The sequence below is a fragment of the Carya illinoinensis genome, chromosome 11, assembly GCF_018687715.1.
Source record: "Carya illinoinensis cultivar Pawnee chromosome 11, C.illinoinensisPawnee_v1, whole genome shotgun sequence".
NCBI lineage: Eukaryota > Viridiplantae > Streptophyta > Magnoliopsida > Fagales > Juglandaceae > Carya > Carya illinoinensis.
In genome coordinates this window covers 21484737-21556825 of record NC_056762.1, presented here as the reverse complement: position 1 = coordinate 21556825, position 72089 = coordinate 21484737, and the positions used below count along the sequence as shown (strand labels likewise).

Below are 72089 nucleotides of genomic sequence, written 5' to 3'. Positions count from 1 at the left end.
TCACTTGATAAAGCTTCAGGGCTGAGAAAATTGCAGATCAATGAATTGGATGAAGCTCGTCGGAATGCTTATGACAACGTGCAAATGGCAAAGGAGCGCATGAAAATTCTGCATGATCAGAAAATTCATCCAAAGCATTTCACACTTGGCCAGGAAGTTCTTCTTTACAACTCTCACTTGCATATTTTTCCTAGAAAGTTGAAATCCCGATGGAGTGGGCCGTACATTGTAAAGACCGTTCATCCTCATGGCGCGGTAGACATTGTCAATCCGAAGAATGGTAATAGCTTCACTGTCAACGGACAACGTCTAAAGTCATTTCTGAAGGTCTTTGATCCACATGATGAGATCTTGCTTGTGCAAGACCCCAGGGAAGTGTTTTAAGTTGTTTCTCCTTCTTTATAGTTTTCTTTACTTGCTTTGTTTTTATTTGTTCTTTTGCTTTGATTTTATATTTCATGTTGATTGTTTATTTTGCTTGCTTAGTTCTGTACACTTTGTTTTCTTTCGTTTGATTCATTGAGAACTATGTCTCTCACTAGTTGGGGGGTGTGGACTGAAGAAAACGGTGCGTTAGTAGACACTGTAGATAGTTAAAAAAATAGTTGGATCCGTCCGTGACCTGACAAGAGTGGCTGGAGATTTGAAAAAAATTGCCTGATGTTGTTGACAAACGAGATTGAAGGCTCCGAGTTTCTAAGAAATGTCATTTCACCGAAATCACATTACTCTTTGACTTGGATGATAGCTCGTCTGGTTCTTTGTGCTATCTCTATAAAATCAGTCCTGAATTTCATCAAATCTGCATCAAGTTTTCTTCTCATCTCTATAAACTCATCTGCATTCTTTCAACATTCTCGTTTTAAACCTTCTATTCTTTTGTCAATGGCTCATTCCTCTAGCATTTCTCTAGATCAATCCATGAGACATTCTGCATCTCAACCTCCTGTCCTTTCTGCAGCTACCATTAGTGCCATGTTGCAACAAGAGAATAATAGTATGGCTAATAGGTCAGACTCCGATGCTATCTACGACTTGGTGAGTCTTGGGACTCGCTACTCATCCTCCATTGTTGCTTTTTCCCAGCAGGTACAAGCCAAAAACATGAGGTTGAAAGACTTAAAGAACAAATTGTTGTACTTCAACGAATTGTTCAAGAGTCTCACATAAGGGAAGGAATCATTCGGTAGAAGAATAAACAGTTGAAATCTCTTTTAAATTCTTCATTTCGCTTGCTAGTTCCCATGGATAAGGATGACCTGATGTTGTATGAAGAGCATGAGCGTCTCAAACATGAGGCTAAAAACCTCAAGTTTATGTAAAAGTAAAAAAATAAAAAAATAAAAATAAAAATAAAGAAAAAATTTCTTTTACTTTCTTGCTTGTTTTGCATTGTTTGTTTTGTTTTTCTTTCTTTTGCTTTTTGTATTTTTAACTTTGACAGAAATCTACTCCTTGTGTACGCTCGAATATCTCAGGTGAATTTTTCCTCTCTGTTTAATCATTTTCGTCTCAATATATGTTCTACAGTGTTTATCTTGCTCCAATTCATGTCTGTATAACATACATCATCGAATATTCAATTGCTGAACATTGAGGACAATGTCACATTTAGTTGGGGAGAGTGTTTTCTGTTAAAAATGTGTTAAAATTCTGTTAAAAATGTGTTAAAAAAAATAAATAAATAAAAATAAAAAATATATATAAAAAATAAATAAATAAATAAAATTTGTGAGGTGCATTGAAACATAAACGATTAACACACACTTCTGGCATGTTTGTTAGATTTGTGTATCTTGGTGGAATAGTTGAGCGGAATTATTTTGTGAAGATTTATTTTCAACCTTAAGCATAGAACATGACTTATGATGCCTCATATCTTGTTGAGGAGTGACTTGAAACACCGGGATGCGATATTTACAAAAATGAGAATTAGTATGATTTATATAGAATGAAGGGCAAGTTTTGAAAGAACATTTTGCACATGCTTACACTTGTAGTGTTCCTCATTAATGTTCATTGATTTAAAACAAGAGAAGTAAACTGCAGGACTACCGAGCCTTATATTAAAAAAAAAAAAAAAAAAAAAAAAAAAAAAAAAAAAGAAAAGAAAAGAAAAGAAAAGAAAAAGATCGTGTAAGTTTTCCTAAATAAAGGGATAGAAACAGTTACCCAAAACTTTGGGGATTGAATGATAAACCTTTAAACAGAGTTGGCGTGAAAACTGCTAGTTCCTTAGGCTTTGAGGTAGTTAGAATCAATAATGATTAATCTTAAGGTCGAAAAATCCTATGATAAATCATGTTTATTAGTGAGGAACATACAAAGGTTTAGCCACACACACATATCTGAGTTCTATGACATTTGTCCCAATTCTATGTGAACAATTACTGAGACTTTCCTTATGGATACAACTCATGGTGTTGAGTAGTCACGAATCAATTTTTTGTGAGAATTCAGAATTATGTTTGATTCTTTTTGTTTGAATTTCGAGCTTTATACAATATTCATCTCAATTAATTTTCACTATTTTGCTCAAGGATTAGCAAAATGCTAGTTGGGGGGTGTGATTGAGCTGAAATATTGCACATTTTAGCTATTTAAAACCAATGTATTTTAAATTCATCATGACATTATTATTGGTTTTAAATAGAAAAATGGTTAAAATGAATAAATCAAAGTTGTGATTTTAATTGATTGAAAGCATGAATTTCTGCTTGAATTCTACCAACTATTGATTACTGTGCATTTTGATCTGTTCCTCTAGAATTGAGAAACAAAATAAACTGAACTAGGTCGATATTGGAATGGCTTCACATGTCTTCATTTTCGTGATCACAGTTCATTGGACACATATCTTTGCTCTTTGTGCATGAGTTATGAGTTCACATACTTCAAATATATGTATATTTTGTTTATCTTGCATGTTTGGTTATGTCTTTCTCTTCTATTGATTCTCTACTTTTCATTTCCATTTGTTCATGCAATGCCTATTCCAGGCCTTTGTTCTACAACAAAAAAAGGTGATTTAATGAAGATATCATGGATCCAAGCATATATGGTGATGAATATAGGCTTAGAGCTTCAAGAGACCAAGTTTAATCAAATCCAACAAGAAGTTTTTGTGTCCACCGAAACTATATGAAGAAGAAGGCAGCTGCTGTCCACCAATTGGTCTCCACCGAAATGAGGAACATGTGATGAATTGGTGCAATAAAAAGAGCTGCTGTAACCAACCGAAATGAAGGAAGAAAAATTCAGCTTTGTTCACCGAAATGAGAAGAAAAAAATAGAGAAACATGTGCTGATTTTTCTGGGGTTGAAAGCTGGAATAATTTAATTGGATAGGATTTGTTTTGGTTGATTGAAAAGGGAAGAAGTCGGCTGCTTGAGTTTGCAATCAAAGGAAGAAGCCGTGCTTGAGTTTGCAATCAAAGGAAGGAGCCGTGTGGGTGAGTGAAGGAACATGTGCTGGAATGAATTGTGAGGGAATTTGGACCGGTCAAAGCAGTAGGTGAATTAAGGAACATGTGCTGAAATTGAATAACAAATTGAAGAAACAAATTGAGGAAGTCGGCAATGAAGAAACCGAACAAGGAGTTAGGCAAGAGTTAGGCAAGAAGTTAGGCATGTTGGACTTGGTTGTTTGGTTTGAATTACTAAACCAATTGAATAAAATAATTGAAGAGGAAAACAATGGAAGACACGGCAAAAGAAATAGGAATGCAATGCAAGACACAAAATAAAGAAAGAAGAATGCAAGTGGCCAAAAATGAGTGTGAAAGCAAGATTGAAGACTTGGTTGTTGGGTGTGAATGCAAAACCAATTGAATGAGAGATGAAGTAGCCAAGATTTTTGGCTATAAAAGGAGGTGCACACCGAAGCTTAAGGGAGAACATTTTAGAGTACAATTGAGTACAAGGGAGGACAACTCAATCTTAGAAAAACACTTGTCAACACACACAATTTTCTGCTATGTACTTGAAAGAATTAGCTCCTTTTTGTTTTAAGAAATTTTGTTTCTCCTTTTAGTTTCAAAGCTTTGTTGTTTTAGCATTTTTTTAGTGTATTAATATTTGTTCTAGAATTGTATTTCATTAAGTGTAATACCTTAATTTCCATTAAGTTACTAGTTTGTTTCATTACTAGTTTGTTTTATTACTAGTTTGTTTCATACAATAAAAGAAATTGTTTTAGAAGTTTTTAATCAAGTGTGCTATTTTGTTTCATAAAGAATTGCTTTAGAAGTTCTCATTAATTGTGTAATCTTAATTTATTGCAAGAAAGGTTTGGTTTTAAGCTTTTGTTTTTGTTTTTAATTTTTCTGAAACATCATATATGAGAAATTGTTCCTTTTCGTTTCGAATTTCAATTGAATCGTGAAAGGACGTTTTCGTTTAGACTTTTCGTTCCCTATTTTATTTAACTTCAGTTTAAAGTTTATAGAATACTTTTGAGTTTCTGTTTACTTATTTCATGTTATTTATTTTTCTTACTTCTTTAAGTTTTCATTTAATAGTGATTACAACTGTTATGTGTTATTTTGAGAATTCGTGATTTAATTACAAAGATGAATTCTAGAATCTTGGTTTTGGCATTTTAAATTTTCCGTTCATGTTTTATCAATTACTTTCTAATTTAGTTTAATGCTTAATTTAGTTTTATTAATTTCTGAGTTTAATTTATTAGTCTTTTACATTCCAATCCAACAAACAAAAAATTCAAAAGACATGAATCTAGTCCATGACTAGTACCCTTTTTCATCCATTGCATATACCATCATATTATTTTCTCTTTGTGAAGTTTTTCATATTTTTTTAACGAGTTTAAATTTAAGCAACTTTCCCTGAGGAGACGATCTAGGAATTTATTCCTAATTATTACACGACATCCTCCTGCACTTGGGATAGCATTAGTGCTACTCATTTTTGAGTGAGTCAATCAGAAGGGGCATGTCTATGATAAGTGCTCTGCAGGATGCTAGTCAGGGAGAGCATGCTGAGCTAGTTAAAGAGTTACAGAAGAATGTGGAGCATAAGTTAGAAGCAGAAAATATTAAATGGAGACAAAGAGTTAAGCAGCATTGGTTGAAGATGGGGGATAGGAATACAAAATTCTTTCACATGCAAGCCACTCAAAGGAGAAAGACTAATGCCATCAAAAGCATTAGGGACCTGGAAGGCAATGAGGTTTCAAATCAGCAGCAGATTGGAGAGACTTTTACCAAGTATTTCTCTTCCCTATTTACCACTTCTAACCCTTCACAATTTGATAATTGTTTGTCTGGCTTATATACAAAGGTCTCTCCTATTATGAATGAGTATCTTTTGGCCAAGTTTACTGAGGAACATGTGAAGCAGGCAGCTTTTCAAATGAACCCATTGGGCTCGCCAGGACCTTATGGGTTTCCAACACATTTCTATCAAAGCCATTGGGAGACAATGGGGAATGATATTACCAGGTTTGCTCTTCGGTTTCTGAACCATGGCGGGAAGATTGATGGGATTAATGATACATATATATATATATATATATCCCTCATAGCAAAAATAAAAAATCCCCAAAGAGTGATAGACTTTAGACCAATTAGCCTATGCAATATGGTGTACAAGATTATTTCTAAGACATTAGCTAATAGGCTTAAAGAAATCCTTTTAGAAGTTATTTCTATGAACCAAAGTGCATTTGTAATTGGCAGGCTTATTAGTGATAATCTCCTAGTGGCTTATGAAGCTCTCCATTTCATGAACTCTAGGATGAAGGGAAAAATTGGATTTATGACACTCAAACTAGATATGAGCAAGGCTTATGATGAAGTTGAGTGGTCATTCCTTGAAGCTATTATGCTCAAACTTGGGTTCTCTCAAAGATGGTGCTCTATGGTTTTGGATTGTATAACTTCTATTTCCTATTCCATCTTGGTTAATGGTAAGGCACAAGCCGGTTTCTCTCCTTCAAGGGGCTTGAGGAAGGGTGATCCCCTTTCACCTTGCTTGTTTATTTTGTGTGTTGAAGCCTTATCTTCTTTATTATTCAAAGCTAAGCAACATGGAGATATAACTTGTATTCCTATTGGGAAAGGTCCAATTAGAATCAATCACATGTTCTTTGTTGATGACAACCTTCTTTTTTGCAAGGCCAATGTGGTTGAATGGTGTAAAATCTCATAGATTCTTGATATTTATGAAAAGGCCTAGGGTCAAGTCCTTAACAAGGATAAGACCTCAATTTTTTTAGTAAAAATACTCCAAAACCTACTCAAAGATCCATTTTGAGTATGCTTGGAATTAAGTCTACTAGCTCTTTTGAGAAATATATTGGCCTGCTGTGATTGGAAGATCAAAGAATGCTGCTTTTCACTCACTCATTGATAAGACTTGGAAAAGGATTTTGAATTGGAAGACAAAGATGCTATCTACTGCTGGGAAAGAAGTTCTAATTAAGGCAGTCCTTCAAGTCATCCCAACTTATGCCATGGGTATTTTTCTGCTGCCTCAAACAATTACTCAAAAGCTAAATAGACTCTTGAAAAAATTCTAGTGGGTTTACAATGAAGATCAATCCAAGATCCAATGGGTGAGATGGGACAAGGTTAGCCAATCAAAGGATAAAGGAGGGTTGGGTTTTCGAGATTTTAGAAGCTTCAATGTAGCTATGCTAGGTAAACAAAGTTGGAGAATGCTTCAAGATCCGTAATCTCTTCTGACCCAAGTGTATAAGTAGAAATATTTTAAGCATGGCAACCTGTTGGAGGCAAAGTTGGATTTTAACCCACCCTATGCATGAAGAAGCTTGTATTCTGGTTTAAGGTTGCTTAAAAAGAGTTTAATCTGGAGAATTGGGGATGGAAAGAAGGTGAAGATCAAGGGTGACTAGTGGATACCAAGGGATTATGCTCCTATCTCCAAAGGCGTTACCTGAAAGTTATGGTTGTGTTGCAGATTTGATAGATCCTCATATGATGAATTGGAATGTTAACTCTTTGAATGCTCTCTTTGACTCACATGAGGCTACTTTAATTCAAACTATTCCTAATAGTAAGGGGGTAAGGAAGATAGTTGGTTTGGTTGCCCACGACAAATGGCATCTTCTTAGTGAGGAGTGCTTACCACCTGCACAAAGAGCTTGAAAATAATTATGTTGGTGAGACCTCTTGTGGAGGAGAGCAACTTGAAGATTGGAAAGCTATATGGAAGTTGAAGATCCAGAATGAGGTTAAAGTTTTCATATGGAGAGCATGCAAGGAAGCCATTCCTACATTATTCAATCTAATGAAGAGGCATGTTGTGGAAGTGGATGCATGCCAAGTGTGTGGTTTAGCTGCTAGAACAATAGGTCATGTGCTATGGGGATGTCCAACTGCTAGGGATGTATGGAGTTGAGCTACAAAAAGATCCAGAAGATGACAATTCAAAGTGATCAATTTAGAGACACATGGAAGAAGTTAACTAAATGTCTGCAACATGAAGAACTAGAGGAAGCTACTATTATAGCAAGACTGCTATGGTCCAGAAGGAATGAAGTCATCCATGGAAAGGGATTTAGACACCCGATGGCTCTATCTCAAGCTGCCAAAGATGAATTTCAGGCTTATAGGAATGCTAACTACCAGGTCACTTCAGCACTAAACAAAATTGTTCAACCCCATGTACAAAGGACATGGCAGAAACCAAATGAGGGAGTTTCTAAGATAAATTGGGATGCCGCAACAAAATTTTCGAAAGGAAGGATTGGCATTGGAGTGATTGCTAAAGACTTTTAAGGGTAGGTGATTGGCACATTACAAGCTCCTAGACCAATGAGCTATGTCATTCACTGCTAAACCTATGGTTTTCTATTACCTTCACTTTTTTGCAAAGGGATGGGATTGTCAAAGGTTATATTTGAAGGGGATACTATGCAAGTTGTACTCATGGCAAACAAGGTTGAAACAGATTTGAGCTTAGGTAGTTTAATAATTGCATATGCCAAAGGTGTATTAATAGCTCTGACCATGGTATGTTGTTCATACAAATAGAGAGGCTAATATGGCAGCACATATATTGGCAAGAGTTAGGCTTAACCTTGATGAAGACAAGTATACATTGGAAGAAATTCCTTCATGTATTCAATCCACTGTATTGAGTAATTTGATGCAATGTATTATATTATCAATGAAATTCAGTTTCATTTAAAAAAATATATATATATATATGTGTGTGTGTGTGTGTGCCCAATCACAAATTATCACATATTGGCATTAATTTCTTCAAAAAAAATTCAAAATTCTTTAAAAGGGATAAAAATATTTTTTTTATAATAAAAAACTGTTTTTATAATGAAAATCAAAATTAAAAAAAGCGAAGCACAATAATGTCACCCACCCACCAGTTGCATCAAGTCACGATCAATGACCAAGTTCTGGCCACCACATGTAGGATAGTGGCCACTTCCATAGGGCCAACTACCTATAGAGGCATCCAAGCTCTACCTGGCCTCCAAGAGTTGGCATGAATACGGCCACCCACATGGTCGAGGGTGGCCACAACATGGCCATCAATGGTGGCTAAGGCGCCACCCCAAAACAATGGCTTCCTTTATTTTTTGCAATTTTTATTATAACTTTTTTATTATTATTTCTTTTAAAGACTTTTGCTTTACATTTTAAAAAATTACGATTGATACTTGACAACTTGTATTAGGCCACGTATTTTGGAAGAAAAAAATTGACATCAGACCTTATTCCTAAAATACTGCACAAAAACCAATTGCAGAGGAAGTGTATGACTCATTATTTGGTTACACAGTTCAGATGAGATGAAATAAGAAATTTTGTTAAAAGTTGAATAAAATATTATTATAATATAATTTTTTAATATTAATTTTATTTTGAGATTTAAAAAAATTAAATTATTTATTATATTTAGTATGAAAATTTTGAAAAATTGTAATGATTAGAAAAATTATAATGATTATATAAGATAAGATAAAATAATTTGACCAAACCAGCCTTAAATTTTACCTTAAATAAAATAGCCAAAAGGCAATATAAATATTAACATGGGATCAATAGGGTAAAACTTCTCAGCTTCTCTATCCCAAACCAACGAAAAAAAAAAAAAAAAAGGGTCTAGTCTAGACTGTCTAGTAGCCATAATACGTAGGAGCTGCTATATAAGATTCTTTTACAGATGCTATATTACAACTAGCAGCAGTCAGGGACATTCTGATTGTGAAAACAGGACATGCCAAAGGAAAGATAGACGCGCAAGCTAGGGAGGCAGCTATGTCAATAGCTGCAAAATACATCTACCGCACAAATCAAGGATCATGGATGGCATTGCTGTTGCATGCGTAACTTAAACTCCTGCTTCTCAACTGCGAAAAAATTAGCACATTAAAAACCAATTTAATTAATCACCACCAAACACTTATCAAGACAAATTCCAATCAAGCTTTATTTTCTTTCCCTTTTTTTTTTTTTTTTTTTGGTTTAATTTTTCCCTATTGTTTTGGTCTTTCATGGATAGGGGTGGGAGGGCGGGGGAAGAGGTTGAAGTAGAGATATAGATATTGCACCTTCTCTAAGGCATCTGCCATGCCCGAGACATCTTGCATTCCTTGCCTGAGGTGTTCAACACGAGCACGGATAAGGCTGTTCCGTTTCTCAGCCTAGTGAACGAAGTAGGGTAAGTTTCCATGCCACGACTTGATAATATAAACAATAAAAGAACAAAAAGAAGGAGGCATTAACATTCCAATGAGGCGAACAAAATCAGTTCCACTGAGGCTCATCATACAGCAAAATTAACTCATGATCTTTAAGGAAAAATCTAATTCATGATAGCCAAAAACAAAAGCCAACTAGGAACTCAACTAATATTTCTGGTCAGGGAGTATCAATTTCACTACTGACCCATTTTTCAGTTTTCCAAAGGACACTATAAAATTATACTGCACAGTAACTACCTTAACTTCCCTTTTCAGCTAGAGGAAAACTGAAAAAGGCTAAAAACAAAAGAAACAAAAAATACGTCAACAGAAACAAAGACTATAAGGATCAAGCAATAACAATATTATATATAAATTATAAAATCTAATCTCTCGCCCCCATTTTTTTATACCATTGAAAACCAATTCCAGTGAGCAAAGAAACATTTTGAAACAAAATAATGTCCAAACAGAAACAAGAAAAGTAAGTGAGCAAATGTACCTGGACCACTAAATGACCCAGCTGGTCACTGGGTCAGAAATCACTTGTCATCAGATCAACCGAAGTTGACTGGTGACATGAATTCGTAATGTTTATTCATAAACTAACTTAAATAACAATTATATGATGTCAAATAATGTATCCATAGTGCATATTTAAACATTTTAGTGCTCGAGTGTTTATGATCTTCTGTCATGAGTAGAAACTCCACTTGTTGCACCAGTTGTTTAATGGGCAAAATCAATAAATTTAAAAAGAGAATCCCCAACCTAGCTTTTTGTTTTGAGGAACACAAATAATTATCTTGGATGCATTCCATTGGATTTTATAGCAGGCCAGGACCCCAAACTGCAATGTAACATGTGATCCATTTTTGCACCCTAGGAGAGTTAGAGGAATAAAAAGGTGGAACAAGGAAAGGATCAATCCTATAGGTGAGAGAAACCTAATTTTAGAGAGAAATTTCCTTCAGATAGGAGCGAAACGGTCTTTCTAATAACAACTTTCTCTCATTTAACATGGAATGTTTTAATTCTGCAATATGCATGATCTAGTGGTTTGATGACATGAAACCCCGGATGCCATGCAAATGCATGTGTATGACTCGCTTAAACCCCAATTTCATGTAACACCCACATCACACAGATCAGGTAATTATCACCTTTCCACCCATTAGAGGTGGCCCTTAGATATTGTTTGCTTCCAAGGGTTCGAACCTTAGACTTGAGGAGAGAATACCCCCAAGACCAAGGCTCTTACCACTAGACCAAACCCCTAGACTTGAGCCAACCCCTGGGAGTTAGTCTAGTGGTCAATTATATGGATATCATTTGCACATATCAAATTTATGGCCTTAAGCACCATCCTTTCTGGGGTAAGATTTTATACCAAGAGATCTACAGGCTCATCCTGATCTGAAAGGGGAAGAACAGGAGATGAATAAAAAGGTTTTAAACAAAGTCATCGAGCTAGAGTCTCTTCATCCAATGAAGATATACCCGACTCTATTGTCAACGGACAGCTTTGCTGTCCACACTTCTTTCCTTCTTTTAGCCCACAATTGTTTCCTTATTTCTCCATTTATTATTCTGTACAGTTAGCATACATTATTTGACAGATTATAGTTTACATGTATAGGGCTAGAATCATGGGGAACTTATTTGCTTTCCACGTTTAGCATCCTTGTAAAGTCTATATATCTAATATACAGAACTCAAGGCCAATTCATTTCCGTTATTTCACACTATTTTGACAGGGTATCAAGAGCCTGGTAATTTTTTTTTCTTCCCTCGAATTTTTTTCTCTTCTCGGTTTCAGAGCTTCTGTGTTTCCGTCAAGTCTGGGTGCACCCGTGTTTTTTTTTCTCGATTATCTTTCTGGTGGTTCTGTTCTGTGCCTCTCGGCACTTCTGTGGCTTGGTGGTTGTCAGCGCAGCCTTCCCTTGGTGGTTCTGGTCTCTTGCTGGCTTGGTTGTTCTCGGCACAGTGATCTGTCCTTCTCGGCACCATCATCTCGGAACAGGTCTCTCGAAACAGTGTTCTGCAGGTTGTCTTGGTGTTTCGGGCAGCCTCTGTTTGGTTTTTTGGTGTTCTTCTCGGCAATTTCTGAGTAGAGGTGCAGTTGTCCTTCTCACGTGGTGCAGCCAACATGCATTTTTCCTCTTGCGTGGTGACCCGATCCTTTGGTTTGTTTTATTTTTCGGCTTCTCTATTTTTTTCAGCACGTGGGTCTTCCATTTTTTTGCTCTTGGCTCTTTTATTTTGCTCAGTACAGCACAGTAGCTTTTTGGTCCATTTTTGTCTCAGGTTCTATTTATTTTTTCTATGGATTCTGCACCTGTGTGTCAAGTTTACGGGCACAAATTATTCCATCTGGGCATTTCAGTTTGAACTTTTCTTCAAGGGCAAAGACCTTTGGGGTCATATTGATGGTACAGATGTTGCCAAACCATCCGCTTCTGAAAAATCTCAGGATGTCGGGTCTTCTCCATCATGGGCTGTGCTTGATGCACGCATCATGTCTTGGCTTCTTGGTTAAGTGGAGCCCTATATTGTCGCCAACTTGCGGCCCCATCGCTCTGCTCAATTTATGTGGGCTTACTTGAAAAAGGTTTATCATCAAGATAATGATGCTCATCGCTTTCAGTTAGAACATGCGATTGCCATGTTTCAACAGGGTAGTCTTTTCATCCAGGACTACTACTTGACCTTTCTGACTCTTTGGCATGAATATGCTAATTTGGTTACAGCGGATGTTCCTATTGCCGCTCTTTCAACTATTCAGACTCTTCACGCGACTAGCCGACGTGATCAGTTTCTTATGAAACTACGTCTGGAATATGAATATGTTCGCTCCTCTTTACTAAATAGATCTCCTGTTCCCTCTCTTAATGTTTATTTTGGTGAGTTACTTCGCGAAGAACATCTTAGTTCTCAAGCTATCCTAGAGTAATCTCATGGCAGTTATAGGATGACAATTGTAGCTTATGCTGCCCACGGACGAGGACCAGCTATAATTTCTAAAAACTTGCAATCTTTCTGCTGCAAGAAATATGGGCATATCGCAACCAATTGTCCTAAGAAATTCTGCTCTTATTGCAAGAAGAAGGGTCACATTATCAAAGAGTGTCATACTCGCCCTCAGCATCGTCAGGCCCAAGCATTTCAAACTTCGGTTACTGTTCCTCCCGCAGCAACTTCTGCAGCATATGGCTCTCCTTCCGATGCATCCTCTGTTCCTGCACCTCCTGTAACGAATTACTGCACCCCAGACATGGTGCAACAAATGCTCATTTCGGCATTATCAACAATGGGATTCCAAGATAACAATTCTACTAAACTCTAGTACGTGGACTCTGGGTCTCTAATCACTTGACTAATAATCCCACTGCTTTATGCCATGTCTGGCCCTATGTTGGTCAATCTGCTATTCAGACTGCCAATGGCAACTCTTTGCCCATAAATGTTGTCGAAGATGCATCTTCTAAGTTCACTAATGTGTTTCTTGCTCCTTAGCTTTTCATGAATCTTATTTCTGTTTGCCAATTAGTTAATAATTGTGTTGTTGATTTTTCTGGTGTTGGTTGTGTTGTGCAGGACCAGGTAACGGGGGAGCAGATCGTGAAGGGACCTAAAGTGTGGCGCTTGTTTCCACTGTTTTTGCATGTTCCCGTTTTTTCTCCGACTTCTTCTATTAAGTCTTTTGCTTGTAATAATGTTTCAAATCTTAGTATGGTATGGCATCGTCGTTTAAGCCATCCCAATACTCAAATCTTATCTCATATATTGAACTCTGATTTACTTGGTAATAAAGACCGTTCTTCTTTATCTCTTGAATGTGCTTCTTGCAAACTTGGTAAAAGCAAAACTCTTCCCTTCCCTTTGCATGCTAGTAGAGCATCTCACTGCTTTGATCTTATCCGTGGTGATGTTTGGGGACCTTCTCCGCTTAGTTCACATGAAAAGTTTAAATAATATGTGACTTTCATTGATGATCATAGCAAATTTACTTGGGATTTAGAGTCTTTCATACGTTTACTAAATTTTTACCGTATGTTAGCAATCAATTTTCTACTTCTATTAAGACATTGAGCATAGATTTCAGTGGTGAATATTTGTCTATTGAGTTTTAGGCATTCTTGGCTTTTAAGGATATTATTCATCAACGTTCATGTCCCTCTACTCCTCAACAAAATGGAGTAGCTGAACGCAAAAATCGTCATCTCCTATATGCAGTACGTACTCTCTTGTTAGAATCTTTTGTTCCATCCATGTTTTGGGTCGAGGCTCTGAAAACAGCTACTCATTTGATTAATCGTTTGCCTTCTCAAGTCCTAAATATGGAGTCTCCCTATTTCCGCTTATTTGTTAAGCAACCTAGTTATGATAACCTTCATACCTTTGGTTGTGTATGTTTTGTTCGTTTACCTCCTCATAAGCAACATAAATTATCTACTCAATATGTCTGATATGCTTTCTTGGGATATAATGTGTCAACAGGTGTTTGTGTGCTATGATCCTACATTACATCATACACGCAATTCTAGGAATGTTATTTTCTTTGAAAATAAATATTTCTTTCCTATGTCCTCTGTGTCATCCTCTTCTACTGTGGTTCTCCCCTCCTTTGAGTAGTCGTTCTCAGATGGTCATCCAGTCCATTCTCGCTTTAAACCAGGTTTTGTGTATACGAGATACTCCTACCCACAGTCTCTTCCAGTGGCTCAACCGATATCTGATCGTACCATGCTCCAAATTCAGTCAGTTGCAGCACCTCCAACGCCTTTGGTACGTCGCTCTCCTCGAGTGTCCATACCCCCGGATAGGTATGGATTTCCTTCTTCCAGTTCTGACAATTCTATTTCAGCTCTTACTACTACATTGTCCAATTTTAATATTCCCACATACTACTCACACGCTGCCAAGCATGATTGTTGGCGACAAGCTATGCAAGAAAAAATTGCCGCTCTAGAGGCCAATCACACTTAGGACATTGAGCCATGTCCTCCCACTATGGTTCCTCTAGGTTGCAAATGGGTTTACTCCATCAAGTTCCAATCTGATAGCAGTTTGGATCATTACAAAGCTCGGCTTGTTGCACTTGGGAATAATCAGGATATGGTGTCAATTATGAAGAGACCTTTGCTCCTGTGGCTAAAATGACTACTGTTCGTACGATTCTAGCTCTTACTGCTTCTAGCGATTGGCCACTCTATCTAATGGATGTCAAAAATGTTTTTCTTCATTGGGATATTAAAGAGTGTATTTATATGAAGCCAACTCCAGGATTGTTTCCCTCTCCGACTACACGTGTGTAAGCTTCATCGCTCTCTTTTTGGTATCAAACAAGCTCCGAGGGACTGGTTTGATAAATTTTGCACCACTTTATTATAATTTTCATTCAAACAAAGCAAGTATGATACTTTCTTGTTTCATCAGATACAGACATGGGTATTGTTGTTCTTTTGGTTTATGTTGATGGAATTGTGATCACTGGTTCCGTCTGCTTTACTTGGCCAGCTCAAAACTCATCTCTCAGAGTCCTTTCATATAAAAGATTTTGGGTTTCTCACATATTTTATTGGACTTGAGGTGCATCATAGTCTCTCTAGTATTTCCCTCAATTAACATAAGTACGCTGGTGACTTGGAGGCTACAACTGGCCTACAAGAGGCTAATTCTGTTGATAATCCCATGGAATTAAACGTCAAGCTTTGCAAAGAGGAGGGTGACTTGCTTGCTGATCCCAGTTTATACCGGAAGTTGGTGGGTAGCCTTTTTTACCTAACCATTACTAGACTGGACATTTCTTTTGTTGTACAGCAAGTTAGCCAGTTTCTTCAAACTCCTCATCATCTTCATTTGGCTGCTGTCCGTAGATCATCCGCTATGTTCAAGGCACTTCTGCCTGTGGGTTATTCTTCCCTGCAAGCAATTATACTCGCCTTGCTGCTTATAGTGATGCTGATTGGGCTGGTTGTGCGGATACTCGTTGCTCCATCACTAGTTGGTGTGTGTTCTTAGGTGATGCGTTGATCTCCTGGAAAATTAAGAAGCAAGACATAGTCTCTAAGTCATCTACGAAATCTGAGCACTGGGAGATGTCTCTTGCTTGTTCTGAAACCATTTGGCTTCAAGGTTTGCTGGCTGAGTTAGATTTTTCTGATATCAATCCTACACCTCTACATGCCGATAATACAAGTGTCATTCAGATCACGACCAATCCTATATATCATGAGCGCACAAAGCATATTGAAGTGGACTGTCACTCTATTCGTGAAGCCTTTGAAGTTTGTGTTATCACTCTTTCACATATTTCCACTGAACAACAAATTGCTGATATCTTCACCAAGGCTCTCACTCGTCATCAACATTGCTTCCTAAGTAGCAAATTGATGCTTGTTGATCAACCTACATCAATTTGAGGGGGGCTGTCAACGGACAGCTTTGCTGTCCACACTTCTTTCCTCATTTTAGCCCACAATTGTTTCCTTATTTCTCCATTCATTATTCTGTACAATTAGCATACATTATTTGACAGATTATAGTTTACATGTATAGGACTAGAATCATGCAGGAACTTATTTGCTTTCCACGTATAGCATCCTTGTAAAGTCTATATATCTAATTTACAGAACTCAAGGCCAATTCATTTCGGCCATTTCACACTATTTTGACATCTATCACATCCACAATAGAAACAAGCGTGCCATAAGTAAAATTATCTATGAATAATGATAGCCAAAATGGAGAAATTGAGCACTTTTTAAATCTTACATACCATATCCAGCATACCCGTCAATAATTGGATCTCGTTCTTCTTTTCTATTGAAAGATTTCCAGCAACATCCATTACATTGGTCCTGCATTTGAGTCATTAGTCCCTTGAAATAAGATGATCACCTTGTCAGGCACCCTAAAATTGTAACAAATAAATATTGTAATGCAAATAGATCAAAGAAAAAATTTCATGCCATTCTAACCAGTATAACATATTGCTGATGCATAGTCCTCATCAAATCTTTTGAGAGCATTGTTGTGACTAAACTATAAAGTGCATGCCACCAATGACAGAACCTTCTCCTAAAGTTTTAAATAACTTCTGGTCAATGTTTGCAAAGTGGGTCCAAAGTGCCATATACAGAATATGATTATGTTGGAATGCTTTGAAAGCTTAGAAGGTTTGCTGACTTTCCACAACGGTTTTAGAGTTATTAAAAAGAAGCTTCTTGCGTGGGTTATGGTAGCAAATAAAACTATCTACAGATATTCATAATTCCTCGAATAAATTTTAACCAATAACAATACTGACATCAATCTAGCTGTTCTTGGCAATATGGCCAGCCAACCAACCATATATATATATATATATAAATTATATAAGTTCCAACCAACCATATATTTGAATGCACATTAATCACAAATTAAAGATACCTACTTATTCAAAAACAATGAGTCCAGACTCTGTTCTTCAACAAGTTGCTCTACGGAATCTAGAGTGGCTCCCACCTGCATGTAGATGTAAATTTGGCATGACAAAACTAACAGGGCTGCAATTAGAAAAAAGAAAGGAACATGCTAGCAACAACCATATGGGCTACCATGAAGAGAAATTCAGTTAGTACGCCATGATATGTGCCCTAAGGCATATGAAAAATCAAATGATTCTGAAGTGTTGTGCCAATAATATAACATTTCTGGCTGAAAGTCGTATGATACATCTAAGATGGTAATACCTTCTACATTGCAGTGTCACCTGAACATTATACATGGCCATTGTCCAAAATTAAGGAGACTTGCAATCCTCTTTATATAGACAGGTAAACCTCATAAAATGCATAATTACATGCTGCTTACTAATCTTCAATTGCAAGTGCAAGATTACTCCTTTCAAATCAATTTCATAGAAACATTACGCTCACATTTTGATATCTTCTGAGAGAGAGAGAGAGAGAGAGAGAGAGAGAGAGAGAAGAAAAAGCGTAAGTTAATATAGATCCTTATTTACTTCTCTCCTCATCTTCATCCTAATCATCAACCACCAACTACACCTATTATTCTCATCTATTAATAAGAAAGACTAAGACTTATACCTTCCTGATATTAGAAGTGACTCAAACTTTGACGACTCACATTTATGCCATGAAATTATCTTCACTTAAAGTTACACTGTTAATATGTAAAAGAGGAGCTGTTTCCTAACCAGTCCCCTCTGCATCCAACCCAATAGACTTGTATGGCCAAAGTTACAACTTTTATTCTAGGTTTCTATAAATAGTTCTAATATGTGAATGCACGAGGTACTGTCAACATTTACTTCATACATTCTTTTGGGAGAAAGAGACATTTGAGGAATCCACCAAGAGCCTGTTGTATAAATATTGAGATACCAGATCAGCTCTTGGATAGCATGAGTGAAAATTCACGACAGCCAAGTGAACAATTTCAGCCTACCTAAAGCCATGGTAACTGTGCACTTCAGCAAAACATGTATAAAATGTGGAAGTTAAGCAAATATGAGACTGATATACCACATTAGGCAGAGTAAGGAGTATTTATTCGATCAAAATGGCACTAAGGGCTCGTTTGGACGCTTAGAATATCTCAGAATATCTATGAATCATAGTGAAATGGTTTGTGTTAAGATGTTTTATTGGGTTTTGGGAAAGGAGAGAAAAAAGTTTGAGTAAAAATATGATAAAGTTAAAAAATTGTTTGAATATTATTTTTTAATATTATTTTTGTTTTGAAATTTGAAAAAGTTGTATTGTTTTTTGTGTTTTGTTTGGGAGTTTGGGAAAGTTGAATTATTAGGCAATGATTTGATGAAAAAGTTGAAGATTTGAAATTGAAAAGTGTTTTGTATTTGACTAATGTTTGGGAAGGAAAAATCTGATAATATTTGAGAATAGCTGAGGACACTTGTGTTTCCAAACTAGCCCTAAGACTCTTGATCACATCCAAAACACCTGCTTAATTAACTAAAAAAAATTAATAATTATAATTATAACTGCTAACTAGACCTTACACAAACTTAAAAACTCCAAGCAAAAGTATGGCTCTTAAATCAAGGGCAGGGGATCTTGATTTACTTTACTAAGTTGCCACTCTGCCCAGTCACAACCGGGCAAGCAACCATGAAGTAAAATATGTAATGAACATCACTGTAATCATAACAACCTATAAATTCTATGTTTTAGAAATCACCAAGTGCCAAACTCTCCATGGCTAATTTTTTACAACATGGCATTCAAATCATAACTCAATGGTTACAATCACAAACTAGCCTGCAGTATAATATATCCTAATTCAATGTTCATTTTTTAGTGCATATCTCAAGTCAAAATGTTACATAAGAGGTTTTGGGTATATAATCTGCACATAAACAATATAGACTACCTATGCTTTCTAGTTTTTAATTGTTCACGAAGTTGTCATGGTGCTTGCATAATATGGCTGTAAATGAACAAGGCTACTCGACAGGCAGCTCGAACTCGACTCGATTAATATTGAATTTGACTCAATTTGATTATTAAATGGGTTGTTCGCAAACAAAGAATTAGACTCGATTATTAAATGATGCAAGCTCATATAAAGATCAACTCATATATGTTTATACATATATACACAACTATATATACATTATATTATATATGTATTAGTTCACTACATATACTATATGCACATATATCATACATAAGTTATGATGAATACATATGTTATGTATTTATGCTATGTGTATACAATATTAGCTATAACTTATCAAATGCCATACAAGAATTTATGATTACATATAGACATAGGGCTGGTTTGGATCCTAAGATGAGATGAGATGGTCTTAGATAAAAGATAAAAGTTAAATAAAATATTATTAGAATTGTTTTGGGATTTGAAAAAGTTGAATTGTTTATTATATTTTTTATGGGAATTTGATAAAGTTATAATGATGAGATGAAATGAAACACCTTCCGAATCCAAATGAGGCCATAGCAATATAATAGTATTTATGCTTACCTATAGTTATCACTTATCGCGTGTTATTAGTAGTATCTTATATAAGTAATATGCATATTTAGTATTCATATGCATTATTAATAATTAATAAGCTCATGCTAGGAAAATTGCAATTAAAAAAACCAACATCTCAAGCCGAGTCGAGCTGAACTCAAGCCGAGCTTGGTCTCATTTTTCATTTAAACAAGCCGAGCTCAGCTAGAATTTGGGGCTCGGCTCCAAACCCAAGCCCATTAACTTACTAGACAAGCCGACCTTGGGAAGCTTAAGCTCACCCGAGCCCGGCTCAAATACAGCACTATCCATAAACACGAATGGCACAAATGTGGTGCAGTTACCAAATTGGCCCTAAAAAGAGTAACCAGAAAGAAATACATGGACTATCTAAATAATATCAGGTCATAGGACCTGAGATGGTCAAAATGGCCTCCATCAATAATGATTTTTTTCCTACTAAATTAAGCAAAACTCATGTAGGAGTGATGGAGACAAACCTACTTCATTTCTATGACAGATAAGGCACAACTTGTGAAAATTTTATGCAGATAGCCGTGTAGGGAAATGCAGAAGGGGAAAAAAGGGGATGACATCAGAGATGATAATAAAATCATTACCTGCGTTTCAAGACACAGAGACTCAAACTCATCCTGCAAAACTCAAATAGATTAGTGTCAAAATTTAGAGGTGGAAATAATATTAAAATAGGAAATTGTCACGAGTCACAAAATTAAGAACCTTATGCATTCTGCATAAAGTTAATAAGAGAGGTATTTAGGAAACAGTGATCTAATGCGTTACTTAGTATAGCATAAAACAACTACCAGGAAAACCCATACAAAGAATTATGTTTTAGCTAAATTCATTAAGGAACACAAATGGAATAACAAGAACCAAACATGAGGTTAATTTTAAATCATGTGCCTTATTGCTTTCTTTATTCATTCATTTGATGCCTGTTGGTGATCCAAGACAGAACACATTCAACAACACATTATCTAATTGATTGGTGGCCGGCAGAAATCGTTTAGTGACTGCAGCACAATTCATGCTTTGGCACATGAGGTTATATCTTCTGGACAACAGGGCAAGACCACCTCCTCCAATGTCAAACAAACTAGTTAATCTCACTACTCTTCCCCCTATACGTAGCTAGAAGGGATAGAATATCTGGAGAAGGGTAAGTACTCTTTGGTACCACATCCAACAAGCAACTGTATTTACTTGCAGCTGTTTCATATGAACCATGTGAAGGATTCAAGTTAGGCTATGAAGCCATGAAGCCAAAAATCCAAGCACATACACGGAGTGACTTTATTAGTATCTGTGCGATGGAGACGTGTTATACATGTCTGGGTTTAATCGGGTTAAAGACATATTGCATTTGCATGGTCTCCAGGATTTTTCGTCATAAAAAATTAGTGCGACTCCAGATACTGATATCAGTCAATGGCCGAACTATATATATATAAGAAAAAAATAGTTAAACAGCTTCAGCACATTAGCAGGCCAATGAAAGAACACATTTACCGGTTGTTCGATTATTGCCTAAATCACCAATGCCAAAATTCTTCAGAAGTCAAATATTGTTTATTTTAATCAATGCCCATTGCCTAGAAACCCTAGCAACTCAAAAAGAATCTCATTGTCCTCCACCCAATATTAAAATATCATTTTAAACCTGAAACTCACGATCAAATGTGAAAGGAAAAAGTACACAGAGCCTTCATTAGCTTTCCTTATCTGAGTTTGGAAGTCACTAGGTCTTTAAGAATTTATACGACCTCAACAATGCATAAAAGCAAACAATTTGACAAATGGCTTTAGTGGCCTACGCGTTCCTTAAATGAGCTTGAAAGATCACTTGGTCTTTAAGTATCAACACAAACTCAGCTACGCACAAAAGCAAACAATTTGACAAATGGCTTTAGTGGCTACGTAGGCATACATCTTCTGAAGAATGCACTGCTATATAACATCACTATTCAATATGTTTACCAAAAGCCAACAAACACAAATAAATTAGGGTAGGATTCATAAGAAAAAGGGTAATCTGATTACTAAGGAAGTGTTACCTCAATATTTTCATGCAAGGAAGTAACGACCTGAAAAATGTTTTGATACAACAATAACAACAAAAACCACGGCAAAGAGAAGATTATTAGTTTTACAAATAAGAGTAAGCCCTAATCGATTGCATCAAAGTATGTAAATATAATACCTGAATGAATAGGCGGTGGAGAGGTTGTTGCTCCGCAGCAGTAAACCTTGGGAATGCGTTGCAGAATTCCTAAAAGTTCGATCATAAACAAATGAGCGTAAGCAAAATTAATTAATCTTTTTTTGAAGCAAGGAAAAAATGTGGAAAATAGAAAATTAAAATGTGAAATGAGTTGAATAAAGTTACTTGGTTGGAACAGGCAGTGAGAAGAGAGCGAAGGGCGAGCTTAAACGATTTCTTCAAATCTGAATGCCTCGTTCCTATCGGAAGAGTAGAGGATGGACCTTCTTCTACTTCACCGTTTTTCTCCATTTTTTTAACATTACCCACGAAGCGCGCCCCAGAGAGAGATCAAGATTCAAAACCAAAGGGAAACTCACTCAAAAATTCAAAATGAGGCATGCGGTGCGTGAGTCCCATAAGAGCGGTGCGCGAGGATGTGGCGCGAGCTCGGTCCCGAGAAAAGAGCAAATTTTTTTACTTATTATTAATTTTTTTCATTCATTATTTTTATATTCTTAATTTTTTTTTTTTTTTAAATTACAACATCATTAAAACATATTTCTTTAATTACTAAATAAAAAAAAAGTAATTTGGACACACTATTAGGAACCATTCTCAGTGGGTTTAGGATTTCTCTTATAATAAAAAGGCAGTTCGATTAAAAAAAAAAAGCAGTTACTCACCAACAACTCATTCATAATTGATAAATAATTTTAATATAATAATATTTTTCTTATATTTAAATACATTAAATCAAAAGTAAAATATATATATTTAAAATAATATTATTTTATTAAATAATTGAATATTATTCTATCTAATATATCACATCAACATCAAATCACGTCAATTTATAAATTTATTTTTATAATATTTAGCCTAGGTTTTAAGTTTAATATAGTTATAAATATATATATATATAGATTTTAATGGTAACAAATAAATTCAAATATAAATGAGTTTCAAGTTCAAGTTATTTATATAATGGAGTTAAACACATCAACGAACTAAGCTAAATAAGAAAGGGAATAAACTTACAAATCAAGCTCTTAGAGTAAATTTGTACATCTCTTAAAAAATTTAAAATTAGATTAAGACTTAAAATTAATATTTTCACATAAAGTATCAAATTGCATTTTTTCACATCTGCATGATATTTTTAAAAATAAAAAATTTGAATTATTGAAAGATGATTGATTGTCATCTTTCATATGTGTATGACATGTTTAAGAGTTTGAATTTTAAAAATTTGAAAAATAATTGATTGTTATTTTTCACATGTGCATGTTTTGTTTGAAAATTTTGAAAGTGATTTATGTTCTTTTTGACATAAGTAAAAGGTAGTTGATTTTATTTGAAAATTTTAAAAAGTAAATAATGCTCCTTTTATCATATGTGAAATGTAAAAAATTAGATTTGAAAATTTTGAAAAATAAATGATGTTATCTTTAACAATTGAAAAAATGAAAAACTTTTACATATTACCACAATCTTCTCTTTCGAGTTGTCTCCAAATGTCACGTGTCTTTCTTCTTTAGATATAAGGTTAATGAATTTAGTTTTGTCTTCCATCATATGTCTTGAACATCCACTATTTAAAAATATTTACTTTTACTTATGAAAGAATTTCGCAAGTCAATGAATCAAAAATTTATATTTTTACTCATGAATATAAAATGTTTAAAATGAATGATGATGAGTCTATTTCTTCTATGTAAACTCATTTTACTAACATTATAAATAACTTGATAACTCTCAGCAAGGTTTATTCCAACTTGGAGATAGTAAGAAAAAGTCTTAACTCACTGCCAAAACGCTGGAAATCAAAAGTGAAGGCGATTCTTGAAGTTATAAACCTTAAGAAACTCGAGGTAAATGAACACATTGAGTCACTTACTATCTACAAGTACACATTAAAAAGAGAAGAAGAAGAAAATCCAAATGAAAGCTTAGCACTTAAAGTTATTCCTCTTGAAAGTGAAAGTGATGAAGATGAAGAAACTGATGACAAAGATGAAGAAGTTGCGATGATAATAAGAAAAATTAAAATATTCTTAAAGAGAAATAAAACTTCTTCATCCTTCAAAATTTTTTTCAAAAAAGATACAAGTAAAAATAACTCTTTAACTTGTTACAAATGTAATAAGCACAGACATACAAAGGTGGATTGTCTTCTGTTAAAGAAAAATCGAAACAATGGCAAAAAAAGTAATGGAAACTATATGGAATGATGATTCAAGTAGCTTAGACAACAAAATAAGTAATGGAGAATTGACAAATCTTTATATTATGGTTAATGATGACATTGAGGAAACAAATCTTAATAATATTAAAAATCATTCATATGAGAAATTGTAAAATATTTTGGAAGAGACATATGAAGAACTTGAAAAATTGGGTATCAAATATACTGCTTTGAAAAAAAATTTAACAAACGAAATTGATGTTTTAGAAAAAGAAAACATCGTTTCGAAATATGAAAATCATGAGTTGAACAAGAAAGTGACTAATTTAGAAAATATTGTTGAAAACTTTACACACGGAAAAAGAAATTTTGAAAAATTTCTTGGTAGTCAAATACGCGTTTTTGACAATGCAGGATTGGAATACATGTCAAAACAAAAATACAAATCTTATAAAAACTTTTTTGATAATCCTTCTAAATCAAAGTACAGTATTCAAAATTTTTTTCATAAAAATAACTTTTTCAAAGAAAGATATTATTACAATCACTCAATATATTCATATATGCCACATTTTATTTACAATTTTTATAATAGAAATAGTCATAATTATCATACATGTCTTATTAGAAAAAAACATACAATGACTATTTGGATCATATGGATACCTAAAAATCTTTTTTCTTCTAATACTAATAAATGAAAGACCCAAAGAACTTGGATATCAAGAAGAATCATTTTAATTGTTTTTGTAGGTAAGCATGAAGTCTTGCATAAGCAAAACTAAATGATTTTTAGATAATGATATTCAAAACACATGACATGAGACAAGATTAAGTTCATTGACCTTATATATAAAGAAAAATGATACATGACATTTGGAGATAAATCGAAAGGAAAGATAATGGGAATAAGTCAAATTGGTAATGAGTCTTCTCTTATAATTAAAGATGTTCTACTTGTTGAAAATCTAAAACATAATTTTTTGAACATAAGTCAATTATATTATAAATGATTTACAGTTACTTTCAAAAGGGATAAGTACATTATTTTGAATGATCATGATTGCAATGTTTGTTTTATTATTTTTAGAAGAAACAATATTTATACAATCGAGTTTGAAGAAATTGCCTCATAAGATATTATTTATTTTTCATCACATAATGAAACTATTTGTCTATATTATAGAAGATTAGGTTATACCAAAATGAAACTTATTTCCAAAATTTTAAAAAATGACACTGTGAGAGGTTTACCAAAGATAAATTTTCTTGAAGACAAAATTTATGGTGCATATTAGTTTTGTAAACAAATAAAAATTTCTTTTACAACCAAAAAACATATTTCCACTATTATACTACTGCAACTTATACACATAGATCATTTTGGACCAAATAGAGTTGCAAGTCTAGGAAGAAAATATTATGCATTTATTATTATTAATGATTTCCCTAAATATACTTGGGTCATATTTCTTACTCATAAAAATAATGCACATAATATCTTTATCAAGTTAGGCAAGAGAATTCAAAATGAAAATGGTTATACTTTTTTGAGCATTTGAAGTGATAGGAGGAAAGAGTTTGTTAATAAAGATATTAAAATTTTTTTGTGATGAAAATGATTTTATGTATAATTTATTTACTTCTTGAACCCTTCAACAAAATGAGATAGTAGAAAGAAAGAACAGATTACTTCAAGAGATGACAATAATATTGTTCAATAAGAATAACTTTTCTAGTTATTTTTTAGCCAAAGTGGTAAGCATCACATGTTATGTTATAAATAGAGTTATGTTAATATTTAAGTTAAATAAAACCTCATATGAGCTTTGAAATGAGAAAGAACCTAACATTAGTTACTTTCATGTATTTGGATGCAAATGTTTCATTTTAAATAGTAAAGATAATTTAGGCAAATTTGATGCAAAATCTTATGAATGTATCTATTTCGAGTATTCTATCAATAGTAAAACTTATAAAGTATTCAATAAAAATATTTTGACTATATAAGAATCTATGCATGTAGTATTTAATGAATCTAATCATCTACTTAACAAGAAATCTATTGACGAAGAAACAAAAACTAGAAATAACATGGAAAGCCCCAGACTCAATAAAGAGAACACAACAGAATAAATTCAATATGGAGGCATCGAGAAAGATCAGCAAAACTTAATACAAAATGCAACTAAATAATGAAAACTTGTGAAAGATTACCCAATAAAACAAATTCTAGGAGAACCACCACGAGTGTAAGTACTTGATCATCTCTTAAAAATGTTTGCAATCATACTACTTTTATATTTCAGATTGAACCCAAAAACATTAATGAAACACTTCTTGATCAATCTTAGATTTTAACTATACAAGAAAAACTAAATCAATTTGAAAGAAATGATATTTGAACACTTATTTTTAGACCCAAAAATCATATTATTATTAGAACAAAATGGGTTTTTAGAAACAAGAAAGATGAGTCTGAAGTCATCATTAGAAACAAGGATGAACTTGTAGCTTAAGGTTTCAATCAAGAAGAATGAATCAATTATGATGACACATATGCACTAGTCTCAAAATTAGAAACTATTCGAATGCTGCTTACATATGCTTGTTATAAAAATTTCAAATTTTTTTAAATGGGTGTTAAAAGTATTTTCATAAATGGTTTTATAAATGAAGAAGTATATATTGAGCAATCTTCAGGTTTTGAAAATTATAGTCCTCCAAATCATGTTTTCAAACTTACAAAAGTACTATATGGAATCAAACAAGTTCTTAGAGCTTAATACAATAGATTTAGTGGTTTCTTAATTGAAAAAGATTTTTCAAAAGAAAAAATCGACACAACCATTTTCATTAAACAAGAAAGTGATGATATTCTTTTGATTCAGATTTATATGGATGATAAAATATTTGGTGCTACTAATAAAAATATAAGCCAAGTTATAAGAATTTGAATGAGCATGATGAAAAAGCTTACATTCTTTTTCGAATTATAAATCGAGCAAGTAAAAGTTGGAATTAGTTAAAATATATTAAAGAATTACTTAAAAAGTTTGGGATGGAAGGTACGAAGGAAATTAAAACACCAATAAGCTCATCCACCAAACTTGATAAGGTTGAAATTGGTAAGCCAGTTGACTTAAAGATATATCGATATATAATTGGTAGTCTATTATATTTAATAGCTAATAGACCATATATTATGTTTAGTATATGTATATGTGCACGTTTAATCATCTCCAAAAGAATCTTATTTGAATGCAGTTAAGCGTATTCTTAGATATCTGTTTGGTACAATTGACCTAGAGTTATGGTATCCTAAGCACACTTCTTTTGATCTAATCTGCTATTCAGATTCAAATTATACTGGTTGCAAAGTTGATAAAAAAAAATACTAACGGAACGTGTCATTTCTTAGGTCATGCATTTATTTCATGGTTTAGTAAAAAGTAAAAATTCTATTGCACTATCTACTGGAAAGATAGAATATATTGCTGCAAGTAGTTGTGCTCAAATTTTTTACATGAAGCAACAACTTGAATATTTTAAACTCATATATAATTACATTTCAATTAAACGTGATAATACAAGTACTATAAATATTTTAAAAAACTCAATATAACATTCTAGAACAAACTATATTGAGATTATATATTGTTTTCTTCAAGATCATGTGCAGAATGGTGATATTGTTCAAGAGTTCACAATCACACACAATTAGTTGGCAGACATTTTAACAAAACCTTTACTAGAAGATAGACTATGTATAACTAGAAGAGAAATATGAATAATGTATGCTATGAATATCATTTAAATATTTCTATTTTATTATCTCAAATGACTTACAAAAACTTGAGACTTTTAGCCTCATTTTTCAAGCACTCGTACTAATCATATATCAACATACTATTTTTATTTAAAAGATTAGGCAATCGACATGAAGAGACGAACAAGGATTTTGAATCCTCATTCTCCTGCTTTAAGTCTACTGTTTTTTTGTTAGACTCATGAATAAGTCTTTGAAATAAATAAATCTTTCTATTAAACTTTTCAATTTCATGATTGCAAGTTTTTGTTAGACTCGTGACTGCAATCATTGGGAAAATGCGACAATGGACGATGAATATCGAGTGTCCAAAAAAAGGAGAAATTTTTCACATAATTCCAAGCAAAAAAGAGAAATTTGAAAAAAAAAAAAAATGAGAATGTGCATTAGTTTTTTACTTACGTGAGTATCAATTGCAAAAAAAGTAAATTTTTATTTGAAATTTTGAAAAGTGAGTGGTGCTCCTTTTTGACGTGTGAATATTTTTAAATTTAAAATTGAAGTTTCATATGACTACAAATAGCTCAATTGAGATCTTCAAATTCACAACAACAGCATACACACATTAATTACAAGTTTTACAATATTTATTCAAAGTTTTCATTCTCTCTTCTCTAAGTATTAAACTTAACCCTTATTCATTCTGAGATAGATATAGTTTATGCTGTACTATTTTTATTGCACTCATTGAGGAGTATTTTCTAATAGCCTATCCACTATCAGCTCTTGTATCAGTATAACTCTTGTGTGTGTAAAAGGTGTTCTATATAGAGAATATTTAAATCATCACGTATAAGGTGATTGTAACTATAAAAGGTGTTTTACATGGATTCTTTGTACTGGTATTGCTCAAAAGTGTAATAGGTTTTTATTTCCACTTGAAGGAGGTTGAATAATGAATTTAGGAATTTTTAAGGGATAACTTGAAGTGAGAATGTAGGCAGTCAGACTGAACCTCGTTAATGGACTGAGTTTACTTTTCTCATACCCTTACATTTTAGATTTAATACTGCTTCGTATTTTGTTCATGTTTTATATTGTGTATTTGGTTTATAATTATTAATTTTTAAATACGATCTAATTAACCCATCATTTTGTGTTAGTCATCTGAGCAACATATAGAATTTTATTGTGGTTGTAACAGTCATCGTGTATAAAGTATTTTTCTTCTCGAGTAATGCTAAATACAGTCATGAGTTGTGTATGCGTTATACATTCCTTTTAAAAAATAGTGAGGTTTACTATTAAAAATTAATTTTTTCATTTAGATCACATATTTACTCCATTTTTTAAAATGAGTGCATATTACTATAAATATCTTTTCTCTTCTTATAAAAAAAATATCTCTTAATTTATCATTTGAATTTGAAAACAGCAAACATGAAGATATATTATAGTATTTTTATTGATATCTATATAAATATTTTTATTTTATATATTTACCTCTCTTTTTGTACTTTAATACTATAGTGTTTGATTTGGGATAGTCAAGTACGGCTTATGCTAAGGCTGAGTTGTAGAAAATTTAAACTGCAGTATTTTATTAGCGTGAGAAAATAAAATAGTTATTATACTAAATATAAATATATAAATTTTATTTAAAATTGTTTTTTTAGTTTTATGAGATGCAAAATAACTTATCCTAGTTTTCTATTAAAAATTTATAAATAAAAAAAAATGTTATTTTCAGTGTTTCATTTAGTAAATGGCTAATCCAAATAATTTTCTATGATATAATTAATTAAAAAGTAAGATTTTATTAATTTTAATTTTATTAATTCTAAAATATATATTTTATTCTGAAAATTTTGTTTCACCAACCGCATCCCTTTACTACTTTTCATTTTCTCTTCGTTTTACTACTTTCGTCACTGTGATTAAATATTATCAGATAATAAAGAACTCAGTAGCATTGCTTGTAATTTTATGTGATTCAATCCTGAGTATAAAAAATTGAAATTTGAGGAAAAAATAGTTGGAAAATAATAATTTAAAGTAACAATCAAATTATTTATTAATATATGGAATGTATTTGTCAAAATATAAAATAAAATTATTATTAAAATATATAATATTATATTATTATTTTAACTTTAGGATAAATAGTGCAATATGGATTAACATCTTTAATGGCTTAGGTTTTATTCAAAACCTCTACTTTTAGTCATATTTTGGTTTTGACAATAACTAGACGATTGTCGATGCTCTTAGTTAAACTTGTCACTTGATGTTTCTCATATTTAGATCTTTCACATATAGGCTACACAGTCACATCCCTGTTGGCGCATGAGGCCCACGAGCCAGCAATGCCGCGAGCATTTTTAATAACTGTCGATCTAGATGTCCATTCTAATTATCTAACTATGTGAATGTTTTCCCTAATTTAAAATATCGAGTATCTCGAAGGAGAGGATGTGATTATTCCTATCATCAATACCAACACAGTAGACTGAAGCGATCATTTTTTGGTTGCAGCCTTAAATTGCATCTAAGCAGTCCATCAAACCATTTACTATCTAAATTACTCTAATTTGACGACCCATTATTCTTTTTTACTCGAAACAAAACAAAACGGAACAAAAAACAGCAGAAAATAGGTTGATTCCGTCTTATATTAGAAAACCATTTTAGTCCAAGGTTGGAAGCCAAACCTAGGACTAGGAGAATATGACCGTACAGAAGATATTTTCCTAGACATTTTGGACCAAATTAAAATAAAAAAAAAAATAAAGAAAAATGAAATGAAACCGTTCGTCTAGATTTTGTTTGGGTTGCAATACACTACAAAATCAGGCAATGCCGAAGAACTAAAATTATAGCTGGACGCCCCTTTATGATAACAGGATTACATACAATGATGAAATGTTGTGAAGAGACAGCAAATTGATCCCAAAACTGTAATAATTATCCAACTGTTGTGTTTCAATGTATTATTAGACTTGTAAATCCCGTCAGAATGAAGAAGCTTTTGCTTTAAAAACAAAAATAAAAATAAAAATAAAATAAGAAAAAAAGTAGGCAAACACTGATATGGATGTTGCAGATCTCAACCCACCCGCAGTATTATTATATTACGCCATTACACCATTCAATCTTGAATGTCACATTCAAACAAGAGGTTTTCTCAAGATCTAAGATGCAAATGTACTTCAAGGAAAAATGTAACAAACTGATGGGTATAAACAAAAAAAATAAAAAATAAACTCACTTATACAGCTTTATTATTAGTACAAGATGACTCAAATGCCACACGGACCAAAACCATACAAACTTGAACAGAAAACTGCATTTTGACTCCGCAGTGCTCAATAATCATTTATCCAAACGGCTACGACAAGCATTTCAGGAAAATGCTACAAACTTGACTTGCTCAGAGGGAAAGCCCCAATCCTAACTCTGGCTCTACTCCTACCAAAAGCTACATTTCCCCCGCAACAGATACAAATCTGTACCTGGTTTTAATTCTGGAGGATGAACTCCAATCTCAGTCTCTTGCATGTTTCACTAATTGTATCATTGAATATCGCCAAGTAAACAGCAAGTTGCTCTGCAAAACCATATTCATGTCATAAAGCAATCAATATTCGAGTATCCTATTTAAAAAGTTGCTGTCTGAACAATTTAGCCAAGCAAGTCTCTGAACAAGTTGGGATTTTGGCTTGATGGGGTCACACCCATGTGCCTCACGAGTGCATCTTTCTCCAAGGAATCTCTCGGATTCAGACCCTTTGGAAATTGTGTTGGAAGTGTGGTTCCAGCATGTGCAGTGCTGACGGTAGCGTCTACTAACCCAACAGTGAAATTGACATCGTCCCTGTTGGTTGTAAGAGAAATCTCGGAACTGCTGCTCTGCCCACTAGCAGAAGCATTTCCATATAGTCCAATAATATCAGGTGATTCAGTAGTGCCAACTGCACCATGATTTGCTGTCACACTAATTTGGGTTGGATCAAGAAGCCCTTCTAACTGCTTGAAGGGATCCACAGATGGAGTTGTACTTGCAACAGTAGGTTCACCCAAGTCAAGCAAGTCCGGTGAAGGTTGATGATTTGTCTTCTCCACTGTGACTTGATTGGATACAACTGCTGCCTTTGGTGCCTGAGCCTTCTCTGGAGCATGGATACCTGCCTTAGTGACCTTATGGTTAGCTGAAGTAGCCCTCTTATCAATTTGAGAGGATCCCCCAAACAATGAAGCTGCAAGCTTCTGCTTTTCTGGAGAAATTTCAACTTGTGGTTTCCTCGAATCACGAGTACTGCGTGTTTTTGAATTTACATTGACTGCACCATCTACTTGAGTGACGCCATTCACTGTATTAGGGGTAGTAGAGTTTGAGGTGGATGGTGAAGAAGAGGAGTATACTGGTCTACCCCACTTTTTCTGAACACCGTCAAGTCGTAGCTTCAGTTCTGATGACCCCATATCTGATATGGATGCAGCAGTCTCAACCTGGTGGGTGTCCCTAGAATAAGATGGCTCAGATACTGGAACAAGTTCAGTTGAGGGCTCTAGTGAAGCTGCATGTATTCTGGGTGGCACCGGGGGCTTTGGAAGCTCATATGCCTCAAACCTAAGACCATGTATCGAAGCTTCATGCTGGTCTTGGCTTCTGAAATTGCTGATATTTGACAGACCGGAGTGCTCACTCTCAGGGATGTAGGGCTGAGCACCATTTTCCAGTGACTGTTGGACATAATTGTCAAGTAACAATAGGTTTTTGTCAACCTGCAAGAAGAATTAGAGATGTTTGGATTCGGGGATTAGATAATGTGAAAAATATTAAAACGGATTGATCAAGTGGCATATATTACAAAGCCAAAACAGTCCAAGATGCTACATAAAGATACTTGGATGCACTGCCCCATGCAGGCACATACAAGCATCACCCCGCTGCAAAGAAATGAGCATGCATGTGAAAACACACGCAAGCACTAACATAAAAGTATAATGGTTTTGATAGGTAATAACATAAAAATACAATTTTTAGAAGAAACAACAGACAAGTCTATAAAACACACTTTCAAGTCACTTCCAACCATATCAAACACATACGCCATCCAGAGAGGAGGTTTTCGAGCATACTAAGAAAAGATTTAGTTGTGAAAACTTTAAAAAGCAGTTAATTTTATTAAAAAAAAAAATGTGACAAAAGACCCAAGTGCAAGAAAGCCAAACTCCAATAAAGCATACAGAAGTAAAATTTCAATTTGATCTGACATACAACCATACCACAGACAGGTACCAATTATCAATACTTAACATGCTTGGCAGAACCCACCAGCAAAATACATGGATTCTTTCACTCAGAAAGTGTACAGACTGTGGAGTAACTATGAACAGAAGCATAAACTGATTTTGAGTTTTCTTAATCTAAAACACAAAGCCTTGCAGTTAAGTGACAACCTTTCAGCTTCATAGAGGGACACAAATTAAAAGAAAGCAACATCCTGAGTCGTTATGTAAGTCCTCATCATACTCCCTTAGTCTTAACTGAATATTTTCAAACCTTCTCGAACTAAGATTGACGTGTAATTTCTAAGTTTAATCTTAAATCCTCCATGCAATAAATGAGAACAAAAAACTATAGAAATGCAAAAACTTAAGTCTATAATCTTCTTAAATGCAAGAAATGAAACAGTTTTAAGGAAAAAAAAAAATAGTACAAAGCAGCTCCAGAATATCTGCTATAGACAGATACATAATTATATAATACTAACACCTGCTTCAGTCCCAATCTCACTGAATCTGAGTTCCAGTATCAAGCAGTACGAAAGAGAACTAAATCATGGAAGCTCAAGTACATGAAAACCAAAAAGGACAAGATACTTCCAGCACAGGATGTAAATCCTTAATGGTTCCATGTTAGTAGCTTATAACATTATATCATAACATCTGAAACATGGAACAAAACAAAACCAAAACAAACTGAATGCACACAGTCAAAGGGATATTAAACAAGAACCCATTAAAATAGAAAAAAATGGAATCCAAAGAACTGCAAATTTATAATCAGAGCAAACAACTCTAGATCAATACCTGCATAAGGGTAGGCAGGCTTAGAATGTCTTTTAAGACTAATAGGAAGAAGCATTTTAAAAGGGTGAGGGCCCTTGCATGAGATTTGAAACTAATATGATACTACAATTACCTCTATGTCTTCACAACTTGCATCTGATGGCAAAATATTCTCGACAGCGTGTTTATCTAAGCTAATGACTGCTTGCAATTCATAAGCCCGTTGCTGCAAATCTGTTGAGTGGGAAGCTGATAATTCTTCAACCAAGGATTGACACTAAATCAAGATCACAGAGTTATCAGTACAAAAAGTCCAAAAAGTATCAGAACATAAAAACATAGATTTTATTAATGTTTGAAAATACAATGAAATAGAAATAAAGTGGAATTGAGTAGGAAAACTAAGATTTACAATGTGCGACTAACAACAATATTTCATAGAAGTGCAACGTTATAAAAGCTAGATATGTGTGTGTGTGTGAGAGAGAGAGAGAGAGAGAGAGAGAGAGAGAGTTCTGAAAACTATAAATAGGGACAAAACTGAACATTCATCCATAAATAAAGAGAATTAAGGAAGAAAACCGTGAAAGTGTCCACCGTTCTCTCAGTCCTTAAAACTCTGATCATTTATTTCACTCCAAATGCACTACATCAAACAACAGTGATTCATCTTTACCATTAAAGATTAACAGCCTGGCCTTTCTAGCATGCCATGAGACATGCCATCCGTCGAGGCATGACTCCTTTTAGACTGGCAGGCTGAATATATCCATAAAACACTAGCCATCTCACAGTTAAGCAAAAGTTCAGTGACTGTTTCCCCCACCCTTTTGAACATACAACACAAATAAAGCGTGCCGCTTCCTTAGGTTTCCACAGCTAGAATCTTCCCATAAGCTGTCTCCAAACAAAAAATAATAATTACATTTGTGAGTTACCTTCTATTAGGGAAAATTACCTTTTCCCCTTCAAACTGCCATCGGTTTTCAATTTGACACCTGAACAACCAAAGTTGTCACTTTGCCTCATTTTCAATTTGGTCTGTTTTTAACTTGAGAGATATAAATGGCACCATTTTCAATGGCATAGGCTAGTGTAGGTTGAAGAAAAGCCTCAGGGAAACAACTTCATTTGCTTATGCACCGTTCACTTCACGCCTTCAGCATCCTGATCTCTCTCTCTCTCTCTGGCATCAGCTGACACCGTTCACCAATCAGAGTGGAAAATGTCAGAGTTCATTACCACAGTCATTGTGAGCTCAACCTCAAATCATCTCACTATTCAAACTCCCTGAAATCTCCATTCAGACCATTCCATCAAGCCTTCAAAGGACACGCACTCAACCCCCGCCCCCCCCAAAATCATCTTGCCATTGTCCTTTTGAATTTTATTTTGATTTTCAACTGGTACTCATTGCAGTGGTGCTCAAGGTCTCAAGCCTCATGAAAGTGTCACTGGATTTTTCCAACTTGGAAACCTCTAGGCTCAAACCATCTCAGATTCTCAAGCTCAATGTAAGGGTTTTATATTATTATTATTTTTCTTTTAGATTAATAGTTATATTTTCTTTTATCAGTTAAAATTGATAGTAATATTTTTTTGATCAGTTAAAATTAATAGCAATAATATTTTTATTATAAGTAAAAGAAAATTTATTGATCGGTTAAAATTATTTTACTTAAAATATTACCATCAAGTTTAATTAAAAGATTACTAGGCAACGCCATATCTTAAGAGGAGATTTGAGGGTGCTAAGTAAGTGGCATAATAAACAAGAAATCTACAGGAGATAACCTAAGCAACAACAAGAGAGAGAGACATGAGAAAGTTCTGAAAACTATAAATAGGAACAAAACTGAACATTCTTTTTTTGATAAATAAATAGGAACAAAACTGAACATTCATCCATAAATAAAGGGAATTAATGAAGAAAGCCTTTCTCTCAGTCCTTAAAACTCTGATCATTTATTTCGCTCCAAATGCACTACATCAAATATTTTACTACATCAAATATATTATTATTACTTAAAATATTTTACTTAAAAATATTTTTTTGATTGCTTAAAATTAATACTAAAAATATTTTATTAATCCAAGTAATTAGGCAATGCCTGACTACACAGGAAGTATATTAATATTTTTTTTGATTGCTTAAAATTAATACTAATAATATTTTATTAATCCAAGTAATTAGGCAATGCCTGACTACACAGGAAGTATATAAGAAATAGCCTAATTACAAACTACGCGCTACGGAAATTAGCATAAAAGTCATTAAAACTCATTCCATTCAATACAATAGATGAAGCCCAAAGCAGCAATGTATGAGAAAAAGGCCCTAAAATCATCCGGAGAGCATTCCCTGTTGTCAAAACAATGACCATTTCTTTCATTCCATGTGCACCACAATAAGCATAGAGGCACCATCTTCCAAACAGCTGCAATGTGACGATTGCCCTGAATCCCTCTCCACAAATCTATCGTTGTTAATTGTGGAGCCTGGGAGGGAAGATTTTGACGATTCATACACATCCTTTCTCTCCGTACTACATGCACACACACATCCTTCCCTCCGGCGCCCCTCGCCGGAGTTGATCTCCTCCCTCCTCTTTGACTTCTCTTTCCTTTCCTCAAATTTCTCCCTTCTCTTCCTTTCTTTCTTTCCGTTTTTTTTGCTTTCTTATTAATGATGGTTGAGGCTAGGCGTTTCACGATTGAATCAAAAACTTTCTTCTTCACTAAGGTGGGTGCCAACCTCTTTCGCATTACCGAAAGAAACAGACGTATGGCCTTATTTTTGCTCCTTAACGGTGCGACAGTTGCATGGGTGGTTAGAATGGTGGGTGAAGCCATGGATTCTCGTCGGCGTGAAGGCTTTTTCAGAAAGTTTAGGATAGGTAACGGGGTCTTCATTATACAACTTCTCAAAAACTCAAGGGGATGTTATTTATTGTTGGAGGAGTTTAACAACGAAAGAAGGAAGGGCTCGCTGATCATACCCGAGGGAGATAAGGGCAGTGGATGGGATGGTTTTGCTTACCACCTTAAGAAGGTGGCTGAGTCTGCAGTGGCCGAGCCTTTAAAACGCCAGAAGATGGTGGCGCAGATGGAGGGTGGGTTGCGCAAGGGAGGGAATGCTGGTGGCTCAAGTATGGAACCAAGCACTTCGGCAACCTATGCCTCGGTCTTGGCCGGCTCTTCGCCAGAACGGGAAATTTCATCATACCCAGCGGTCAATGGAGGGGCTACCCAGCGGTCAGTGGGGGACGTTGAAGGCATTCTATGGGGTGTCAGAGCTTCACTTTCAGGAGTTCTAGAAGATGTGTCCTTTTTGATGAAAAAGGTAGACCTGGGTTTGAGCATGGTGATGGGACACGGTAAGGAGGTTGAACTGGGCAGAAGGTATGGTGCTGAAAAAGACTTGCAAGAAACATCGGGAAGGCAAGTAATTATAAGAGAAGCCGTGGGACAGGGGGAACATGGCTGCCCTCAATACCAGGCCTCAAGGCCACAATTGCAGGCCGAAAGCCCACGGGTCACAAGCATAGCCCACGAGGCAAGAGGCCTAGCACACGGGATCCTTCACGTGGGCGGGCTAGCTTCAGGTGAGGCAGGCCCTGCCTGTCCTCAGACCTGGGCCACCAGGCCTCTCCCATAGGCCGTAAGCTCACGGAGGCCAAGCAGGCCCACCAGCGGAATCCCTCACGTGGGCCAACTCGTTTCATCTGAGGCAGGCCCTGCCTGTCCTCAGACCCAGGCCTCAGGGCCTCTTTCTCGGGCCGTAAGCCCACGGGCATCGGGCAGGCCCTCCAAAGCCTTAGACCCGCTTCCCTCAGACGGGTCGGCTCTCCAGGGCTCGGTAAACGTTTCTCCACCGGCGGCACCTAAGACCGACAACCCACCGTCGCGGAATGTCCCGCTGGTCTCCGGCGAACCCTCCGACGGCGGTACGGAGAACACGGAAGCAGCCGAGCGTTTTTCCCCACAGTTTCCACCGGAGAATACACACGGGCTGCCTGGGAATGACGCCTCAGTGCCCACCTCCATCTCGCGGCAGCCACAGAACAGGCCGAGAGCCTACGATGGAGCTGAGTGTGGCACTCTGGACCAGTTTCAGATCGTGGAAAGCAGTTTCAACGGGGATGGGTTTTCGTCTGCACCTGGCCTAGACACGGGAGTGATTCCCGAAACCCTCTTTCTCTCTAAAGGTCTCTCTGAGACCTTGACCAAGGTATTATGCACAATGGATGATGAGGTAGACGCCTCTCTCTTGGGTGGGAGGTCTTCAGACGAAGGATCCCTCTGTGGGTCAGATTTACAGTTAGCTTGTAAAGAGTTAGGGGATGGCTCTTTGTCCGCTGTACCATATGAACCCGAGGAAGTACCTAGCCCTCTTTGCTCACTGCCACCAGAAGTTTGTTCAACTGAGTCACTGCCATTGCCACCAGACTGGGTCATACAGAAGGTGAATGAGATGCGGCATTGCTTGGGTATATCTTGCGAAGGCTTTGAGGACCAGTTGCAAGCTTTACTCATCGCCATGAGAGAGGGTCAGCCTGCTTTGGCTAAATCTGTTGTGAAGAAAGATAGGGAACTTAAAAGGCTGACTTGTTCCATAAACTATGATGCAAGGGAGGGCAGCACGAGCAGGGGACGACTTAAAGATAGGGCGAATCTTGGTGATCCATGAAGCCAAAGATTCTAGCCTGGAATGTTCGGGGCTTGAATGACCCAAAAAAACGCCTCACTATCAAGAACTTATTACGGGAATGGAAGGCAGATGTTATTTGTTTTCAGGAAACGAAACTAAAATATGTCGATAGAAACATCGTTAGAAGCTTGTGGCATTGTCCGTATGCAGGATGGACCACTCTTGCCTCTAAGGGTGCTTCTGGGGGTATTCTGGTGTTATGGGACAAAAGAGCAATTAATCTTGTAGATGAATGTGTTGGGGAATTTTCTATAGCTTGCTCTTTCTCTAATGTGGATGATGGATTTTGTTGGGGCTTTGCAGGTGTCTATGGGCCTAACTATGATAGTAGCAGGAAATTTCTTTGGGATGAGATAGCTGGCCTTTGCAGTTGGTGGGATATACCGTGGTGTATAGGGGGCGATTTCAACATCACTCGGTTTCCTAGTGAGCGGTCCGGGGTTCCTAGCTCGGATTCAGCCATGGCAGATTTCTCCAAGCTTTTGTTTGATCTAGACTTGGTGGATCTCCCCTTGGCAGGGGGAGATTTTACCTGGTCCAATGGAAGGGCATGGTCGCGTTTGGACAGATTTGTCGTTTCTTCCTCTTGGGAAACCCACTTTCCCACTCTATGTCAAAAACGGCTTCCCCGACTTTGCTCAGATCATTTTCCCCTTCTACTAGACTGCGGGGGTATTCAAGAGGGACGCAGATACTTTAAGTTCGAGAACATGTGGTTAAAGACGGAAGGGTTCGTTGAGAAAGTCAGCGCATGGTGGGCATCTTACCAGCTCACAGGCACTCCTAGTTTCATACTAGCTGGGAAACTAAAAGCTTTGAAATATGATCTAAAAAAATGGAACCTGGAAGTCTTTGGGAACATCAACGACCAGCGGAACAAACTCTTCATGGAACTACAACATTTTGATGAAAAAGAAGTAGAAGGGACTTTATCAGAAGATGATAGGGCAAGAAAAGTGACGGTTGTTGCTGATTTGGAAAAAGTTACTGCTATGGAGGAGATTATGTGGAGACAAAAATCACGGGCCCTTTGGCTGAAGGAAGGGGATAGGAGCACAAAGTTCTTTCATAGAGTTGCCAATTCCCATCGAAGAACTAATGCTATAGAGGTTCTTCATGCGGATGGAAGCGTTTTAATGGGTAGAGATGTCATCAAGGAGCATATTGTCCAGTTTTATGAGAAGCTTTTGACGGAGCAATACTCTTGGAGGCCCAAGGTTGACGAACTAGACTTTGATTCCATTGATCACTCAAGCGCGGCTTGGTTGGAGAGGCCTTTTGATGAAATCGAGGTTCTTGGAGTGTTGAAAGGTATGAATAAAGACAAAGCCCCGGGACCTGATGGTTTTCCAATGGCTTTCTTTTATGCTTGTTGGGACATTGTCAAGGAGGATATTATGAAGGTCTTTATCGAATTTCACGCCCTCACGAAATTCGAGAAGAGCCTCAATGCCTCTTTCATCGCCCTCATTCCCAAGAGGGCAAGGTCGGTGGAAGTGAATGATTTCCGTCCCATAAGTTTGATAAGTGGGGTCTATAAGATCATTTCCAAAGTTCTAGCGAAGAGGTTGAGCGAAGTACTGGGAAAGATCATCTTGAAGTCCCAAAACGCTTTTGTGAAAGGAAGACAAATTCTTGACTCAGCCCTTATCGCCAATGAGTGCCTAGAGAGTAGAATCCGATCCGGCATTCCAGGTATCTTATGTAAACTAGACATGGAAAAGGCTTTTGATCACGTGCATTGGGATTTTTTGTTGTATATTCTTGGTAGGTACGGTTTTGGGACACGTTGGTGCCAGTGGATTAAGCACTGTATTACAACAGCCAGATTCTCCGTTTTGGTCAATGGCACTCCTGAAGGATTTTTCAACAGTTCTCGGGGCTTGAGACAAGGGGATCCTCTCTCCCCACTTTTATTTATCCTTGTCATGGATGTGCTAAGTAGAATGCTGAGAAGGGCGGTGGAGGGGGGTTTTCTCTCAGGTTTCACGGTGGGCGGTTCCACACATGGCAGCTTAACCGTCTCCCACCTTCTCTTCGCTGACGATACTTTGATTTTTTGTGACCCAGACCAGGAACAGTTCCGCTCCTTACGGGCACTTCTTCTCTGCTTTGAAGCTGTATCAGGCCTTAAGGTGAATTTATCCAAGTCAGAAGTAGTCCCTGTGGGCACAGTCGACAACCTAGGTACGGTGGCAGCCATCCTGGGTTGCAAGGTCTCATCCTTGCCTATGAAGTATCTTGGACTCCCCTTGGGGGCCCCTCATAAAACTAAGTCTATGTGGGAAGGGATCATTGAGAAGTTTGAAGGAAAACTGGCAGGGTGGAAGAGAATCTACTTGTCTAAAGGGGGGAGAATCACTCTTATTAAAAGTACGTTTTCTAACCTTCCAACGTACTTTCTCTCTCTATTCCCAGTGCCAGCAGGAGTGGCGAATAGACTAGAGAAGATTTGCCGGGATTTCTTATGGGGAGGTTTAGAGGATACAAGGAAATTCCACTTGATCAAATGGAATACAGTATGCACCCCTCTGTCCTGTGGTGGCTTGGGCATAAGGAATTTGAGAACTTTTAACAAGGCTCTTCTTGGTAAATGGTTATGGCGGTATCATCTTGAGGGAGACGCTTTATGGAAAAATATCTTAGAATGCAAATATGGAAGTGAGTGGGGTGGCTGGTGCACAAAGGAAGTAAGAGGAGCCTATGGTGTGGGAGTTTGGAAATTTATCCGGAGTGGATGGGACGGTTTTCGGGGCCATTGTAGGTTTGTGGTGGGAAGGGGCACACAAATTAGATTTTGGCATGACATTTGGTTTGGTGATGTTGCCCTAAAAAATGCTTTCCCTTCCATTTATAGGATAGCTTCTGATCAGAATTCCTCAGTGGCTGAAAATATGTGTCTTACCGATGGTTCTGTACTTTGGTCTGTGAGATTCACTAGAGCAGCACAAGATTGGGAGGTGGGCGCTATCACTGACTTCTATAGTGCACTACATGATTTGAAGATCAGGGCTGGAGGGGAAGACAGATTATTATGGACATGCACAGGGAATAAGAAATTTTCAGTCCGTTCGTACTACAAGTCTTTGACGAATCACTCCCCCAACGCCTTCCCTTGGAAGAGCATTTGGAGAAGCAAGGTTCCCCTCAAGGTTGCTTTCTTTGGGTGGGTGGCGTCTCATGGTAAAATCCTAACCATAGACCAGCTAAGAAAGCGTGGACTCGTCATAATGGATTGGTGTTTCATGTGCAAACACAACGCTGAATCAGTGGACCACCTTCTCCTTCATTGTGACACAGTAAATGTTTTATGGTATGAGATTTTCTTGAGGCTTGGCATTGCTTGGGCCATGCCACAGAGGGTGATTGATTTACTGTCTTGCTGGCAAGGGCTAAGAGGGAATCGCCAGATTGCAGCGGTATGGAAGATGGTACCTTTGTGCTTAATGTGGTGCACATGGACCGAAAGAAATAGCCGCTGTTTTGAGAACAAGGAGCGCTCTCCTGATGCTTTTCGAGCTTTTTTCTTTCACACTCTACTCCTTTGGGCAACTACTATAGTTTTAAATGGAACGAGTCTTAGTGACTTTTCCGCCACTATCCGTAGCACTTAGTTTGTAACTAGGCTTTTTTCTTGTATACTCCCTGTGTACTCGGGCTTGGCCTATTTACGTGGATCAATAAAATTTATTTACCTATCAAAAAAAAATAAAAATCTATCACCCTCCTAGGCATTACCCATTAGGGGTGGGCAGCGGGGGCCCGCCCCCCGCTACCCCGCCCCCATCCGCCCCACCTCTGCATGGGCGGATGGGGTACCCCGCACCGCACATGCCGGGGCGGGGTCCCCTGCCCCGCATTTTATATTTATATTTATAAATATATATTTATATTTTACAAATTGTATATATATAATTATATATTACAATTTGTTAAACTTGTTCAAAAAGTCACAAGAGAGTCAATAAGTCCCACATTGCTCAAGTAAGACTCTTGTATGGCCTTAAAGTTCTATATAAATGTGGCCTAGGGTGCCCATGTCATATGCAATCTTGTGAACAAGTCTCACTCTCTTGTGACTCCTGTGAACAAGTCTAATAAATTTAAAAATTAGTAATATAATTTTTGTGTTGTTAGTTTTTAAATTATTATTATATAAATAAATTTTAATTTACGATTTAATTATATAATAATTTGGATCTAAAAAAAATATTTTGACACAAAATTTTTTTTTTAAGCCCATTGGAACATAGTGTGTGAAGTGGGCGGGGGGGCGGGGCGGATGAGGTGTTTGCCCCGCCCCCCCGGCACCGAAGTGAGGGGGCCCCGCCCCCGGGAGGAGGGGGCGGGGTGTGGGATGAAATTTTCACCCCCCGCATATGCGGGTAGCACCTCTATTACCCATGTGATACCAAGCCTAGTGAAGATTTCATCCCATAAAGCCATGACTACTTCACAATGAAGAAGTAGGTGATCTGCTAATTCACATATCTATTGATTTGCACATGAAGCACCAATCTATTATATAGAGGTCACGCTTTTTCAGCTTGTCAATAATCAATATTTTCCCATGGGATGCTAACCAGCTGAAGAAGGCAACCTTGAGGGGAGCATTGCTCCTCCAAATGCTCTTCCATGGGAAGGCATTGGAGAAGTGAGTCATCAATGCCTTGTAATATGATCGGACTGAAAATTTCTTGTTCCCTGTAAGTGTCCAAACTAATCTGTCCTCCCCTCCTACCTGTAGTTTCAGCGCATATAACACGTTGTAAAAATCAGCAATGTCTCCTACCTCCCAATCCTGTACAGCTCTAGTAAATCTCACGGACCATTGAAGGGAATCAGTGGAGATGCTCATATTATCAGCCACAAAGGCACCCTTATCTGACGCAATCCTATAAAGAGAGGGGAAAGCATTTTTCAAAGCAACATTACCACACCAAATATCGTGCCAAAACCTGATTTGCTTGCCCCTTCCCACCTCAATTCTGAAATTACCGAGTAAATCTTCCCATCCATTCAGAATAAATTTCCAAACTCCCACTCTGTAAGCCCCTCTTACAACATTAGAGCACCAACCTCCCCAAATGCTCCCATATTTAACATCAATATTACTGTCAATGACCACCTATTTGCTTACTATGGTGCATTTGACGGGAAAGGAATGATCATTACTTTGAGGATTGGGAGTGCTCTTGATCTTCTCTCCGCTTACTCTCTTCTTTTATTTCATGTTAGTCATGGAAAATCTCACAAAATTTGTTGAGTGGAGAGAGGGGCCAAGAGATCTTTATATAGTGTGTCAAAGTAACCTTGGTCATCAAAAGTAATAATTTATAGACTGTTCAACTTCTAAAATTCAATAACCTTTATGAATTCATTGGTTAGAGAACTAACAGGAGTTCAAAAAACAAAAAGGCTTCACATATATTACTAAATTGACAGACTCCTTTTGACTACACGATTCTTCTCTTGCTCAAGGTTCTCCTTTTGTCAGCTGGCTTAGCCTTTTATTGATGTTTGCAGCAGTCCCCTCCATCAAAGGAAGAAGAGGATCAGTACAAAATACAAGAAGATCATCTTTATTTTTTAATTCTTTTTTTATGACAAGGGAACCACCCCACGGCATAGCCCTTCGGACTCATCCATGAAACCTAAACCCCTGGGGAGACTAGCACAGCAACCCACTGCCATGGCCTCCCACTTAAATCGCAGTTTGATCCTAGGGGAAATCGAACCTGTGACATGGGGCACATGCATACAAGTTTGCCCTTATCACTTGGGCTAGCCACAGGTGGGTACAAGATGATCATCTTTATATAAGCCAGACATAATCTAAAAGGTTATAATCAGATGCTAGCAAAACTACTAAGCACTAAAAGCACATTTATCAATTAAGATGGAGAAGAGACTTTGACTCTAAGATTAACCATTCAAAAACATACCTCATGCAACATATCCACTTTTCTCCCGGCTGCTATCTCAGATGCATAAACTTTCATAAATGCTGTAACTGCATATGCCTTGAAAAGAAGCAAAAAATTATTGTCCGGTCCAATAAAAGATGTAGAATCTTAAAGGACAAAGTTCTCTAATTAAAAAAAAATACAATGTGCTTGGAAATGGACCAGTCACTTTCCTTCTAAAACTGCTTCATAAACTTATACCCAGCATTAAAACTACTCTACTTAGTCACAATCACTTCCACAAAATATGAACAAAATACCTACGGAACATAGCAACATTCAGTATTTTGAGGTGCAATAGTAAAGAAATAAGTGGTTTGGATATAGCCTGAAAATAAGATAACCAGTTTTGATGTTCTACTTACGAACATGCCCAAACAGATCCAAAAGCAACCAGATTTATTCTGAGCTTGCCAAAATTGTGTTATCTAGAAATCAAAATGTCATTATCCAGTAGATGTTGATGTAGCAATATCTAGGAAAATGACACAACACAATTTTATAGGTTCAGTTTCGGGATGATGAATTGTCTGTGGGGTGGCGGAAACAATACGGTTATGCTACTTATGGAGAGGCAATGACATGGTAAAATGGCATTGATGGTGATGCCAATTGACAATGATGGTGGTAGAGAATAACTAATGAAAGAAAGCCCAAGACACATGTACCATAACCCCACCCCAAGAAGGCCCAAGACACACAAGTACCATAACCCCGAAAAAACTAGTCAATTTAAAGCTTCCTTAGAATCACTTATAAAGCTCAGTTTTACCTAATAAGTAGCCAATGTGGAACTTAGCATCCATGACAACCTTTATAACTTATTATTCATATTCCTAATGTGGGACTGGGATGTTACATAAAGTCTCTGATGGTGATGGTAGTGGTGGTGTTGGGATAGGGTCAAAAGTTAATTCTCAACTTGTGGTAGTGTGACATTGACAACAAAGATTGGGGCAAGGGTAGTAATGAAACAAATGGATGACTTTAGCCCTGTTTAAAATCTCGTGTTTCGTCAAAAGATACATTTTGTTTTCCTAAAAAAAATTCCATTTCTTAAAAAAAAGCTTTTACTAAATTGTCGACCTTTGCTCGAGTCAAATAACTGTTTATTTATTTGCATAATCAAGAAAAAAAAAAGTGCTTTCTAAGTGAAACTAAATATAACCTTAATTACTATGAAAAATACTTATACAGTAAAAATAGGCCAGCCAATAGCAACTTAAATATCCCCATCCAGAATGAACCGTGGGGTACCTTTACAGTTTCATCATCTGAATATGCCTCTGCCACATCACACAATTTCCCTGTAATATAAGAAGCAGAATACTTCCCATCAGCCGTTCCATACTCCCCCAAAACCCAACAAATGACCTGTAATCAGAATTAAAGATTATACTGATAAAAATAGAAGTCTTACAGCAAAATCCATATGGAGGCTGAACAAATAAAAAGGAAACCAAAGTAAGATAGTATGTACTTGAAGAAATAGAGACGGAAGCTTTGGTTCCCCAATAATGCGCAAATATGACTCTACCTGCACCCCAAAATTTTCATAAATAAGAGACACGAAGAAAAACTAAAAAAAATGTTTTGCACTACACAGCTGAAGCTACTTATGAACGATTATTTATAACTACAATCTCTATTCCATGAGCTTCTAATAATTTATTGATGCACAGACATAAATGGGAAGGTTGGTTCTTGTGCAAGATCCAGTCTATTAAATCCATTAGCGGGCCACTAAACTTTGGGTCCATTTGTTTTGATGTAAAACAATTTTGCTGAACTTTTTTTTCAGAAAATTGTTTGCAAGAAAACAAATGTAGTACTCATATTTGGCCGTTAGTTGAGAATGTTTTTCTGAAAAAACTTGATATTGTTTGGTGCATATCAGTGTAGTAAAAAGCGATAGACGGACTAAGCACATAAGCCACCTAGAGCCTAGGTGCAAAGCAGAAGCGCACTCCTAAGCAAAGCGTGCATTTTTAAAAAATGATCAAACACAGTAACAAAAGGTTTTAAGAAGGTAATATGATAATATATTTAGCATACTAACTCTTTTATTAGAGTATTGGGCAACAAGTAAAATTCGAACATAAAAATTTATATACTTCTCTTGTGGCTTACATACACAACCATGATATTTGATACCCATAACCAAAATAAAGTATAAAGTTGAATTGAAAATTCAGAATACATCTTAAAGGCAATACCCAAAACAAAACAAAAATGACTTAGCATACTCAAAAATACTCTAATACAATGCAATCCTAGAGCATATAATCATTGGGTTTATTTTTATTAACCCATGTGTGATATATTTATTACTTTTGGTGCCTGGCTAGAGTCACATGCTTAAGAACTCAAATAAACTCTTTTTTTATCGGTAAGAGTAAACTGTTATTAATAGAATACAGTAGGCGTAGCCCAAGTACATAGGAAGTATACACGGAATACAACTAGCAAACACAAGGCACTAGAAAGAAATACAAGCAAATTATGAAAACTATTCCCATTACAATCAAATAGGGAAGCCCAAATAAAGTTTTGAAAAGAATCTTTTCAACTAGTCCAAAGAGCGCTCCTGGTCTTCAAAGCACCTATAATTTGTCTCCATCCCAAATGCACATCATAATATAAGAGGAATCATTTTCAAAATAACAGCAATATGATCATTATCCTGAAGACCTTTCCAACACTTAAAAACATCCACAACCCTTTAAGGCATCACCCATGCCACACTGGTCCGGTTGAAGATATCATCTCAATCTACCTTTTATATATATATATATATATGATGGGGGAACCACCCCACGGCAGAGCTCTTCGGACTCACCCATGGAATTTAAACCCTCGGGGAGACTAGCACAGCGACCCACCGCCATGACCTCCCGCTTAAATCGCAATTTGATCGCAGGGGGAATCAAACCTGTGACATGGGACACATGCACACAAGTTTGCCCTTACCACTTAGGCTACCCATGGATGGGTAGATATCATCTCAATCTACTTAAAAAACTTAAATATAGAATATAAAACATTTAAAAATATCAAATTAATAAAAATGTTAAATAAAAAAAAGTGTAGGGTAGGGAAGCAAGATAGGGAAAAGGATAAGAGATTGAATCGGAAAAGGAATATTGGAGTACTATTTGAATATTGAGAGTTATTGAGCAAAATTGAAAATCAGTTTCCGAAATTTTTAAGCTGAAGCCAATTCCAGAAAAGATGGCTTGGGTTTTTCATTGATCGAATTTGTTTTCTATCGACTGAGTTTTCCAAGCACGTCCAAACACCAGAAAACCATGAAAACTACTTATAAAAGTCGTTTTTCATAGAAACAAATAAAGCCTTAGTAAAAGATGAAGAAGTAAGAATTTGCTTTGCCTAAACCTTCTCTAACTGTAATAAATTAACGTGAAGGTAATGGATAATACTCCATACTCTACAAAGAGGATGTACACCATGTGACAGTGCAAAACTGTAATGAACAATCAGGTTAATCATATAAAATAAGGGCAATAACAGAATTAAATGTCTATAAATGCTTTCTGTCATAACAGAGAAATCAGGCTGTCAAAGGTTAGCTATATCTTTCTATCTCACACATCATTCCAGGATACATCAGTTCGGATACCTAGCTAATTTTGATCATGTGCAAACATGAGGCACAACAGGTTACTGGTTCAACAACATGCCTACGTCTATGGAACTGCATGGTAAGGAAAGAAAGTGTGAGATAGATTCTTGGCAGGTATCTTATGTAGAGTTAGATCCGGTATTCCAGGTATCTTATGTAAACTGGATATGGAAAAGGCATTTGATCATGTGAACTGGGACTTTTTGTTGTACATTCTTGGCAGGTATGGTTTTGAGGCAAGATGGTGTCAATGGATCAAGCACCGTATTACAACTGTCAGATTCTCTGTGTTGGCTAATGGCACTCCTGAAGGCTTTTTTAACAGCTCTCGGGGTTTGTGGCAAGGGGATCCATTATCCCCACTCTTATTTATTCTTTTCATGGAAGTGTTTAGTAGAATGTTGGAAAGGGCGGTGGATATGGGTTTCATCTCGGGTTACATGGTGGGGGGTTCTAATCAGGGAAGCTTGGCGGTTTCCCACCACCTTTTCGCCGATGATATGCTGATTCTTTGTGACCCAGACTTGGATCAGATTCTCTCTCTCAGAGCATTCTTACTTTGCTTTGAAACGGTAACTGGCCTTAAGGTGAACTTATCCAAGTTGTTGGCTCGGTCAACAACTTTGGGAGGTGGCTGCCATCATGGAATGCAAGGTCACATCCTTGCCAATGAAGTACCTTGGACTTCCTTTGGGAGCCCCTCATAAGTCTAAGGTAATGTGGGAAGGGATCCTTGAGAAAATTGAACACAAATTGGCGGGATGGAAGAGAATTTACTTGTCGAAAGGTGGGAGAATCATCCTTATTAAGAGCACATCATCCAATCTTCTAACCTATTTCCTTTCCTTATTTCCAGTGCCTGCCGGGGTGTTGAATAGACTGGAAAATATTTTCCACGATTTCTTATGGGGGGAGGACTAGAGGATACAAAAAAATTCCATTTGATCAAATGGGACAAAGTATGCACTCCGTTGTCTTGCAGCAGGTTGGGCTTAAGAAACTTGAGAACCTTCAAAAAGGCACTCCTTGGTAAATGGTTATGGCGCTTTCACCTTGAGGAGGACTCTCTCTGGAAAAATATTCTAGAGATCAAATATGGGAGTATATGGGGAGGTTGGTGTTCTAATGAAATCAGAGGGCCTCATTGCGTGGGAGTTGTGAAACTTATCCGGAAGGGATGGGATGATTTGCTCGGCAACTGCAGGTTTGAGGTGGGAAGGGGCACGCAGATGAAATTTTGGTATGATATTTGGCGTGGGGATGTGGCCTTGAAAAATGCTTTCCCCTCTCTTTATAGGATTGCGTTGGATCAAGGCTCTTTCGTGGCGGATAATATGTGCAACAATTCTGATTCCATTACTTGGCCTGTAAGATTCACTAGAGCTGTACAGGATTGGGAATTGGGAGACATTACTAATTTTTACAGGATGCTATATGCGCTGAAGCCAAGGGTAGAAAGGGAGGACAGATTACTTTGGACCTGCACAGGGAACAAGAAATTTTCAGTTCGTTCATATCATAAATCCTTGTAGATCCACTCATCCATTGACTTCCCTTGGAAGTCCATATGGAGGAGCAATGTTCCCCTCAAAGTAGCTTTCTTTGGGTGGGTGGCCTCCCATGGTAAAATCCTAACAATTGACAAACTAAGGAAGTGCGGACTCTACATAATGGATTGGTTCTACATGTGCAAGTGTAATGGTGAATCAACGGACCACCTTCTTCTTCACTGCAAAGTAGTAAAGGTATTGCGGGATGCAATCTTCTCGAGACTCAATATTGCTTGGGTCATGCCTAAGAGGGTGATAGATCTATTGTCTAGTTGGCAAGGGATTAGGGGCAACCGTCAGATCGCTGCAGTATGGAAGATGGTACCTCTATGCTTAATGTGGTGCACATAGAATGAAAGAAATGGCCGCTGCTTCGAGGATAGGGAACACTCCCCAGACAGTTTTAGGGACTTTTTCTTTCATACTTTGTTGTTGTGGGCCTCTTCTATTGTATGGAATGGAATGAGTCTAAATGATGTGTACGCTACTATCAGTAGCAAGTAATTTTTGTAATTAGGCTCTTTCTCGTATATTTCTTGTGTACTCAGGCTTTGCCAATTTACGTGGATCAATAAACTTTTTTTACCTATCAAAAAAAAATTATGACCATTGGAAGATCTTTTGCTTCTTCATTTTCTCCATCTTATTCCTCTTCTCACCAGAGTTCTATGCCCCATCTCTTCTGCTCCTAATATCTCTCTTTAAATTACAGATAAAAAAAACCTATCCTTAAAATCTGTCTCGACCTCTATTCCTCTTGCATTGCCTCTCACATCTCTTCTTTCTTCTCTCTTCCATCTTCTCGATAGGTCTCATTCCCTTCTTTTTCTATCTCATCATTTCAAGAAAAGATAATTGAATAGTTTTTAAAAGATTGATCCTTGCATATATGATGACATGGCATGCTCATCAAGAGAACAAAGCATTGCTCAAACAAATTTATATATGCTGTAGAAAAACCATTGACTTACTTAAGAACTTGACACACAAATAAGTTAGAACTTGACACACAAATAAGTTCAAAGAGCAAGGTTATGAACTATATAACCTTAAATAATTAAATTCTTACTTATGTTAGCTAGTAGATTATGCACCCTGACAAAACAAGGCAGCTTTTCTACTTGCATCCAGGAAATTCTCATTCATAATTAATATATATATTTTTATAAGAGGTAAGTTTTATTGAAGTGAATGAAATAGGTATAGGCTATGTACATAGGAAGTATATAGAAGAATGCCTAAATACATTCTAGAAGCGCTAAATCAAAGATAAGAAGGAGGGGTGGCAATATGTTACATGATCCATTAACCCAACACAAACACGACACGATAATAGTGAGTTAGGGTTTAATTTTAATGGGTTCGGGGTCAAAACGGGTTGACCCGTTAAGACACGATTGCTTAACGGGTTGATAACGGGTCAACCCGTTTTGACCCATTATAACCTGCTATGACACGATAAGAAAGTTAAAATTATAATTATATCCTTGTACCTAAAAGTTAAGTTGTTAGAATTTTAATTTTGATATTTTTATTGTTTGAATTGTAATTTTGAACTTGTAGTTAGTTTTATAATTTTTATAGATATTGTGGATCTAACATTTATATAAAATTATACTAAATTTAATTAAGTCAAACATGTTAATTTTAAACCTATTCAACCCATTTACATAAATATTTTGAAACAAGTCATATTATGTCGTATTAACTTATTTCTTAACATTCACTAATGGGTTAAAATGGTTTGACACGACACAACCCATTATGTTAATAGGTTATGTTAGGGTTTAAGATTTTGACACGATAAGCTTAATGGGTTGGGTTAGGGTTAACCTATATAGTATAATATACATGCTTTGACGCTACACGAACACAACCCGTTAACACAATTTGACACCCCTAATAAGAAGTCTCATTCATAAATTACGAGAGAAAACACAATATAAGAAGACAAAAATTAGCTAGATATTTTCTATAGATAAGTCGTCCAGAATTTTCCTATTCATAAGTAGCTCATCTACATTAGTCAGGTTGGTTTGGATAGTGAGTTGAGTTGAGATGAGTTAAGATAAAAGTTGAAAATTGAATAAAATATTATTAGAATATTATTTTTTAATATTGATATCATTTTGGAATTTGAAAAAATTGAATTGTTTATTATATTTTTTGTTAGAAGTTGGAAAAGTTGTAATGATTAGATAAGATGAGTTGAGATGAGATGAGTTTGATAACCAAACGTAGCCTTTTTCAAAACTGAGTACTTAGATACTGAATCTTAAGTAACTAGAAACTCGCACAATGTAGTGACCTGAAGATTTAGCATGCAAACACACAAGTATGTATACAGATCCATTTATATATACTTATATACATGTTTATATGTATACATGTACTAAATGATAAAAGTGTAGATCAAAATAACATACAGCAGATGATCTCAGCTGGCTATCCGCAGCATCATCCTCCTCCCCAAATCCCTCTGCAATCAAACGCATCAAGTTGTGTGCCACTTTAACATTTACCAGGTCTCCCGCATACTCAAATACTTTATTCATGGTCTGTAGGGTATACATCAAATAAAATATATCCACACATACATTTATCAAAATATATATATACACACATACAAAAACATTATAAAAAGCAATATGCATCATCATAATTACCTGGATAAACCAATGGTTACTGGGTGCAAATTGCTCGGCAAGCTCAACGCATCGAGATGCTATATAGGTTTTGTAATGACTATCATTAATGCTTATCATGTAGTCAATCATTCGGTCCACAATCACTTCAACATTGGAGGACTTGGTCATTTTATACAATAGTTCAAAGGTTTTTCTCTTTAGAGTATCATCTGGGTCCTGCATAATACACATCCAACCTCCTTTAATATATTAAAGGACAAACATGATTAATATAAGAGATATGTAGCATGCAAAAAAAAAAAAAAAATAGTAAGAAATCATGCATCCAATCCATAGTAACACATGCACAAATGAATAGGAAGCAATATAAATATTCCTCCTCATGTCCTGCACCTATCCACTCCTCCAGCTAAAACCCATTTCAAAGAAGAGGGAAAAAAATTTAAGAGTTCAGAAAAAAAGGGAAGAAAGAAATCCGCCTTTTGGCTAATGAGGAGGGAGCCACAGCTCCAACTTTTGTCAATAATGAAATAAAATACAGGGAAAAGAATCTGCTTCAATATTTAATAGCAAAATCTCTCACTTATATATAAAAAAAAAAATAGCAAAATCTGTCTCACCTCTAAGCAATCAATCACAGCGAGTTGGTGTTGTTCAGCTATATCAGGACTTATCTTTATCAATCGACCAAGGGCATCAATACCCATATACTTCAAATTGTGGCTGCCACTCTGGTCACAAGATCACATTATAATTACTTGAGAAATTCCAGATGAAAGCTAAAGTGATAAGAAGTGTGAATAATGTGCAAACTTAAAGGTGCAAAACACAATGCACAAGGCGTACCTTTAAAAATTTGGAAATAACTTCTGCTGCAGTTTCTAATAATTTAGGATTGGGATATATAGACGAGACACAGCATATGCACTCATAAAGGACAGCATTTCCAATATTACTGGATGAGTCACATTTTCTGAATATGTCACTAACAACGGTATACATCTTTTCACTTGCTTGCTTGTCGCCACCTCCCAGCAATGCCAGAATCTTAAGCAACCTGATCTGCATGATTAATTATGAGGGCCGAGTTACCCATATGTCAACTTAAGAGTAAAATGGAAGAATAAGTTGAAAAGAGAAGTTAAAATGTAACACCTCAATCCCTCCCACATTTGGAAATATGAATAACCCACAAGAGCGTGTAGATTATCAATGTTGTCATAGCCACTAAGTCCCACATTAGCTATTTATTTCAATAAACTAGACTTTTTTAAGTCATTCTAGGGAAGCTTCAAAATGACTAGTCTATTTGGGGGTTAAGTGTAGATATGACTAGCACTTTCTCTGGGTTGTTACATATTGCATTAGAGCCACCTAGTAAGGCCAGCCATGTTAAACTGGAGCATTGCATGACATGTCCCTGACGAAGACATAAGAATTTAAAAGGGGAGTTCATTACACCTGATGGTAATATGAATAACCCACAGTGTATAGGTTAAAGCTAGTTTTCTTTGGGGAGGTATTGGGATGGAAACTAAGTTTCATCTTGTTGGTTGGGATAAAGTTTGTTCACCAACATCTAGTCGTGGTTTAAGGTGCATGATTTGAGGGTCTTCAACAAAGCACTTTTGGGGAAATGGTTGTGGAGATATCATTGGGAAGGGGAGGGTTTGTGGAAAGAAGTCATAGATTCAAAATACAGGAGTATTTGGGGGGTGGTGCTCTAATGAAGTTACGGGGACATACAATATGGGGGTCGTGGAAAAATATTCACTTTGGAAGGGGAGGGTCATGGTGTCGCTCTGGTGTGGTGAAAGGGTTCTTAAGCAGGTTTTTCCCATGCTCTACCAGATTTCTAGTGACAAAGAGGCTGTTGTGGCTGATTTATTGGTGTTTTCCGTCCATTGAAATGTTAGTCTTTCGAGAGCAGCTCATGATTGGTAATTGGATATGTTTGCTGATTTTTTTGACTCATTGTATGCTATGTTGTTTGGCAATGTGCTGGTGGATAGGATGATTTTGGAATCCTGGTGGAAATAAAAAGTTCTCAATGTGTTCCTTCTATACGACCCTCTCGGGATTCTCGAATGATCATTGTTTTCCTTGGAAGGCTATTTGAAATTGCAAGGTACCTCCTAAGATTGCTTTCTTTATATGGACTGCATCTCTTGGGAGAATTCTCATCTCTGATAATTTGAGGAAACATGGTCTTATCATTATGAATTGATGCTTTTTGTGCAAGAAAGATGGGGGGAATCAGTATATCATCTTTTGTTATATTGTGAAGTGGCCCGGTGTTTTTGGAATGAGATCCATAATCAAACCGGGGTAGCATGGATTATGCCTGGAAGAGTTATGGATATTTTTAAGTGTTGGACAGGTATTAGCGGAAATGTCCACATTGTTGCGTGTGGAGAATGATCCCTCATTGTATTATGTAGTGTTTGTGGATGGAGAGAAATGTGAAGTGCTTTGAAGACACGGAATGTTCTTTGGATGAGTTGAAGAGAGTTTTTTACAATAGTTTACTCTCTTGGGCTTTGGCCACTACTTGAAATGAGGACAATTTTCATGATTTGCTTGTATCTCTCACTAGTGCCTAGTGGTAATTAGGCATATTCGATGTATACTCCCTGTGTAGTTGGGCTATGCCTTTTCCTATCAATAATATTTTACTTTTACTTATCACAAAGAAAAGGTATTCATGGGTGCTACATACTAGGCGAAAATCATCTTCATAAGTAACTCTAGGGAAGTTTCAAATTGACAAGTCTTATGGGGTTATAGCAAAGATGAGGCTAGTACCTTTCTTAGGTTGTTACACAAAATTGAGGGGGTGGAAAGGAAATTTCAAACCCAATACTTCATTAAAGGGTAAATAGGAACATCATAATTATGTTCATCATGATCATGATCATCATTGTAGGTCTATTTTATGGGCTTTAAGGAAGTATCAAAATAGTTGTTTTGTGTCTATAATTAATTAAGGTATAACAAGGTTCAATCCAAGTTCTAATAGAATAGCCAATAAAATCCAAGAAACTAGATATCCTTGTTGGATAAGGATGTCTCATGACGAATCAGATTTGAAATTATCCTAGATAGGGATAAAGCCTAAATTTAGGGGACATTTTCTTAAAATTATGCTGCCAGTTTTTTCCTAGAAAAGTTAGGAGTTGTTTCTTTTTTTTTTTGATAAATAGAAAAGTTAGGAGTTGTTTAAAAGGCTTATCAAAGGGAAAATCAATTCTACAAGGAGTAGGAATGGCATTCTGCTACCTTCCCTATTTTTAGGGATAATCCTAGATTTTAGGTTTGCTCACCAATTTCTACTGGAGGTTTGGGAGTGCGCAATTTAAGAACGTTTAACAAGACCCTTCTTGGGAAATAGTTATGACAGTATTATCAAGAATGGGAGTCACTGTGGAGGCAGGTAATTGAATTCAAGCATGGGAGTGCTTGGGGGGTTGGTGCACTGACAAAGTGAGGGGTGTGCATGGTGTGGGTTTGTGGGAATTTTTTTTTTTTTTTTATCAGCTTTGCAGTTGGAGAGGGTTCTATGATCAGATTTTCACATGATACTTGGTGTGGTAATTACGCTCTTGAGACAGTGTTTCCTTCCCCATATCGAATTGCATTTGGCCTGGAGCCTTTAGTGTTGGATCTTTTGGACAGCTCTAATGGCATTGATCAGTGTAATGTTCATTTTATTAGAGCTGCCCAGGATTGGGAAATTGGAGCTATTTCCGAGTTTTCCAGATTATTATACATTGCGAGCATCTAGTTTTGAGGAGGATAGGATGCTTGGAAGCTTACTGGGAGTAAGAAGTTTCACTGTTCAATCATTGTACAAGGTTTTGATAACTCAAATTCATCTCTTTGCCTTGGAAGTGTATTTGAAGGAGTAAGGTGCCTTCCAAACTTATCTAAGGTTGTGTTTGGTTGTTGAACCAAACTCAACTCATTTCAAACCAATCATTGATGAGACTCACTACTTTTTCAACTTCCTATAAAAAAGTTAAACTAATCTCAACTTACTTCATACATTTTAACCTAAAAAGTAAAACTCATCTCAATGAAACCCACAAAATACTACTATTCACAACTCAACTTAACTCATCTCAACATCAAAACGTAGCCTAAGACCCTAGAGCCTAAAACTAATACCCTTTCTCAATCTTCCTTGATTGCGAACCCTTCACCTATATATATATATATAAAGTGTGCCTTCCAAAGTGGTTTTTTTCATTTGGACTACCTCCCTTGGAAATCTTGACCATGGACAATTTGAGGAAGCGTGGACTTATTGTCCTGGATTGATGCCACATGTGTAAGAAGAATGGTGAATTCGTGGATCATCTATTATGGCATTGTGAGGTGGCAAGGGTACTATGGGACGAGATATTTGGTGGAACCGGACTTGCTTGGATGATGCCTAAGACGACAGTGGATCTTCTAGCTTGCAGGAAAGGTCTTCAAGGCGGCCCCCATGTGGCTGCTGTTTGGAGTTTTTAACTTGAGAGTAATGATGGGAGTTTTGAAGATAGGGAGCACCCTTTGGATGAACTTAGAAATTTCATTTTACATGCCTTATGCCTTTAGTTTTCTGCTATTGTACTCAATGGAACTAGTTTTCATGACTTTCTTATATCTTTTTCTTGTTCCTAGTGTGTATTTAGGTGTTCTCTTTTGTATACTCCCTGTGTACATGGGCAATGCCTTTTCATATGTTTCAATAAAATATTATCTTACCTATCCAAGAAAAAAGCAAGAGACAGAAAAGAAAGAGAGAGGAAGAGGTACCTGAATAAATGGAGCTGGCATCTGATGATAATCATAACTCTTTGGTAATCTGCGTTCTGCTACTTGTTTGAGGATGGTTACAAAGCTGACAACTAAATCCTTATAAGAATTAGCATCTATTGTTATAAGATCAAAAAGAGGGCAAAGCGTTGCACCCATGACCCCAGGATCATTATCACAGAGCTTCTGGAAAAGAAAATAAGAAAATCTACATCAGAAGATAAGAAAACATTTTGATCATCAGGCAGACCAATGGAGAAAAGGTCGAATACAATTGCTAAAATATAAATGAACCCTATCGATGCAGATCTGAAATTGAAACCAAAACGTCAGACAAGCTTTATCTCATTTTCTATTAAGCACCGATTGCTTTTGGCGCATCCCTTCACAAAAATTACAAATGTAATATTGCAATAGTTGGTAATTTGTTGTTTCAATTTTCTGACATAATTTGTACATATATGAGAAAATAAAAAACTTCATTTTTAATTCCTTTCTCTGTGGGGTACTCTAAGCTGACTGCTAGAAATGTTATCATATCGATGGCTTTATTACGGTTAAAAAATGAAATAAGAAAAAATCATGCATGCACCTCAGTTTAAGCGATATCAATAGTGAGATCTTCCTTTAACTTGTGGTAAACATTATCTCACAATGCTGCTTTATGAGTCCTAAACCCTCCTCTGATATGTGAAGTGTGCTGTTTTGGAATGTACTTCAGCTCTGGCATTCAGGTTCTGTTACTTATATTTATTTAAGCTGCATACAATTTGTGGAAGTAGTCTTATTAATCCTTACTCATTTTTGCAACTCCAGCTTATCGGTCGAGGATCAAGATAGATTGTGTAATCAACCATGTAGATGCAGTGACGGCACTAATCACAAACCCATGATCGTGATTAAGACTCAACCATTACCTGCATCAAATTTACGATTTTTCTACTAGTAAAACATAAAATATTCAAATGGGGGACCGACCCACCCACCTTGCGAAAATTGGGGACGAGGTGGGAGACGGAAGAGGACTTTTGGTAGAATCGGTGAAGCGCCATAATGGCCTTCTTCCTCACTGCCTCTTTGGAGTGGCCAAGTAGCTCCACCACCTGTGGCAGAACGGCCGGAATGGTCTCCTCGTTGATCAGCCTGCACACGGCATTCAGCGCCGCGCACACAACGAGATAGTTATCGGACCTCAGGTCCTTCTGGATGGTGTTGACGATGAGGATGATGAGGTCATGGTCCTCGTTGAGGAAGAGCGTGACGGCCAGGTAACCGGTGCGCTTGAGGAGGAGGCTGTCATCGTGGGTCATCTTAACGGCGTGGATGTATCCGAAGGATGCGTCGTGGCCGAGCATCTCGATGTAGACGAGGCGGATGATGTACTCCTTCATCTTGCGCTTGGGGATGTCGGGGTCGGTGATACGGCGCTTGAGGGTTTCGATCTCGTGAAGGACGATGCGGTCCTCCTCGGCCTTGGATCGAGTCTCGCCGATGGACTTCACCAGGTCCAGGAACTCCTTCGACTGACCGAAGCCGCCTTGAGACCCCATCGCCAGCTCGCGACCGATCGTCTTCAGCTGCTCCATATTCCAATTCAAATCCCAAATTCACTCAATCTTTCTCTTTTAGGGTTTTCTGGGGTTGGAATCTGAAGCATTTAGATCTGAGAGAGATTTGGGGGAGGGAGGGAGGAAGAGAGAAAGAGAGTGAAAACGTGGCGAAAGGATGGTTTCGGGAAGAAGACCGGTGGTGGTACTGGTGGTGTGTTTCCAGCGGTCCAAAAATGAACGCATACGGGTCGGGTTCGGCGTTGGGATTAGTAGGAGCCCAAGCTATGCCTTCTCCCCCCCCCCTCCCCCTTCCCCTTTTTTTTTTTCAACATTATATTTGAATCAATTAGAATTTACTATATACGTATACAAATATGAAGAGATGAGAGCAATGTTAAATAAAATATTATTTATAATATTAATTTTATTTTAAAATTAAAAAAATTATTTAATGTATTTTATATAAAAACTTGAGAAATTATAAGATAATGATCTTATCTCATTTACCAAATCAAACCAGACCTTATAGTCAAATTGGATTATTGGAAGAGTTAAGATTTGTTTAGAAATTGAGATTTTATCACATCTTATTTTATTTTATTTTATTTTCTTTTCTTTTAAAATATCACTTAAATGCAAATATTTTTTCAATTTCAAATATTAAAATTTTTCATTTAATTATTAGAACTTTTCACAAAAGATAAAAAATAATTAAGAATTTTTTTTTATTTAAGTAATCTCAAACAAAAAATAATATTATAATTTTATAATATGTTTATTTAAGTTTTTTTTTCTCATTTTTTAAAACTCAATAAATTTTCATAATACAAACTATTTTATTATTATTATTCATAAATTTCTTATCTCATCTTTTTCTGCAAAGATATATGGATTAATTTGAATCAGATATCATGTCTTCGTTAAAATAGACAACACAAACTAAAACCTTGTTTTGTTACGTAGTTCACATTAGAAGAGATGAGATATTTTGATTAGTAATGAGATTTTTTAATTAATATGAGATGAAATAATTTTTAAAAAATAATATGTATTTAGATAGTGAGATGAGATGGTTTTATAAAAAGTGTATATAGATAGTGATATGAGATAAAATGGTTTTAACTTTTTAGAAATTTAAAAAAGTGGTGGATCCCACCAATTATTGAGAAGTATTTGATTATTTGATAGAAAGTATTATAAATATATTAAAAATAAGGAATATCTATTATTAATTTAAAAATCTATAAATATTTTGACTTTCTCAAAATATATTTTTTATAATTGCCGTAATGATTTCAATATTCCCAAATACAAACGCATTTTTTTTTTTTGTTAAACTAAATTATTCTAATTATGATCTATTTAGTGTACTATATTTTAAGAAATTCGAAATATGTTTTTCTAATTATATATTACAATAAAATAAAATAATTCTAATAAAAAATTATATATATATATTAAAAATGTGATAGTTATTTTTTTTTCCCAATTTTTAGTTTCAAATTTTCTAATAAAATCTCAAACTTCCAGCCATCTTCAATTGTTAGGTGCAAGTATTGTCGTGCTCATTATTGGGATGTGAGGTACAGGAGAATAGTCTTGTGCCAAATGGGCACTGGAAATCAATTGTTACATCAATAATACATGGCGTACAGAATGCAAAGATGAGTTAAAACATGGTTGAATAGGCATTAGGATATGCAGATAAAATAAGTCGTACAACTGATATGGGACTGTTAAAGCCTTATTTGTGTATCCGGGCCTTAGGGTGTGTTTGGTTATTAACATCCAAATATAGCTTTACAATTTCTCGCAATACAAAAGTTAAAAAGTTTTTCTATAATTGAAAAGTTTTCACCTTTTAGCCAATCTTGGACATTATATTAATATATAAGGGTGAATATAAGTAAGTATTCATGGGTAATTAAGAGTAATCTATTCTTTTCCTAATCTATTAAAATATTTTTTCTATTTTTCTTTTTTTGTACTCTCTTAAAATATTATTTATTTATCTCTCTCTAATAATTATATTTTTAAAACTTTATTTTTTTAACTGTTTAATTTCCAAAAATTCATCTATAACAAATGGTCATATTTTAAAATACTTTTTTATTTTCAATGATCATATTCCAAATTCATCTCTTACTAGCCTTCATAATTTAAAAACTTTTCTCTCAAACAGTCAAACTTTTAAAAATGTTATTTTATTTTTGTATAAATAAGACTAGTTCTTCTCCCATAAAATAATATATGTATTATTTGAGCTGTGAAAATGTGTGTTTGTTAATAAAAGTTAGTTAAACGCTTAGTAAAATTGATTTTATTTAATATTATTAAAAGATATAAAATATAATTTGTCTCACACTAACAAAAATAAGAAAAACTTATTTTTTTGGATATTATTTCTTGTTTTGAAGAAAGAGCAAGAATAAAATATATCCAAATATATATTTTTAAATGTAGCAAACTTTTTACAACTTCTTTTTTTAATTAAGTCTCCTCTCTTTTTCTGTCCCTGAGAGAATAGAGGTGGAATTATTCTTCAGTTGCCGAAGTAGTCTAGTAGAGAAGGGAGAGTTTTGGTAGAGTTTTCAAGTGAAGGTGCAGTCGGAGGAGAGAAGAATGGAGAGATTACAGGATTTATGGAGAAATCTAAAACTCAATGAAGAAGAGGACACTACTATTGAATTAGAGGGGGAGAAAACTATAGAAGTAGAACACAAAGAAGAAAGATGTTTGATAGAGAAGATATGGACTGATAGAGTGATTGGCAAGCTCACTGTGGAGTCAACGATGGCCAAGACTTGGAGGTTGAGCAAGCCTGCCATTTTTCAAGAGGTTGGGGAAAGTATTTATGTTATTATGTTTGCTACCCACGCAGATAAAAGTTGAGTGATGAAGGAAAGGCCTTGGTTGTTTGAACACCATTTATTTGTGATTAACTAATTTGATGAACTGACTCGACCTAATATGATGAATTTTGATAAGGCTGCACTTTGGGTGCAATTCCATAATTTACCATTGATAGGCATGAATAAAGAATGTGGAGGAAAAATGGGCAGGTCAATGGGGGTTGTGGAGGATGTGGAGGTTGAGGGTGATGATGTGGGGATAGGGCAATTTTCTGAGAGTGAGGATTTTATTAGATTTATGTAAACCTTTATCAAGGGGAAGAACAATTATGTTGCATGGATTGAAATATTGGATCCCATTGCAGTATGAGAAGCTTCCACGTTTTTGTTTAAGTGTGGAAGGATTTTACATGAAGGGGAAGTCTATCCTGAAGCAGCTCAAATTTTGAATGAACACAATCAATTTGGCACTTGGCTATGTGTGACTTCTAATGGAAGAACAATGCGTAAACAATAGAAGGGAGACACTACCATGACAGAGAAACAACTCAAAAGAGTGATTGGGAAAGACAGCATGATGGATACTGGTGTTTCTTCAGTGAGGAGTTCAAATTCTTGGTCAACTACTGGAAATGGAATCTACAAAAATTCAGGAGGAGTTTAAGGAGTAACATATGGGATTGATGGTGAAGCCGAGAAGAATGTTATGGAAAGTGAGGGTGAAGGAAAGAATCAAGGGGAGCATGATTTGAGTGTAATAGTTATGTTGCCAAATGAGGATGACATGAGGATTATGAGATTTATGGCAGGTGTAGATGTTACTAATAAGGAATCAGTTACGAATATGGAAGGTGGTTGTGAGGAGCTGGGTCAACAACAGACACCTAGTGGGCCTGCTCTATGTGATCCAAGCCTTATAAGCAGTTTACAGGTCCATCAATCCACCTTAGACCTCATGCATGGAAACCCCAAACCATGTACTTGGAAGAAACAAGCTTGAATATCAGGTACACCATCTAAGCCTGTTCTAGTTTTAAGTAGTAAGAAAAAACAGGTAGTTGACAGAGGTTGTGGGGTTACTAGAAACCATTCTTTGACAAAACAAAAACTCAATAACTCTAATCATGTAGACTCGAGTGTAGGGGAAGGCAAAGTAAGAAAATCACCAATGAAGAAATCGATAGTGGTTGTGCAACAATACTATTGGGAGCCATGATCCTTCTAAGTTGGAATTCCCGTGAGCTGGTAACTCACAGGGAATTCGTGTCCTTCATGACCTGGTCAGAAGGGAAGCTCTCGAGGTCTTGTTTCTGCAATAAACAAGGCTGATTGATAAGGCAATCGTAGAAGTGGGGGACTTGCATTATTTTGGAAAGAGGGAGTACAGCTTACAATTATAAATTACTTGAAATCACACATTCATGCTCAGATAAAAGTTGATGATGGGGCTATTGACCCTTGCTTCTTTACAGGTGTTTATGGACACCCTGATGCTTCTAAACGAAATGAGACATGGGACCTTATTAGATCATTAAAGGTGTACAAGAACTGAGCATGGTTATTAATGGGTGATTTTAATGAGATTCTGGAAAACAATGAGAAATGGGGCGACAATCAAGGCCAGCAGACAAATGCTAGCTTTTAGAGCTGTTTTGGATGATTGTGCTTTAAAAGATCTAGGCTACACATGGCACGAATTTACTTGGTGTAATAATAGGGGACTCAATCACTGTATTAATGAGAGACTTGATAGGAGCCTTGCAAATTTGAAGTGGTGCTCTTTATATCCATTGGCTCGTGTGAAAAGCATGGTACTGTTGCCTACTCAGACCATATGCCCATCATGCTGAATATGAGTTCTAAGCAGCACCGGAGGAGAGGTCAGAAACCATACAGGTTTGAGCCTATGTGGGTGGAAGCCCTAGATTGCAAAAGGGTTATTGAGGAGGCTTGGAAGGGGATTTCAGGTAGGACTAAGATGAATACTGTTATAAGGAAAATTGAGAAATGTAGGGAAAAATTGACAGTTTGGAACAAGCATCATTTTGGACATGTAAGGAAGGAAATTGAGCAGGCTAGAGCAAGGCTGCAATTACTACAAAGTAAGCCTTCTTTTTGTCAAAATAGATCAAATCATAAAGATGTAAAAGCAAATATGTAGAAATGGCTTGAGAGGAAGGAGATTATGTGGAGACAAAGGTCTAAAGCCCTATGGCTGAAGGAAGGGGACACTAGTGCTAGATTTTTTTTTTTTTTTGTTGGCTTAGAGAAGAAAATGGTGTATGGTTGATGAATGAGGATATGGATAAGCTTATTCTTGAGTATTTTAGTACTCTTTTTAAAGCATAAGCAGAAAGTGATTAGATGGAATTTTTGGAGGGGTTGCGCCGAAGAGTGGACATTGAAATGAATGAGAAACTACTGAAGGTGTTTAGTGAAGATGAAGTTATTTTGGCTCTTAAACAAATGATCCCATCTAAGGCACTTGGGTCTAATGAAATGGTTCCAACTTTCTTTCAAAAATTCTAGCATGTAGTTGGTAAAGAAGTGATAGGTGCTGCGTTGATGGCTCTCGATAGTGGTAAGTTTTCCAATGAATTAAATCACACTTACATTAATATGATTCCTAAAAAGAAGCAGCCTGAGTTTATATCTGATTTCAAACCTATAAGCATCTACAATGTGATTTACAAGTTGATATCCAAAATTCTGGCTAATAGACTTAAAAATGTTTTGCCAAACCTCATCTCTAATTCACAAAGTGCTTTTGTACCTAGAAGGCTAATTACAAACAACATTCTAGTGGCTTATGAGCTTGTGCATTTCCTTAGACAGAAAATAATTGGCAAGAATGGTTTCGTGTCCTTAAAGCTTGATATAAGCAAGGCATATGATAGGGTGGAATGGGGGTTCTTAGAGGCAGTGATGAGAATGATGGACTTTGATGATAAATGGATTAATTTAATTATGTTATGTGTGAGATCAATGTCTTTTTCAATTCTGGTGAATGAAGAGTCAAAGTTTCCAATTCATCCTACTCGAGGTCTGAAGCAATGGGATCCTATCTCCCCTTACTTATTCATTTTATGTATTGAAGGATTAATCTCATTATTGAAGTAGACAAGAGAGTATAAACATTTCTAAAAGTCTCCTCTCAGGTGAGCTCCCGAGAAAAACCAGAGGTGGAGTTTTTTCAGTTTTCAGTTCTTTAATTAGAAATATGCTAAAGTCTCGTCATGCATGGGAGACAGAGTCTCAGAGCTGAAGACCTAGAGGATCAATGGAGGAAGCTAAAGTTAACAGAAAAGGAGGAGCTGGTGCTGGATGTGGAGGGCAGTGGGAATGAAGACATATGTCGGAAAGGAGAAAAGAGTCTGATTGGGAGGGTTTGCTCTGACCGAGTGGTAGGGAAGGATTTGATAAGCAATACTATGGCAAAGATATGGAGGATTAGCAAGAAGGCCTCCTTCCAAGAAGTCGACAAAAATACCTATGCTATTACCTTCTGAACACATGCGGATTTACACAGAATACTGGAAGGTAAACCATGGTTTTTTGACAATGCTTTGTTTCTTCTTATGCCCTACGACGGAGTTATGAAACCTAGGAAAATTGATTTCGACAATAAAGCTTTCTGGATGCAAGTCCATAATCTACCTTTGGGCTGCATGTCGGAGGAATGAGGCAATCAAATAGGAAATTCGGTGGGAAAGGTCGTAGAAGTTGACGTTGAGGAGGATGGCACTAGATGGGGCAAGTGTTTACTGGTTAAGGTGGAGTTACAACTTAGAAAGTTGATTGCCAGGGGCCATTTCATAAATGTGCAGGGCACTAAACATTGGGTTCACTTCCGGTATGAAATGTTACCAAGGATTTGCTTCCATTGTGGTTGGATCCTTCATGAAGAACAGGGGTGTCAAGCAAATCAAGGAGTCCATAGAGAAGATGACCTTGATGGTAAGTCATAGTTCGGACCTTGGCTTTGGGCTGAGGGTGCTACTAGACGTTGGTCTAGTCAGTCGCGATACCTAAGTGGAGGCGGGGCAAAGGAAAAAAGGAGAAGTGGCGGCTAGGGAAGGGAGGAAACACCCAAGGGAAGCGTTGCAAAAGGGTGGCCGGTAGAGGGTTTGGACAAAGGACAGGCAAGCTCCTTTCTCCCTCAAGCACAGAAACCTACGGAAACTATTAGGGGTGACAATGTAGATACTAGCTGTCAAGGTCAGAAGGTGGCAAATCTTGAGGAAGGTAGAGATGGGATGGAAGTTGATCTTCCCCATACCCTGAGGGGAAAAGACCTGTCAAATGCTGGGTGGGACATTTTGAGGCAGGAAGATGAAAGGGAAACCGAAGTGAACTCTGGGCCAGGAAAATAGACTAGGCTCTATGGTACACTGGGCCGTCCTCTTAAACAAAATGGGCCCAGCCCTTATACAGTTGCTAGCTCAGTTGAAAATGGAGTAGAGGAAGTACCGAATTATGCTCAAAGCCAGTTAATGCAGAAAGAAGTACGTAGATGGAAACGTCAGGCCAGGGTGTAGAAATGCTCAACAATCTCTTCCATCTCCACAAGATCTCAAGATGCAAAACGTGGTATAGAGGTAAGTACCATTAACTCTATTTCTCAAAAGAAATCCAAAAAACCTACTGTGGTGGGCTCTTTGTAGCTTAACTATGAACAATCGGAGAACGTGGTGGCTGCAAGTCAGGCCCACCAGAAGAAATGGAGATCCTAAGTTGGAACTGTTGGGGGCTTGGGAACCCCCGAACACTTCAAACCCTTCGCATGTTTGTGAAGGAGAAGCTGCTTGACGTGGTTTTCCTTATGGAAACCAAACTTCCATATGCTAGAGTCAATTGTATTGCAAAAACTTTAAACTTTGAGGGTTGTTGTGTAAGTGAGGTGGTTGGTAGAAGTGGAGGTCTTATCCTTTTATGGAAACAGAAAGATATGCTTGAGTTGGTAAACTTCTCAAAACATCACTTTAATGTATTGGTAAATGATGCCCAGTGCAACTTTAAATGGCTGCTGACTTGCTTCTATGGGCACCTGAACACAAACTTAAGAAAACAGACTTGGAGTTTGCTTTCATCTTTCAAGCCTGGTGACATGGGTTGGGGAGTGATAGGTGATTTTAATGAGATCTTGTTTAATGATGAAAAGGTGGGGAAAAAACCCAGAAATGAAAATCTCATGAGCATGTTCAGGAACCTTTTAGAAGAGGGAAACTTGCTTGATCTAGGGTGGAAAAGAAATAAGTTCACATGGTGCAACCATCATGAAGATGAGTCTTTTACCAATGAAAGACTTGATAGAGTTATAGCTAACCCAAGATGGAAATCAAACTACTCAGAGGCTTTAGTGGAAACACTTCCAGCTATCTGTTCTGATCACAACCCAATATTACTTTTCTGTAGTTTTGAGAGGTGCTTCGCATACAAATATCACCCTTATTTTAAATATGAGGCCAATTGGATCAATGAGGAAGGATGCAGTGAGATAGTATCTGAAGCTTGGCAAGGCAGCAATGAAGGAGAGACTGGTTTGAGAAGGGTTTTAAACAAGCTAGACAGAATAAGGAAGGGGCTTCAAAAATGGAGCAGACATATGGTTAGGGATAGAAACAGAGCCATAAAGAAAAGACTCAGCTGTTAAGTGATTTGCAAAGTTGAGAAGGCCCCAGGACTATAAAAGAACAAAAAACTTTATAGCAAGAAATTGACTTTCTATTGGAACAAGAAGACATAAGGTGAAGGCAAAGGGCAAAGAGACATTGGCCAATTGGTGGAGACAAAAACACAAAATTCTATCATGCCTGTGTAAATCAGAGAAGAAAAAAGAATACCATCACTAGAATACTAGATATGGAAGGAACAAAAATGAGTGAAAAAGAAGATATAGCAGCAGGGTTCAAGAGCCACTTCATAGCAATCTACAAGTTGACTTAACCTAGTTCAACATGTATTGAGCAAAGCCTTCAGGGCTTGGAACCAAGGCGTACAGTTGAAATGAAACATGGTTGGATAGGGATTTTACTGAAAGGGAAGTGGAGGTGGCTCTCAAACAAATGTCCCCCTTCAAGTCTCCAGGCCCTGACGGCTTTAGTGCAGGCTTTTTCCAAGAACATTGGGGAGTAGTTGGCCCTGGGATCTCACAAGTATTACTGGACTATTTTAAATCAGGATTTTTACCAAGGGATTTAAACCACACAGACCTGGCTTTAATTCCTAAGGTTAGCTCCCCTATTTCAGTACAAGATTTCAGACCTATCTCTCTTTGCAATGTGGTCTATAATCTCATCTCAAAGGCATTGGCAAATAGAATGAAAGGCATATTGGATAAGGTGATCTCGTGGAACCAAAGTGCTTTCATCCCTAAAAGGTTGTTAACCGATAACATAATGGTGGCTTATGAGGTCCTTCATACAATGCAGAATAAACAAAAAGGAAAAGAAGGTTCCATGGAAATCAAGTTAGACATGTCTAAAGCCTATGATAGGGTTGAATGGGATTTTCTAGAGGCTGTGTTATTAAGACTGGGTTTTGGACAAAGATGATAGAATTATTGATGAAATGTGTTAAGTCTGTATCATATTCTGTTATTATTAATAGAACCCTAGGAGAGACCATTATTCCCTCAAGAGGACTAAGACAAGGTGATCCCTTGTCACCTCATCTATTCTTAATATGTGTTAAAGGACTCAGTGCCTTACTACATCAAGCTGAAATGAGAGGGTTGATTAAGGGAGTGGTTGTAACAAGGGGGGAACAAGAATCAACCATCTCCTTTTTGCATATGGCTGTGTTATCTTCTGTAGAGCTAAGTTAGTGGAGTGGTACATAATTCATGACATCTTGGTACAATATGAGTAAGCTTCAGGTCAAACCTTAAACAAAGAAAAAACTAGTGTCTTTTTCAGCTCCAACACAAGAGGAGAAACAAGGGATTTCATTTTACAACAGGTTAATGGCTTGAGGTGCAATGACTATAACAAATATCTGGGCCCCCCTACAGTCGTTGGAAGATCAAAGTATAACTCTTTTAGGAGTTTGAAGGAAAAGATATGGAAGAGAATTAATAGTTGGAAAACAAAATTCCTATCTACAGTAGGAAAGGAAGTTCTGATAAAAAGTGTCTTACAGGCTATTCCAGCATATGCCATGAGTGTTTTTAAGTTACCAATTCTACTGTTAAAAGAGATTGAAACTTTATTGGCTAGATTCTGGTGGAGCCATAAAAGAGAAGGGAGAGGTATTCACTAGAAAAATTGGAAGTATTTGGGTTCAATCAAAAATCAAAGGGGCCTAGGCTTCAGGGATCTCAGTTACTTCAATAAAACACTCCTAGCTAAACAATTGTCGCATCTTAGGTATCAAAGCTTCATAAAAAAAACTAATAATGCGCCAATTCTCGTAACCATGGTGTGGACAAGCATTTAAGAGATCTTTGAATCTTTCCCAACTTTGATAAAAAGTTTCATTTTCCTTTTGAGAAAAATTCATAATTTGTCTTTTTAAAGCATTAGTGCGATGCATTGGAAAAAACTTTTTCAGAAATTCAGCTTGCATTTCTTGCCATGTTCCAACGGATCTTGGCCTCAATGCATTCAACCATGTTTTTGCTTTGTCCTTAAGAGAAAAATGAAACAACTTCAATCTAACAATCTTCTCAGTACAGTTTTGATCCAAAAATGTGGAGCATACTTCCTCAAACTCCTTGAGGTGCAAGTAGGGATTTTCGGAATCCATTCCATGAAAATGAGGCAATAATGGTATCATCCCATGTTTAAAATTGAAATTATGAGCATTCAAGGATGTAATGATGCATGATGGAGTGGTGGTCCTAATAGGATGCAAATATTTTCTAAGTGTCCTGTTGGGATTTTCCATCTCCCTATTATTGTGTTCTTCTTCTTCAGCCATGTTACTATGCGTGTCAAATGATGATTCAAATACTGAATTAAGAGAAATAGATGATGCACTCGATGATGAGGTCGATGATTCAGTCCTAGCAAGTCTATATGTGCTATCTCTAGTCCAAACAAACATGTAGCTTCAGTACAAAACAAGATAAAAGTAAATAAGTAAGATGAGAGGTAAAGATATCATCCAGGCTGTGAAGGGTTTCATAACTCTACAAACGTCCTCTCAGGAAAAATAGAATGCTTTGAAAAACACCCGTTGTCCCCGGCAACGGCGCCAAAAACTTGATCAGCTTATAATTTTATCTTCCAAGCGTAGAAGCTGTTAAGGTAATACAAGGATAAGTCCAGGATCGTATTCCACAAGGACAAAGAGTTATCAAAGTGTTTGTGAGATTTTCTTTGTGTAAAAGATGTATCGATTATAAAAAATGAAAATGGATGTGGATCTATGTTTCTAAAATTATCAAAACTAAGAGGCTTAGAGAAAGTGTGTAGCAAATGAATTAAACTTGTAAGAAACAATAAAACAAACACTTGGGATGCAATTTTCACCTACTGATTTGGAGATGGATTTACTTCTTTTTTCACATTCTCTCAACCATGGTCGTATTCCTAGAAGTCATGGTCGGATAATATAGCAATGAACCACAATTCTTGGCCTAATAAAAATACTTGACAGATTATATGACAATTGTAAAATAGTGAAAGAAAACCATCAAAGTCTTGTTACTTGTTCAAGTATTAATTGTGCCTTTACGTCTACAACTAATCTAAACCAAGAACAAAGAACTTCAATCATTTCTATATGTAAATTGAAATATTATCCAATAAGTTAATCATTTAAATCAAATAACATTGAAGAAAATTCACTCCAAAATAGTCATAGGTTACTTATTGAATCCCAAGCTTAAAATCTACCCTATCATCTCTAAATTAGTGAAATGCTAAAAAATAATGAATCCTAACATTTCAAGTTATTGTAAGAAAATAAATGCAAAATAAATAAAACAAGCCAAAGGAACCAAAATCTAGAAATCACTAAAAGCTAACTAGAAAACTCAAACGAAACTAAAGAAAATAAAAGACCCAGAGAGAGAGACACCTCCACGCCGTAAACGTCAATGTAAAACTAAAATCAGAAAAAGAGATTCAATCCAAACTAGACAAATAAATGAGAAACAACCGAAAACTAAAATTCACCAAAGAAAAGTCTGGAACGGAAATGTAAAGCAAAGAAAAACAAAACAATAACTTTAGCTCCGAATCAAAACGAAAAAAAAAGAAGAAAATAAAAATAAACAGTCGCCCAAGGGTTTGAAAATCCCCAAAGAGAAGGCCTCACGCCGACTCTAAGTTCCACCAAGTTCCGAAAGAAGAAAAAAAATAAACTCAGCTAAAAACAAGACCAGCCGACTCCCTCTTAAACGAAAAAAAGAAAGAAATAAAATTAAAACTCCCAACTACCATGCTGCTCTCCGTCTAAATGAAAAGCCAAGTTTTTATCCTTCCAAAAACAGCCGCCTGCCTCCTTAAAGAAAAGAAAAGAAATCAAAACTAAAGACTACCCTACTCCTAGTACTAGGTCTGGAACCAAAAATAAATTCACATGCTAAAGTTGAAACCGAATAATCCTCTGCTGCCTAGAGTCTGCAACATGCTGCCTCATAGATGAGATTCCAACTTGAGATTCCAACGTGCTGTCACGTCCAACGGTCTCCAACGTGATATGCAATTGATCTCCTGCTGCTCCAGCTATCCGAACGAAAAAGAAAGAAAAAATAACTCTCTGCTACTACTGCACGTCCGAGTGGTCCCCAAGTGTAGAACCGAAAAGCACTCCAACATGTTCTCTTCTTTGAGTGAAGTCCAGCTCTGTCAAAGTTGAGGGCCAGCAGTTTTATTCTTCTGCTGATCTGTTGCACGTCCAGCTACCCGAAAAAGAAAGAAATAAAATAACTGATCTCTTGCAATGTGCTGCGTTGCTCCTGCTTTCCAAAGAAATCCAGCATGATGCATGAGCTGCGTTGCTCCTGCTTTCCAACATGTGTGCTGTCTGTCCGTGATTGGCTCTCCTCTGTTGAGGCCACGCCATTTCCTCTGTTGTCCGAGTGCCCCCTTGTGTTCCCTTCATTTATTTCTTTCACTTGCTTTTTGAATTAAAATCATTCCCAGCTTGGACGTGGGCTTCAGTAGTCTTTTATCTTCATAGATTTTTTTTCAACTATGTAGGCAATGGCTTTACTCCTGGACACTGACCAAGATTCAAATATAAGTTTTACGTAAGCATTAGTCGGCCCCACATCAAAATGCATGCATCTATGTTTAATTAGGGCTAATATCTTATTTCTCATGTCAAATAAAGTTAAGTCACATTATCTAATTAATACTCTTATTTTAACTCATAAAGCACTTTTAACTCAAGATATTTAAGAGTATTAACACCACATAATTGACCATTTATCAGCTTAGGCTTCAGGGATCTCAGTTAC

The 72089-nt window shown here is 36.4% G+C and overlaps 4 protein-coding genes and 1 non-coding gene across 6 annotated transcripts; 3 read left to right on the top strand and 2 right to left on the bottom strand.

Moving 5' to 3' along the window:
* The first annotated feature begins 4953 nt into the window (after window positions 1-4953).
* LOC122282292 lies at window positions 4954-6171 on the top strand. Its single transcript, XM_043094250.1, has 2 exons — window positions 4954-5462; window positions 5700-6171. The coding sequence occupies exons 1-2, from the start codon at window positions 4954-4956 to the stop codon at window positions 6169-6171; spliced, it is 981 nt and encodes a 326-aa protein (XP_042950184.1).
* A 2804-nt stretch (window positions 6172-8975) lies between these two features.
* On the bottom strand, window positions 8976-22383 carry LOC122282849. Of its 2 annotated transcripts, XM_043094897.1 has the most exons (8): window positions 22110-22380; window positions 21924-21992; window positions 21778-21807; window positions 20320-20352; window positions 17130-17200; window positions 16473-16554; window positions 9560-9652; window positions 8976-9358 (listed from the first exon to the last, which is right to left on the bottom strand). In XM_043094897.1, exons 1-8 carry the CDS (start codon window positions 22233-22235, stop codon window positions 9302-9304), a joined length of 561 nt encoding a protein of 186 aa, XP_042950831.1. In that variant the 5' UTR covers window positions 22236-22380; the 3' UTR covers window positions 8976-9301. The 2 variants fall into 2 exon arrangements, with proteins under 2 accessions (XP_042950831.1, XP_042950832.1); XM_043094898.1 differs by lacking the exons at window positions 20320-20352; window positions 21778-21807 and having other exon boundaries at window positions 22110-22383.
* Window positions 22384-30971: 8588 nt separating this feature from the next.
* On the bottom strand, window positions 30972-59152 carry LOC122282803 (AP-4 complex subunit epsilon-like). The gene is made up of 11 exons (XM_043094838.1): window positions 58263-59152; window positions 57277-57462; window positions 53320-53535; window positions 53094-53204; window positions 52492-52689; window positions 52252-52383; window positions 46113-46169; window positions 45890-46006; window positions 44612-44689; window positions 34089-34232; window positions 30972-32665 (listed from the first exon to the last, which is right to left on the bottom strand). Exons 1-11 carry the CDS (start codon window positions 58860-58862, stop codon window positions 31562-31564), a joined length of 2943 nt encoding a protein of 980 aa, XP_042950772.1. The 5' UTR covers window positions 58863-59152; the 3' UTR covers window positions 30972-31561.
* A 7246-nt stretch (window positions 59153-66398) lies between these two features.
* LOC122282291 lies at window positions 66399-67331 on the top strand. The gene has a single exon (XM_043094249.1). The coding sequence runs from the start codon at window positions 66399-66401 to the stop codon at window positions 67329-67331; it is 933 nt and encodes a 310-aa protein (XP_042950183.1).
* A 1758-nt stretch (window positions 67332-69089) lies between these two features.
* On the top strand, window positions 69090-69197 carry LOC122283591. Its single transcript, XR_006230989.1, has one exon. It is a non-coding gene; the product is annotated as a small nucleolar RNA R71 (small nucleolar RNA).
* The last annotated feature ends 2892 nt before the right edge of the window (window positions 69198-72089 follow it).

Excerpts from the sequence above, each read along its gene's own strand:
- LOC122282292 (XM_043094250.1), top strand. The coding sequence starts at position 4,954 with ATGTCTATGATAAGTGCTCTGCAGGATGCTAGTCAGGGAGAGCATGCT. Across the intron at positions 5,463-5,699 it reads ATGGGGAATGATATTACCAG|GCTTATTAGTGATAATCTCC; the intron begins GTTTGCTCTTCG and ends TGTAATTGGCAG.
- LOC122282849 (XM_043094897.1), bottom strand. The coding sequence starts at position 22,235 with ATGGAGAAAAACGGTGAAGTAGAAGAAGGTCCATCCTCTACTCTTCCG. Across the intron at positions 21,808-21,923 it reads TCCACCGCCTATTCATTCAG|GTCGTTACTTCCTTGCATGA; the intron begins GTATTATATTTA and ends AACATTTTTCAG. Across the intron at positions 9,359-9,559 it reads TGGCAGATGCCTTAGAGAAG|TTGAGAAGCAGGAGTTTAAG; the intron begins GTGCAATATCTA and ends ATTTTTTCGCAG.
- LOC122282803 (XM_043094838.1), bottom strand. The coding sequence starts at position 58,862 with ATGGAGCAGCTGAAGACGATCGGTCGCGAGCTGGCGATGGGGTCTCAA. Across the intron at positions 46,170-52,251 it reads GCCAGCTGAGATCATCTGCT|GTAGAGTCATATTTGCGCAT; the intron begins GTATGTTATTTT and ends TTTGGGGTGCAG. Across the intron at positions 32,666-34,088 it reads CAAGTTGTGAAGACATAGAG|GTTGACAAAAACCTATTGTT; the intron begins GTAATTGTAGTA and ends TTCTTCTTGCAG.
- LOC122282291 (XM_043094249.1), top strand. The coding sequence starts at position 66,399 with ATGGAGATCCTAAGTTGGAACTGTTGGGGGCTTGGGAACCCCCGAACA.